General features: G+C 38.2%; 1 protein-coding gene across 2 annotated transcripts; it reads left to right on the forward strand.

Annotated features, from left to right (window-relative positions):
* The first annotated feature begins 34,805 nt into the window (after positions 1 to 34,805).
* On the forward strand, positions 34,806 to 39,233 carry MARCKS (myristoylated alanine rich protein kinase C substrate). Of its 2 annotated transcripts, none has more exons than XM_019742906.2 (2): positions 34,806 to 35,337; positions 37,132 to 39,233. In XM_019742906.2, the coding sequence occupies exons 1-2, from the start codon at positions 35,236 to 35,238 to the stop codon at positions 38,026 to 38,028; spliced, it is 999 nt and encodes a 332-aa protein (XP_019598465.1). In that variant the 5' UTR covers positions 34,806 to 35,235; the 3' UTR covers positions 38,029 to 39,233. The 2 variants fall into 2 exon arrangements, with proteins under 2 accessions (XP_019598465.1, XP_019598466.1); XM_019742907.2 differs by lacking the exon at positions 34,806 to 35,337 and adding an exon at positions 36,657 to 36,799.
* The last annotated feature ends 32,856 nt before the right edge of the window (positions 39,234 to 72,089 follow it).

Here is a 72,089-nt window from a genome sequence, read left to right on the forward strand (position 1 = left end):
TTTGACATTATACTGATCTTTAGAATTAAGAGTTCTTTGTAAACCAAAATGAAATTTGGAAGAAGCAGTAGTGTCCTTACTCTCTTGACACATTAAAAGGGAGAGAGAGCTAGTATTGAGGTCCTTCAATACAGTTGAACTATATGTCGCTGAATAGAAACAATTGCTTTTGTTCTCCTATCTAGGTGTGCATCATGTTTATGCTATGTTATTAAATCCTTAATTTCAGTGTTTGTTCTAAAATCAATAGAAAAATTTGGCTATAAATTCATCTAAATGAAATATAGTAAAATCAACCTAAAAGGAAAATCAAAGTAGTAAAGCAAAGTTCCAACAAATTGTGCTGGGTCAATTAAGCATATTTTCTGAAATGCTAACATGTTCTTAGAAATTACGTTTTAAACTGTAACATGTCAAAGTAGACATCATAGGGGTAAGAAAGTGGGACTGAAAGAGTAGATGTATAGTATAAGAAGGAAAGAAACAAAAACTTGATGGTCTTTTAACTGACTTTAGTGTTCATTACACAGTAGATATCCAGTTCATACTACAGTTTTAAATAAATAAAATGATAGATTTTATAAAATATTAGGTACAGTATTATCCAATTTTTATTTTTTTTAATCTACATATTTAAAAAAAATCTACACATAAATAAGCAGAAAAAGATCTGAATATATGTATGTTGAATGGATATTTTTGGCTATGGGACTCTATATTTTATCTTTTTAATTTTCAAAAGTATATGTATATACAAATTATATGTGTATATTTTATATTACATATACTTACATAAATATTTTCTATGTTGCTATACATACATACTTTTGCTAATAAGAAAAAAATATTTTTAATTGAAAAATGTTGTATCATTTCATTGTGACCCAAAAGAATCCTAAGTTAAACTTTGGGAACTCTAACAATTCACTTCATTCATTAAGTTATTCAACAAATACTTTTGGAGCATTTACCATATATCATGCCCTCTATAGGGGCTAGGGCTACAGTATAAAACATATGATATTTGACAGTATCTTGTTCTGTTTTCAGGCACAAACAGTCAAGTCCCAGGTCTGTGTAATTCTGCTCTGCCTCAGTATCGTCTAGATTATTTCAACAACTATTTGTTGGGCAATCTTTAGGCGCAAAATCTTGTGTTAAATCCTCATAGCAATGAAAAGGGGTTGGGAAGAGAGATACAGCCTTAGACTGTAAAGGCCAGTGAAACACTGAATGTGTGAATGATAAGAGCTCCCACTTAAGTAGTGTTCACTCTTAAGATCCATTCTAAGCACTTTATGTGTATTGACTCCTTCAATTCTCACAAAAGTCTCATTATGTAAGGTCTATAGTTATTATCGCCGTGTTACAGATGAAGAAATGGAGGCTCAGAGAGGTGAAGTGTCCTGCTGTACAACAAGAATCAGCTAGTAAACGGCAGAGGTAGAATTTGAACCAATCTGGAATTTGAGGCGACCTGGCCCTAGCACTGATGCTCTAAACCACTACCCCACATAGAAGTAGGTTTGACAAAGAAGATAAAGGAGTACATTCCAGAACAGAGGAAAAGATGTAAAGCACATTTGGAGGTAAGCCTGTGGGAGGAACGTGACTGACAATGGGCAAGACTTTATAGAAAAGGTACAAGTTAGCACACAATGAAGAAAATTAAATAATGGGAGCCTGGGAGATTTGCCCTAAAAGTTGCTTATGAATAATTTAAAGGTGAAGCTAAAGATGAGAAAAATCTGATGAAGGAATTGAAGCAAAGTGGGTTGCAAACATACCAGAAAGTAAAGAAATTTTTGTTCTGAATTATTTTGTAGTGATCAAAGTTGAGAAACTTCAGACAGAGAGACGAGGTAAAAATATACAGGCAGGAGATAACTAAGAATGGGAGGGTGAGCCATCAGGGGTACAGAAATGCCAGGGTTCTGGAACTGGCCAAGTGAGAACACAGGGCAATGTTCTGAGAAGGGCAGCCAACCGCAGGAACTGAGGGGAGAAAAGAACTGTCTATAAAACATGACTTGGGCTATAGAGACTGACCTATCAGGCAGCTATTGCACAGCAGAGACACCAGAAGTCTGACAGGAGGGACTGGGGCGATGGGCAGATGTCTGAATGGTGCCAGGATCATCAAACCAGGATGAAGGCACTGTAGAGTGAAGAAAGTATACAGTGAAAAGAAGTGTGGATTCACAGTGGAACCTTGTCTCCAACAAAGGAGTCAGGAGTTGAGAAGGGAAATGTAAATAGAAACCAAAGGAGAACAAAAAAGTCAATGCCAAATCAGCCCAAATCAAAAGGGAGATTTTAAAGAGTTTTTAAAAATCAAGTTTTAATATTTGTTTTTACACGTTATCCATAGACTATGTAACGTTGTTTCAGAAGCTTATTGTGATCTTAAACTGCATAAACTGCCTGTGTTAAAGATGAGAAAACAGGGCCGGCCCAGTGGCTCAGATGTTTGGAGTGCCATGCTCCTAACACCAAGGTCACCAGTTCAAGTCCCACGTGAGCCAGGGAGCTGCACACTCTACACCTAAGATTGGGAACAACAGCTCTCCCTGGAGCTGAGCTGCCGTGGGCTGGCCAGCGTGAGTGGCCGTGATAGGCTGTGGACTACCGTGTGCTGCCATGAGCGGCCGCTGGGCTGCCTCAACTGGGGTAGCGCAAGGCTCATAATACCAGCATAGGCCAGGGAGCTGTGTCCTACACAACTAGACTGAGAAACAATGGCTTGAACCAGAGTGGGGTAGGGGGGAAGTGAAAGAAGGGGAAAAAAACAAAGAGAAACATTACATGCTGAGGTAAAGTGATTTTTTTTTTTTTTTTTTAATAAACAACTGTAATTGCAGTGGAGTTAATCACAAAACAAATGCATGACAGTAACAAATTTTCTTGGATATTTCTGAAGTCAAAGTATGCAAATCACATGTTGATATTACTGCTTTTTAGAATCACATGCTGATCTATTAATGTAGATAAACTCCACAATTCAAAGGTATATGACATTAAGACCCAAGATCATTTCTGTTCTGCAGAAATACAGTACAGTAGAATTATTCCAGTGCTTAACAGGCTCTGGTTCTCACTTGCTGGGCAGATCAAATGACTTTTGCAGGACTGAATGTGATTGGAGAGGAAACAGCCATTGAAAAGCATCTCCTGTACCACAAGGGATACAAAGAGCCATCACATTGGGATAAAATAAAAGAGAATTCTTTCTCAATGGAGATCTCAGAGTCTAACATCAGAAAAGCAGTTACTTAAGAATCTTTTAATTTTTGTTAAAGCCTTACACAGTAAGAAGAGGTAGCAGAGAAGAAATCCTTTCAAATATACAAATTTCTGTTATATCTGAAAGACAAAGAGTCTACAGTCTTTTTTCAATCTTTAGGATCATCACAGACATGCAAAAAAGTTACCAAATTTTTAAGTGTTTCCAAGAGTGTTCTTTACTTCCCCCAGCTGTTTACTTCCTGGTCATCTATAAACCAGTTAGTAAAACTGTTTATAGAGGGAGAGTAATATGTAATACCCCACCCCTGGCACAGAGTTTTATTTCATAAGATGCCCGTGACCAAGCAGGAGTGATCATCCAAACCCTTTAACAACTCCCAAAGAGACACCAGGACCCATTCACTCCTGACAAACCATACTCTTTATAGCCTTTGTACTGGAGCACTTTGGATGTCTACTAAATTGCTATTTGTTACAAAGCATGCTTTTGCTATGACAGATGCCCCCTACTCCTTCTCCCCGCTGAGCTCATGGAATCACAGCTGTGTTGTACCACAAGTACAGTGTTGTCAAATTCTTGCTTTGTTTAATTATTCAAGTTGGTTCCACCACAGAATTAAACTGCCTGGGGATATTACGGGATTTCAGTACAAATAACGCTCGTGACCATATAGATGCCAAACCTTGCCAAGTATCTACATGGACTCCACTTTTCTCTCACAGTGGTAACTGACTGCATGCCCCCTAATAACCAAGAGCAGAGCTAGATGGGACAGTTTAATCAGAAGCAGTTTGCCTTCATACTGTATCACAGGCTGGGAGTCCTTGCTTGTTCAAGGTCAGCATAAATCAGAAGCTCAACCTAGAAGTTACCTCTTCAAAACGCAGGATCTGACCAATCCTTGAGCCCTAGTTCAAGGTTGTAATTTCCTGAATTTAATAGAAATGTCAGGATCAATTTTATCCTCTGAAGTTTACTTTTTCTTAACTCTTCCCAAAGTACTTTGAAAAGCGTAGATAAGTGTTTATCTGTAAACTAGACATAGTGCAGTACTCCAGGGGGATTATGAGAAGGCTAATTTAGAGTGTTTATTCTCTTACATCCCATGGAATTTTAAAATAACAACAACAACAAAAAAAACAACACAGAAGTTTATGAGAGGAAAGAGACTTTAGAGATTATCTAGTCATGTCTAACTAAAGCCTCTCATTTTGCAAAGAGGAAATGGAGGTCCAGAGTGGTAGAGAAGCTTGAAAGCATCACACAGATAAGAAGGAGCAGAGCTGTTACCTAATCCAGGCTCTGCCACTATACCACACCTCCTCCCATTACTGAAGAGAAACCAAAAGAGGTACGTGTCTATCATCCCACCCTCCTCTCTTTCTCTGCACCTCCCCAGGGTGAGTGTTCCTCTCTTGAAGAAAGAAAAGACTTAACTGTGCAGTCTCTCTACTGTGTTACAGTGTAAACTGGGCTAGTCTAGAGCCAGGAGGAGGAGGGGGCAACTTTGGAGAGGTCGTATTTATAGGGCAAAGTGCCTCCCAAACCCCTACGACATCCTGGTGCCTCAATGTCTACTGGCTAAAAAATCAGTGCATAGAAGGACTTTTCTTGGTCACCGTGTAACTAGGAGCGCAGCTGCACTGGCGGCCGCACAATTCTCCAGGAGCAACCAGGCATCAGTCCAGCACCTCTGAGAACGGACGGAGCTGGAGGAGCTGCCTTTTTCCCTCCACACTTGGAAAGATGCATTTTGAGCTCTCCCAGGCTGGGAGGGAAGAAGCAGTCGGAGGCTACAGAAGTTGAACCCAAAAGTACCCATTCACAAAGCGCGCCATCATTTCTCTAATTTACAGATATTTGGTGTAATGTACAGTCTCAATATTTCAAGGATTATCAGTACCTATTGCTAGGTGTTTGTTTTGTTTTTTCCTGCCTGCCATAGAGAAACAGATTTCTTAGAATTTTAAGGGACCTGAGAAGTCAGAAAGTACAAAATAACAATTAACTGAGGCATCCTTTCTGTAACAAGCTTAAAGCCTTTCAAGTCATCATCAAGAGAAGAAAATGAAATCTAATTTTTAATTTGCTAACTTGTACTAATAAAATACTTCCCAGGAGAGACAGAAGATTGAGATTGTTACCTAAATATTTTACTGGCCTGTGAATTTCACATTTAACTGCTTCCTTTGTACCGCAATCACAGGGACATGCAGCCTAGAGTTGCTTATGATTTTAGGTAGTTTTCAAGAAAAATGGTTCACAAAATGCCTACTTTGTGCTAGGCACTTTACAGGGAAAGACAGATAGTAAAAATAAAAAGGACCTGTTTCTCCCACCAAGGAGGCTCTAACAAAGGCAAGTCGCTGGAAAACTCTATCTGTATTTCTGTCCTAACCTTTGACCTCCCTCCTAACCTCAAGTCCTGAGCTTTTTACAAGCTGCCTCCCTGCCTCTCTTGCATCCATCTATGCATATCTCAAGGCAAAATGTGTCAAGCTGAATGCCTTGTTTTGCCTCCAAAATTGATTTTCCTATTTTTATAAATGGTATCACTATTTTCAAAATCATCCAAACACAAGAACTTGGAGTCAGTTTTTTTCCACCCTTTTCCTTATTTTCAAACTCAATCACATCATCCTATTGTTTCTACTTTCATAATCTTTGCATTCTACTTTTCTGCTCTAGTCTCACTGCTTCATGCCTTTATATCACTTTCAAGACGCTCACATACTTTTGCACTAATAACTAATTCTTCTAATTCCCTCTGCCTCTAGGCTGTGCCACTACCTTGCATACCATTATTTGAGAAATCTTGGTAAAATATATCTTTGATCTTAGCACTCAACTGCTCAAAAATGTGCTTGAGAAGATTCAATTGCTTTAGCTTAGTATTTTCAATGTTCCATTCTCTAGTGGCTATTTACTGTCTGTCATCTCCCCGAACTCCCCAAAGATGTATTCTTTTCCATAGGTACCAGTTGCTAATGTTTTTCTTCTCCCTGGAATGACTTTACCCCATCTCCACCCATTACCACCCTGAATAATTCCAGGTGGCTTTTTCTGCTCATCGGCTCATCTTCTCTTAATTCCCTGAGCATCTATTATATGTACCACCCATCTGTTAATATAACATCATATACTGTCCTATACTACTGTTATTTTTCTATGTCTTCTATTACATATGTATTTGGTATCTAGTATATATGTGTTTAGTAAAGTACAAGGGGACGTGCTAAGCAGTTTAGGTATTCAATGATAAGAATTATGGTATAGGAAATAAACATGCATGCAAATAACATTAATATGTATCATCACTTGATAAATGCTATTAGAAAGTTAGAAAGTAGGCAGTCAGAGCAAAGAAAGATTACCCGCAACTGAGGTTATCAGGAAAAAAAATAGCATTAAACCTAAACCCTAAAATTTGGTTTGCATTCTATGGTATCTTAAACATACTAGATTCTCCAAGAATATGTGTTGATTAAATAAATAATGAGTAAATGAATGAACTAATGACTCATGAAAATGGACCCAAAGTACAAGGGTGATTTATAAAAAAGTCACCCACTAACTTAAGATAAAGATTAGAAAAGCTAATGTAAATGTCCCATGAGCAGTTCTCAATACAAATTGACATTCCAGCCTTTTCTTTTTTTTTTCTTTAATCTTCAGGTCTGCCCAGATCATGTATCATGATCTACCAGAGGTGTGTGATATTAGTGTGTCATTCCAGAGGTTGGCAGTATCTGAGAGCCAATAGAAAAATGGATGCAGACCTGCCTTTCCAGTCCCTGTAACTCTACACTGCTCCTGGAAATCTCTCCTTTTCAGTGAGAGCAGGAGAATGTCTTGAAGGCAGCTTTGCAAACTGCCGTTTGTCCTATTTGTAACAAGCCCATAACAGTCACTCAGTCCATTTGGGGAAATAAAAGGTATCAGAGAATTGCCCAAAGTCACAGAGGAAAGCAGCAACAAGTAGACACAGCAGCAAGGGGCTGGGGTTTCCTGCCCATGTCCAATGGGTCATGCCACCTCCACTTAGGGCTATCCAGAATTAGTCCCAGGGCTTTTGACTGTGGGACCTTTTGACAACTCCAGTCTCTTTATGTGTTAACAAACTGTATCAACTCTCCCACCTGCCATGCACTAAGTTTCCCACCCCCACAGGCACTGACATTACAGGTGCTTAAAGGGGAGGTTATAAATATTAATCAAGAGAGTGAAGTTCATGCCTGTGAATGTTATGACAGTTGATGTAACACATAAGACAGAAATTGCTTCCACTGAATAAGGAGACATCTTTTCTCTGTGTGAAGCCTCTGCCTGCAGTATAATTTCCTGTAGAGGCGGCAGCATGAAGGAAAGAGTAGAAAAGCAAACCAATATGGTTCTTTATAATGAATGCATTGACAAGGTCTTATGAAAGTAAATAAAATTCCTGTAAAACACTAGGAAATTTCTTTGAAAATAGCCCATAAATTGGCCATAAAGGTTACCTCAGCCTGAATGGCGAGGCTATGAATATAATTAGGAATCACTAAAAGAATCCAGACCAAGGGTGAGGAGGGGTCTATGGACTGTGCAGTGTGAAGGGAGCAACCAGAGAATGGTCAGGTAGGAATGTTAATTGCCCCTTGAATAGACCCCTGAGGAGATTCTGCAGACCCTCTCCATTCACTTTTGGGGTGAGGCCCAGTTATGGGGACAAGAGGTTAACCATAAAAATTTCACCACTAGACTAATTTCCTTTGTGCAGTCAAGGGCAGTTGTGATTACTCCCAGACTCAGATGTTTCTCCTATATTGTTGAGTCTTAAAATATAGGAAAGGTACAGAAAGTGATTCCAAAAATCCTTGAATTTTTATAAACCCGGTAATTAAGAACTTAAAATCATTATGTTGGGTCATCTTATTGGTACCTTATTAAGGCATGTTTATAGTAGTAGCTCATGTTTCTTTAGCTTTTAAGGGTTTACAAATGATTTTTTGTTTAATTACATCATTTGAACCTCCCACAAAGTATGTAAGGTAAACTAACTGAGGAAACTTAAAGAGCTAGCTGAAGACCAACTAATGCCCCAGATGGTTCAGGGGGAGTCACCAGTCAGAGTTCCTTTGGGTCCTTTCACCAAGGTGAATTACTATGCCGAGGAATGCATTCAATGCTGGCTGCACACACTGCTCCTGTGCCCAGGATCACTAGTCCCGGTGTGAGATGATCTCAATGAAATGTGAGTGAGAAAGGACAAGTATTCTCCAGTTATTGTGTGAAAGTACGGACCTAACAATCTTAATCTCTCACTAATGAAATCTTTGGGAATCTACTTCTCTCTGGTGCTATATATTGGGCCTGTGGAAAGTCTACAAGTTCTGTACAGTGTAAATTTTAAAATGTGAAGATACACACACACACATATAATTTTGGTATCTATATACTGGGGGTGCCAAAAAATGTATACAAGTAGACACTTTGGTCAATGTTGCTCAAACAGTAGTTCCCCGCAATCAGAAGTGTCTAGACACTGATGGTAACCACTTTGAACACCTCTTATAAGTGCAGAAGTCAAACGTGACTTTTATTCATCGTTTGTTATCGGTATATATTATTACAATTTTAATAGTTTTTTCCTTTGTTAAAATGTGTATACTTTTTTTTGGCACCCTCTGTATATATGTATGTGGGTATATAAGATCAACCAGTTTCTTGCACTAAAATGGATACAGACATTGTTAATATTTAAGGTCCAGAAAATTCAATAATTCTTATGAAATTCAGTAAACATGTAAGTATAATGTGGAAATAACTAAATATAGACATTAACAAACTCCAGAAAGGAAAGACAAGTAGCAAAACAGAATTCACCAGATTCTTAATGAGATAATCATTTATATAGACATTTTTCTTTTAAAAAAATACATATCTTCACACTTTTCATTGAATGAGAGCATGACATGTAAGTGGTGTGGCTAAAATAAATTACAGAGATCTCTAATAATTACCTTTATTTATCCCTTGCTGCATTAAATGACCAGTGGGGCACCCCCAGAGACTCCTGGGTACAGCATGGAGACATGGGTACAAACTTTACCATGAAAAGAACTAGGTCTAAAACACACTTCTCTTACTAGGTAAATGATTGAGAGTAAGATTCTTAACATACATGTGCATCAATTTACACATCTATGAAATGAAGCTAATGATCTAATTCCTATTTCACGAAGTGGCTTAAAAGATTTTTTAAAAAGTAATATATGTGATGCTTTGCAAAATGTGAAGTAATGCTAGTGGACTTTCTTATTTCCCTTCTTAAATTCAACCTTCTAAATTGATAGAATTTTTTAAAGTTTTATACACTTAGCTCGCAATAAGTATTTCATTTAAGTGTGGTATTTCTGAAGCCATAGACACCTGTGCTCACTGCTATAACCTCTTATTGAACACATAGAAAAATTTCTACAGTGACTGGCTGGGATCGATTTCAAAATAACCACAAATTTCTCTAAGCCCTATATGCAAGCCCATTTGCTGCTCCTCCCATCAAGAGGTAGAGTCTATATATTTTCACCCTTGAATCTGGGCTTTGTTATATGATTTGCTCTTGCCAATAGGATATTAGAAAATATGACACAAGCAGAGACTTGAAAAAGGCTTGCACATTGGGACTTGCCCTCTTTTGTTGCTGGGACTTTGTGAATAAGCCCAGATTAGTCTGCTGGATGATGCCACATGGAGAAAGGCTCCAGTCACCTCAATCATCCAAGCCACCCAGATGAGGCCCCAGGTATGGGAGTGTGTGAGGCCATCCTCAACCAACTAACCTCAACCAAGCCAGCCCACAGAAACATGAGAAATAATAAATGTTATTTTATTACACCAGTAAGTTTTGGAGTAGTTTGTTATGTAGCAAAAGCTAACTGATACCTTGGCCTAAAGTGGTTGCCATAGCTACAGAAATTTCCAGAAACATCTCTTCAGTGATTTTAAAGAATAGCTACTTCTATGCTCAGAAGACCTCTAAGACTTCAAAATACTATATTTGTGCGCGGTTATCATTTTATCTGAAAGAGTTACTCATTTCCATTACTCAAAATTTCCCAAAAGTTATCAAGTTCTATTACTCAAAAGTTACTAATGGAACCAAGGAATAAAGCAAATCCTGTAAGACTGAGAGTCCCTAAAGATGACCCAGGAAGTAACCAGTAGTTTTGTTAAGTTTTTAAAAGCCAGTTATAGAAATTTTATTAGAAACCCCATTAGCTGCCATTTCTCTTCAACTACCCAGTTTCTCCAAAAATAAGACTGACCCAGACAATCAGCTTTAATGCTTCTTTTGGAGCAAAAATTAATATAAATCCCGGTCTTATATTTTATAAGACCCAGTCTTATATTATAGTAAAATAAGACCAGGACTTATATTAATTTTTGTTCCAAAAGACGCATTACAGTTGATTGTCCTGCTCGGTCTCATTTTGGGGGGAACACGGTAAACCTTCAAATTAACACTTTATCCTCCTTGAGCACTGCTCACCTACCCCTACCCCTAGCATAGCAAAGTTCTGAGCAGCTGCCTCTAACCTATAAAGATTTTATTTCTGAATTACAGATGGTCCTGACTGATACCCATTAGAGAATGTAAATAAGATATCCTTTTTAACAAAACCAAACCAAACCTAGAGTTTCTACAGTCAGATCATATTCAGAATTATATCACAAAGTTGTAAGATTTTCTGAATAATTTTCATGCAATAAACATGTCTTTGTGATAACTCCAGGAAAAAACGAGAAGAAAAATAACAAATCACTGAGTCAAGAAAATATGAAGGAATGTGGAAACATGGTTATGTTAGCATATCAGGCCTAGAATGGTAGACTGAAAACAGATATTGTTTTCCAAACATGAGATAATTTAAATTGCACTAAAAAGAGACACATGGTGGTATTGTTAATTACACACACAAAAGAGTCTATAAATCACCTCAACAAAATAAAAAATAGGGAGTATTTATTCATATAAGCATACATAAAGGTAGCAAAATACTGAACACTGCAGGCATAATTTCAACTAGAAATGGAAATATGTTGTAATTAAATAAGGATACAAAGCTATGATAGTACAGACTATTTAATTCCCTTGTCCAATTAGCAACCATCAAACTCAAACTTATCTGAAGTAAGTCCCTGGAAAATGAACTAAATAACATTCATCAGATTATAATGGTGAACTAATAACCAGAGATGTATAATTGTAATACAAGTCAATAAAGTTTTATTGTACTCTGTGGAATTGAATAAATTATTATGTTGTCCTAAAGTTTCATATCAAGAGTAACTCTAGAATAAATGGACCACTGTATAAATAAAAATAGTTGACCTGTATTTATTGAGTGCCTACTCTGTGTAAGTCAACCATTATACAGAATTTCTTTATAAAATTTGTGTTCCAAATGTTTATTTTGAAATTGGACCATAGTTTACACCAAAAGAGTGCTATAAATGATAGGCAGTTTCCCAAATCAGTTCCCCAAATCTCATTTATCTCCTTATGTACATGTAACGCTTATTAGTACTCCAGTTATCACACAATGCATGGCAGCATTTCAGTAGAAAAAGAAGTGCTACATTATCAGCCATTTTTGTGTGAGGTCCTCATCCTCTGGTCCTCTGGTCTCATTCTTCCCATTACCCAAACCACATTACACTATCCAAGCTTCCCTGAATATACCATGATCTTTAACACCTCCATAACTTTTACACAGGCTGTTATTTCTTTCTAAAATATCACTTCTCACCACCAGCCCCCTTCCAAACACACACACACACATTCACACATACTTAACTGTCTTGCAATCTTCAATTCAATACATATTTCAAGGCTAGATTCAAATATGATGCCTCTGTGAATCCGTAATGGTTCCCTAAAGTTGAGTTACACCACTACCTCAACCACTTTTTATAAGTACGTATGACATAATTTCATTATAGCATCTAAGAAATTGAACAATAATTTATATGTTTATGCATTTGTTTTCCATTAGATTGTAAGTGTCTCAAGACAGTCTGTATTTTACTTTCCTTTATATTCTCAAGGTTCAGCACAATATCTGGAACTTAATGGGTACATAACAAATAGTGAATAAAAAAATGAATGAATAAATAAATCAATAAATGAGTGAATGATGAGAAGAAGATTGAAGTAAGGATCAGAATGTCAAGGTTACCCTTCCTGGTCTGCCACCAACTACCCGAGTAACCTAAGAGCAATAAGCTTTCTGAACCCAATTTCTTCTTCTGTTAAACAAGAGGGTTGGACTGGATCATCTATAGATCTCTCAAATGGTAACAATAAAAAAGAAATAACATTTTTGGACCTCCTTCTAAATGTGAGACTCTGGCTCAATTCTTTACACACAATTAACACGAATCTTTCCAACACTCCTACAAAACGGGTACCATTTATTCTCATTTTACAGATAAGGAAACCAAAACTCAGTTTAAGTAAATTAAGACCCCATAAATAATGAGAATAAAGTTAGGATTCATGACCAAATCTGTCTGGTTCCAAAGCCCATATTACCCCTAAGACGCTAGTAATAAAGTATGTTGGCATCTTGTAGGCATATAAGTGTTAAGATTATCTTCCCGCTTTTGTGTACAAGTGGAGGATTATCTATCCACTTCTGTATATGAGACTTCTATGTCATCCAAGTGTGGTGATAATTCAGTCATTCTGTTCTGGGCTGCTAAGTGCATAAGCCACCCCAGTCATTACTGAAATCCACTTGAAAGCCCAGCAATCACCTCTTCCCTAAATCACACTGAAGCTCACAGGATTTTCTCAATTCTCAGCCAGGTAAAACCCCTACTAGTAAGTGTTATGGATGGCAAAACCTCATTAAAATATGCATGTCACCAAAGAAGGTAATATCTATTTACAGTTTTTCTGTAGTAGAAAATATGTATTGCTAAACCTAAGGCATAGTGAGTTTCTGAATACAGGATTTTACTATATACATATGTAAGTGATTAGTTATACTGGGTCATTCTCTGCTTATTGGAAACAAAAACAAAACAAAAGATATATCCCTTAAGATCAGGAAATATGACTTTTTCATATCCTGTTACAGCATACTATAAATTTAATGCATGATTAGATATTTAGACCTAATCATACTTTGCTCTTTATGTTCATGAACTTTGTCCCAAAATCACTTTAAAAAATGTAAAATCTCTTCAGTGTACTTTTTCATTTGCTTTCACAATCACAAGGGGTGGAAATTTGGGGAAATATAAATACCAACATTTCAGAAAAATATCTCAGAATTGACATTATGGGAACCTTTCACTCTTTATACTCTTATTATTCATTTTGGCATTATTTTAATTTTCTACAAAGATCATGTATTGATTTTGTTGTAATTAGGAAAAGCAAGTACATACAATCTTTAACAGTAACTTCAAAATATGTGTATCACATAAATCTTATTAGAAACAATATGCATGATACGCCAGAAAGTTTGGATTTATTTTGCCCCTAGATGACTTAGCAACTCAGCATTAGAAGATACATTCTGTTCAGATATGGAGAATATTCTAATATCTGGCCTTGAATGAGTACCTAGGGATTGACAACATCTCACCAAAATGCCATGTAATATTGAGTCACAAAATGCCTTTAATTTAAAATCACCTCAAAAGTATAGTCGAATTTTTGGCATAGGGAATACTATGAGCCCATGAGGGAAATGTTCTAATCCTTCAACATGAGGACTCCAGGTCATGTTCTTCATTTAAGCCTGCATCACCTCTTAATCTTGACAGCAAAATCCTCACCAAAAAATTGGCAAGCACACCGGGAAAGATACTGCCAAACAGGCATCATTACTGATCAGTTTGGCTTCCTCTCTGCTGAAACACGAAGCTATCTAACAAAAATTGCTTGATGCAAATCACAAACAGGTTTGCTCAGGATTTGGCTCCTTTGTTTACGAGCAGAAGGAAGAAACATTTCCCTATAGTTACCTCTGTCTGTCCATGAACACTCTATATCAGATGTTGGCAGACTATAGCCCATAGGTCAAATCTGCTGTCCCCATGCCCTGCCTGTTTTTCCTATGGCCCACAAACTAAGAATAGTCTTTTAAATTGTTGGATAAAAATCAGAAGAAGAGCAATGTTTCAAACATGTAGAAATTATACATAATTCAAATTTCAGTGTCCATAAATAAAATTTTATTGGAACACAGCCCACTCATTCATTTATGTATCGTCTACGGCTGCTTTTGTGCTACAACAGAGTTGAATTGTAATGGCCCTCTGGAGGGGGTTGAGTAACATCTCCCAAAAATTCATGTCCACACAAAACCTCATAATGTGACCTTATTTGGAAATAGGGTCTTTGTAGATAAAACTAAGTTAAAATACTATCATGCTGGATTAAGGTAGGCTCAAAATTCAATATTTGTAAGAAGAGGAAAGGACACAGAGATACACAGAGAGAAGGAATCCATGTGGCGATAAAGGCTGAGATTGGAGAGAGGCATCTACTAGCCCAGGAACACCAAGAATTGCCAGCACTCACCAGAAGCTCGAAAGAGATATGAAACAGTATCTCCCTCAGAGCCTTCGAAACTGTAAGAGAATATGTTTTGTTGTTTTATGGTATTTTGTTATGGCAGCCTAGGAAACGAATGCATCCTCAAAATCAAAAATATCTGGCCATTTCCATAAAAATGTTGCTTACTTTTGGTATAGAGGATTGTGCCCTGGAAGAAAACCCACACAGGGTAAGTTACCCCAGGCCAACTCAACCAGGGTCTAGTAAGGGCATAAAAGCATCAAAAGACCAAAAGGCAATTACAGAAAAGGGAAGTTCTTACCACACATACTCTTATTTAACTGACAGGTTTTCTTAATCTCACAGAAGAATACCAATCAGTTGCTTTAGCTGTTCATACACTGTTACATTGCATTGAATGCTTTTCAATAATGTAATGACTTTTTCAACTTAAAAGTTCATAAGCATCTCACTGTTCTATTTTCCATGGGTGTAGCAGGAAGTCAGTGTGTTAGTATGTGAGGCCAGTGATCAAGGGCTGATGTAAGGGCAGGGAAATGGGTAGCTGACTTTCACTAAGGAATGATCCACTACAACTATATCCAAATCTGGTGCAATCAGTATGCTAACCCCATCCAGGTTTTTGGAACCACTATTGCTATCACTATAGAATAGTCTAACAGAAGTACTTTAAAATATGTAAACCCAGAGGCACTCAATAAATATATGTTGACTGATTAATTGAATATCCATTTCTATTAATAGGTCATAATTAAAGAAGATTCCAGCTTTTATTGAATGTTTATCATATTTGATTACAAGAATCTCCATTGCTGGTGCTCTACTAGAAATAATATGAAGGTAATGAAATGCTCCTTTCTCAATAATCACTTAATTTTTGTGTAGCTTGAATGTATTTGACTCAAGATTAGATTTGTATTTCCTTGGCCTAATTTTTCAAATAAAGGATGAACCATACCTAGTGAGAGCAAGATAAAGCACAATGCACAATTGCAGTACAAAAATACCCATGATGCTGGTTGTGGAAATCTGGGAACTCTGCTCAGGGTACCAAACAAGTCAAAAGGAAACTCCCATTTCAGTTACGAACCAAATTATAATTTGCCTTGCATGCCAGACAACTTCAAAGACTTTGCTGAGTCTTACACCAACCACCACAATTTTTCAAGTGGAGCTAAAGGTTCAAATTTAGTTTGATGAGCCCCTTGCTTCTTCTTGGCTAAGAAAGAAACAAAATTGCCAAGCAGGCAAGTTACATGAGGCAAAGCTCCGTTCCAAATATTCTTTAGTAGAGAAGATATGGGTCAGCCAAAGAAGCATCAATCCCTCTGTGAAAAGCTGGGACCCTGGTGTCCTGAGGCAGCTACTCTCAGGTCTTCTCATTCTAGGTGTGGCTGCCTCATGAAAGAATAAAGATGGGGACGCTAGCCTGATTGAGTGTGGGTGTTTAGTGTGAGCAGCAGGAAGAATAAGGAACAGAGAGTAGAGATATTGAAGCTTAGTGTAATGATTTTAAACATTTTCATGTCTAAAACGAAAGCATTTCATTTTAAAAAAATAAGTGTTCTGTCAAGAGGACCTGGATAGAGGATAGAACAGGACTGGTGTTTAATGTACTGGATGATCTTCTTCCCTGTGTCTTTCCAGGATCCATTTCACAAGAGAAGAGCCACCGACACCAAAAGTAGAAGGCAAAAATTTCTGAGACTCCTGTGAATAGTGATGGGAAGATTTCACTAAAATACAAGGCTTATCCAAATCCCATCATTTATTTGGGGGAGAGACCCCACTAGGCTTCTGCTTACCAACAGGTATCAAGATTCATAACTGACTCATTATTAAGGGAGGAGCTGTCCTTGAAAACAAGGATGTCAGAATCCTCATCCCCAAAATACTGCTTCCATAAGGTACCTAGACCTTCTCAAGCATTTGCTATCTCCATAAGCTGTTGAAAATTCAGATACCTCCTGAGTCAAAACAAACTACAACTTCTTTATTCTGTGATTTTTACTGCTTCAACTGACCTCCTTTCAATGCCTTTCCTAAATTTTTATATTTAGAACACTCCATGTTTTTGTCATCTACTAAATCTATTTTTGATTGGATGAACATTACATGGGCTGACTACACTACATATTTCAATTTTTTATTGTTACATTTGATCTGATTTAACAAGCATGACTGGCATTTTACTTGAGGCATTGTGCTTAAAAGTAGGAAAAAATGATACAGAGGTATTTAACTTTTCAATTCTCCTCTTTGTGATAGGTAATTAGCATACATATCTATTTCCTTTAAAGAAAGTGCCTGAAGATCTTTGCATAATCAAGGGACCCAACGTATCAGCCTTTCTCCTGACTAGCTACCTGTAGAAATCGGTGTTAGATTGCATCACTAAGCCAGAATTTATCCGTTTACTGCTCTTAGTTTAAGTTTTGATAAGATAACTCTAGTATTATATTTATTCATTGAAATTTGCAGATTTATCCTGGTGTCAAAGTACCTGGTGATAGTCATGGTGTACTGAAAATTGCTAAAACTACCATCATTGTATCAAGTGTTAACAGTGATTAAACTCTGCTTTGCAACCATACTAAATAAAAGACAAAGGTTAAGGTTAATTGTAATTACAGTGTTATTCAATTTTATGAATGAGATGACATCGTATAGCTTTATTTTGTTGGTGATGCTTGAGATTAATATTGAAGACGTTTTGCTGAGGTTTTACTTATGTGAAGCCTTTAAAGAAGTACTACGTTAAAAATAAATCCCAAAAATTCTATCAACATTAAGTATTACTGAAACCAAGGGTCCTTATGACTTTGATTAAATTTAGCTTTAAATTCTAGCTCTAGAAATCATATATATCTGCTCTCAGCATAGCTTCCCCATCTTCATTCTTACACAACGCAGCCACCCCTGGAATGAGAATGTATGTATAAAATGTATGTGTGTGTGTGTGTGTGTGTGTGTGTGTGTGTACACACACACACACACTCCTCACAGTGCTAGCCTCCCCACCTCCCCATAATCAGTAACCCCTGAAGCAGGAGACAGCAGTAGCGGGTATCTGACTAATGGTCACGCGATCCAGCCCTCGGCAGGTTAAAGATAACATATTGACCTCAGTTATGTTTTAGCTCCTGAACCCTAAGGTCGATGGACACCCTGGCTCCTTTCCCATGAAATCAGAAAGGGGGACACTGGAACAGACCTCAGAACTGTCCTCAAGACCTGAAGAAATGACTTATTACCCTTACCTCATCTCCTACCAATCAGCTCCCAGCATGACCCCAAACACCCTAACCCATGGTGTCTTGTGATTTTGCCTTATATAATCTGTAACTTACATACCATCGTGGAGTTTTGGGCTTTTGAACATTAGCTTCTCCTGGGTGGCACCATTCATAATAAAACAGCCAATACTTACCCACTGCAATTATCATTGTTTAGTGTTTGGCTCTGTTGGTACTAAGTTGACAAACTCTTTCGTTCTATATCACTCATTTTGAACATGAATTGAATTTGAGGAATTTTAACCTTGTAAGAGTCTATTGTTCTAATTTCTTATGATTCAGAGACCGATGGGATTGTGCTATATTCCCTTCCTTCAGATTCATTATTCAACATGAAGCTACATTTAAAAAGAGAGATGGTGACAAGAATGGGACTTTAGAGGAAGCTGCCTTAGAGTAGCACCAGGCAAGAATGGGACCTTAGAAGTAACTGCCTTACCATAGCACAAGTCAGAAGACTTGGATTCTAATCTTGATTCTGTTATAAACTAGTTGAGTTTAGGCAAATCACTTACTATTTCCGGCACTTAATCCTACTGGTGGCATATATGTAGGTAACCCATTAAAAACAACAGGGGATGTAAAGTACAGCATTGTGACTATAGTTAGTAATACTATATTGCATATTTGATATTTGCTAAGAAAGTAAATCTTAAAAGTACTCATCACAAAAAAAGAATTTTTTTTGTAACTATGTATGGTTACCAATGGTAACTAGACTTATTGTAATAATAATTTCATAGTGTGTATAAATATTGAATCATTATGTTGTACACCTAAAACTAATATAAAGTTCTATGTCAATTATACTTCAACTAAAAAAAAAATAAAAATGAAAAAAACAAGAGAAAAATAAACAAGTTTATGTAGGAATAATTTGCACAACATGTAATGAAGAAGCTCAAAGCTTATACTTAAGGAAGAAAAGGAGACTTGAAAACAGAGACATTTGATGTTCCAGGAGGGTCAACTCAATATTATAAAGATGTCGATTTTATGCAAATTGATTTATCAATTTAGTGTAATCCCATCAAATAATCAGAGAGAAAAATGTTTCTGGAATTAAAAAGTTGACCTTAAATTTTCTGGAAGAGTAAATGACTAGAGAATTGACTTTTTTAACAGAGGAACCAGAAAGGATAAATTTTCCTATCAGATACTAAAACATATTACAGAGCTATAGTAATTAAACAAAGACATATTGGAGTAGGAATAAAAAGATAATTCAGTAGAACAGAAGAGAGAATCCAGCAATATACCCATGTTTTAATAAGAACATTAGTGTATATGAATGTAGCATTTAAAATCAACTGTGGTAAAATATAAGGGGGGAAAAATCAAATGAGATCCCTACCTGACACTATACTTTAAAATAAAATTCCAATTGAATTAATAATCATAACATTTTAAAAATTATAACAAACCTAAAGAAAATACAGGAGGATATATATGTACTGTTAAAGCAGCAAAGTCATTCCTAAACAAGATGGAATACCCAGAAGCTGTATGGAAAACAACTGACAGAAACCAAACTTTTCTGCACATCAAAAGACCATGTAAGCTAAGTTAAAAGAGATGACAGACTGGAAGAAAATATTTGCAACCTATAACAGAAAGGAGTTAATTGCTATAATATGTAAAGACTAAAAAGCTTCTTCAAATCAATAATAAAAGGACAAACAATCTAATATAATAAGGTAAAAGAATTAGAATGAGCAAAATAAAAAGAAAACAATGATTAAAGAATATGAAAAGATGCTGATCTTAAGTGATTCCCCTCAGATTAGAGAAAACTGAACAATTGACATTATGCAGTTTTGATAAGGGAATGGAGAAATGGGCATTTTTCACCACTGTTCATCTTACTATAAATAACCACACATTTTTGCAGGTCAATTTGACAACATCTATCAATATGTTAAAAATTATGATGACTAATCATAACCTTGATGAAATAATCTTACTTCTGACAATCCAATTTATACATCTACGTGTGGACAAATATGTATATTGATGATATAATGGAGAAAAAATTAAAACAACTTAAATATTCATAAATGGAGAGAATGAGTAAATAAATTTTAATATATCTATATGAACTACGAAATATGATGTGACTGTTTAAAGAATGAGATTTTTCTACACATACTCTTAGGGGAATTCTTCAAAATATAAATTTTAAAAAGAAATCACAAAATAGAATAGACTACATAGAACAATTTGATTCATACCATTTGTAAAACTCATCTACCTACCTGTGTGTGAGCATGAAAATGGATAGAAGAAAAGTTCAGAAAGATATATCACAACATGCTGACAGAGGGTAGAGGAATTTCTCAAAGAAGGAATATAGTGAAAGGGAATTCTTTTCAGTTACTTTATATTCTCGTGTGCCGTGCCATTTTAAAAAACTGCAAAAAGTATATATATATATATTTTTTTGCAGTTTTTTTAACATATACATATGTTCTCATTAATAATTTGTATAGAAACTATAGAAGTTAGCAATGTGTGGTATTTTTATTAAAATAGTTCCCACTTTTATGCAGGACTGCTTGGTCATGTAATAAATTAGTGGAGTTACAAAGTCTCAAAGTCTAGAGCTTTCTTTTGTTACATATGCATTTATTTTCCTTATTTTTCATAAATATGTAAATATGTCTAGCTTTTATAAAGGTTAGGCTAATACAGAAGCACTGAAAATTTTTATAAGAGTATCTTTCTGGGTCCTTTCTAAATATACACAAAGCCAACTTTTAAAGCTGTCCTTTAATATAGGCATGACCCAAAGGTCTGTAATTTTTCCTAGAGGATGCAATGACTCCAGAGGACTACCACTGCTAACTGATGCTACCAGTTCAGTCAGGTTCGGGGCTAGATATCACATGATATCACATGATATTGGTGGCTCTGCATAATCAGAACACAATTTGAATTTCATGTGCAATTTTCCATAAAGGTCTAAGTTCATGCTTTGTAAGGGAAAGGCACTTTTGAACTCAGTTACCACACATTTGGGACCAATTTGTGCTCCTTATTTGCAATGTGGTCTAGGTAAAGTCACTTCACCTTTTCATACCTTGGTATCTATCCCACCATTGAAATGCTACTAATGCTTAACTCACAGAATCTGAACACAAAACTAAGTTTATTCAATTCCAGAATTCTTAACTGCTACACCAGAAAGAGCCCTGCCTCTTGGTATATTCTTGTGTTTCACATTTTGTAATCAAGATGACAATAATCATTGTGAGCATTGTAATTGTTATAAATTATCTCTTTTTAATTTTTTCAAAATTGGAGGAAAAAGCACAAACTACAAATATAAGATTTGCATATGGATAACAAACCATTGCTCAAAAAATTCAGGGAAAAAGTAAATTATTAATAGATTGCTACTAACAAGATATTTAATTAGCACTCAGGGAAGAAAGGAGAGAGAGAACCTGAAAACTACTTATTACTTTATCTGGATTTCCTATGAGAAGGGTGGGATTAAAAAAAAAAAAATCTAATGCAAATTTTCAAATTGCTGTTTACTCCGATATTCCTCTGCTGGTTCTCCCAGCCAAGCCCCAGATGAAGAGATGTCCAAAGAAGGGCTAATCACCTACTTATATTAAACAGCTCTGGTTTGTATGATATTTAAGGAAAAGCATATTTTAAGAAAAGATAGTTATAAGAAAAGCAAAATATGGGGATGTAGCATTTGCTTAATCATGTGAAAGTCTAAATGTTAATTAAAATTGACGTTAATTAAGAATTATAATCCCGCTTCCCTTATGAGAGCAGCTTACTGAAAGGAAAAGACCACTAATTACTCACATTGAATTACCAATTCTACTACAGGCTTTCTAGGGTCTTCTGTAGTACCCCCCTCAGCTTCTCTTAGAATTTTTTCAGGAATTCTGCCTAAGGGAGAAGTCAAGAAATGGGTTCACTGCAGATCTTTGCTTTACAAATGAAGATGGTCATGAGTCGAATAACTATGTTTCTCTCAACTTTCAATAATAGTGGTCCCATAAGATTATAATGGAGCTGAAAAATTCCTATCACCTAGTGACATTGTAGCCTTCTGTTAACATCATAGTACATGCATTACTTGTGTTTTTATGATGACGCTGATGTAAACAAACCTCCTGGGCTGCCAATGATATAAAAGCATAGCACATACAATTATGTACCGTGCATAATACTTGCCCATGATAATACACAACTATGTTACCAGTTTATGAATTTACTATACTGTACTTTTTATCATTATTTTAGAGTATACTTTTTCTATTTATAAAAATGTTTACTGTAAAATAGTATGCTGTTACACTAGCAACAGCCTCATACATCACATGTTCACCCCATCTCTTGATCACCTCATTTTATCTTGTGCTTGATTTAATCTCATGTTGTTTAGATCAGTTTAGATACACAGATAGTCACCACTGTATCACAATTGCCTACAGTATTCAGTATGGTAACATACTGTACAGGCTTGTATCCTAGGAGTAATAAGTCTCATCATATAGCCTGGTGTGTGGCAGTAGGCTCTATCGTGTAGGTTTGTGTACCTGCACTCTAGGATGTTCACACAACAATGAAATCACCTAAGGATGCATTTCTCAGAATGTATCCTTATCATTCAGTGATGCATGACTGTACTTCATAACATTTCTGCTGATGTGTTTTTCTTATTTCCTTTTTACTTCCAAATCTATTCAGAGGTTATCACCAAATCCCCCTTATTCCAAGATGAAACGGAAACCTAGCATTTACTGAAGATCTTCTAAGTGCTGGGTTCTGGGCTATTTTATGTATTATCTCAGAACATTCATCATATCTCCTGCCCATTTTCATTCAACTCCTAACAAAAACCTTCTTACAAAGCACACCTTAAAACAACAATAATACATTATCTTAACAACTCTTTAAGATATTAATTTTTATCCACATCTCACAAAGGAGGAAACTTGGTCTCAGAGGACCTCAGTCAAATCTGTAAGGTTACACCATTGCAACCAAGTGTTTGAACCTGAAATTGAACTCATGTTCTCAAATACTATAGTCCCACTACACCACAGCTGCTTCACCCCAAGAGTAGTAAATTCTCTAAAGACAAGTATTAATTTTAGAAACAGTCCAAAGCACAGTAAATAAAAATTATAGTTTGAAACTAATTGAATACTGGAATGTTTAATGTTCCTACAAGGTGTTAGTATTATTAAATTGAGTGATTGAGGGGTAATATGGTTTATAGTAATAAAAATCATCCTCATAAAGAAGAATTATAAAGTATTAAGACAGTTTCTCATGTATCTTGTGAAGCCCATCCCAAAGAGGAATGTTCCCCAACTGATCTGAAGATTGACATTGGTCTGGTAGGTGTTCTGATAAAGTGATCATTTCAAAGGATATGTGCTTGTTCCTGAGTGCTGATACAATGACAATGGAAATCAATATTCCCAACTTCATATTTTACCTTACTCATACAAAGCATACACTGTAATAATTATATATGACATATAATGTATAATGTAAATATAAAAAATATAAACAAATATATTTATTTATATATAGATATATACAATGACATAAACTGTATATATATATTCATTCAATGACATAAACTACTATATATATACATATATATATATATATAGAGAGAGAGACAGAGAGAGAGAGACACAGAGAGACAGAAAGACAGAGATTCATACAATGATATAAACTACATTTTAATATGTTTCTTGAAATAGTTCCAAAGACTCATTAAGGACTTAAACAATGAGTCTTTTAAAAAGAATGAAAAGATGTGGTCAAGATAATAAATATAAGTAGATGTTTGTCTATATGGTGCCAAATAATTTTTTACTGTTTTCCTCCTTTAAACGGAATGAATCTTTTGATTGTGTCAATAAAAAGAGCATAAAGTGAAAATCAAGCTCTTTTCAAAAAAGTTTTCATGATGTCTAATGTCTAACAATTATTTGTTTGCTTTTTCTGAGATAGTTTCAAAACACCACAATTATAACAATATGGATTTTGTAAATTCAAAAGTTGCAGATATTTTCTGCCATCTGGTGAAAAGAAGATAAAACAAATGTAGGGAAAATTACTACCTGTTTTAGTCAATTAATGAACACTGTATAGATTAAATGCATTAAAAGTATTTAGGACATTTAAAGTACAGTGGGGGGAAAAAGAAAAAAGTCACTCTGCCAAGGAAATTAACTGTTAGTGTGAGAAAATGAAATGTTAAAGTCATGAAAACATATTTTGATCAAGAAGGAAAAATTGGTCTTGTTTACATAATCAGAAGGAAATGTCTATTATTTACCAATTGCTGTTTTTTCTTGTCTGCCCTTCTGTTGCAATTCTTGTTATGGTTAAATATATAAGACTGGAAAGCGACATAAGAAGTTCAAAGTCAGGGCTCTCTCATCAGCAAAAAGGGAGATCAGTCTACAACCACTTGAAACCTGCTTTTTTTTCACCTTTAAGAAAAGAAGCTGGTGGAGAACTGGTTTCCTAAATTGTTTCAAAGTATGAAATATCTTGAAGAAATAGTTATTCAACCTTTTCTCTAAAAAATATTTTTAATGGGGCTATATTAAAATCTTGTAATTACTAGATATTTGCCAGGAAGCAGATAAAACAATTATAGGAAAGAGTTTAATAAATTGTCACTCAGTAACACAGACCAGTCCTCTGCCTAGAAATTATGGAAACAGCTTATAAAGAATCTTGGAAGTCAGGCGGGGAGGGTTAGATCCCAGGCAGATGAAAGTCAATTTTTGATCAGGAGAATTAGAGGGGAGATATTTGTGGCATAGAATGCCCTGGAGAGGACAGATTACCTCGGAGGTAATTCAGGCAAAAAGCCTCAAGAACTTTGATTTCAGTTTTAGCAAGATGAACTCAAAGAGGCCCACATCAAGACACATCATAATTAAAATGCCAAGGGTTAAAGACAAAGAAAGAATCTTAAAAGCAGCATGTGAAAAGCAGTTACTTACCTACAAGTGAGCTCCCATAAATCTGTGACCTGATTTCTCAACAGAAACTTTGCAGGCCAGAAGAAATTGGCACAAAATATTCAAAGTGATGAAAAGCAAGGACTTATAGCCAAGATTACTCTATCCAGCAAAGCTATCATTTAGAATCAAAGGATAAGTAAAGAGCTCCCCAGAGAGGTCCAGTCAAGATGGAAAAGTAAACGGTGTGCTTACCTTCTCTCACGACCACGTCAAAATTACAACTAAACTACGAAACAGCCATCATTGAGAATTACCTGAAATCTTGCTGAAATAAAGCCCTACAACATAGGACATACAGAAGAAGCCACCTCAAGACTGGAGGGGCAAATACTACTAACAAGCTGATGAATGGGCTTGTCCCACACCTGTGTGTTATCATTAAAAATTAGGAGGGATAGCTCACCTGTGGAGGTCCCCAGCCCTGAAGGAGTCCTGGTGTCACACAAGGCCCTGAGCCCAGGGTTCCAGTACCAGGGAGAGAGATCCCCATAATTTCTGGTTGTGAAAACCAGTGGAGATTGTGGCTGAGTGAGACAAAGTGTAACTGGAGTATCAGGAGCTCCTCTTAAAGGGACCATGCACAGACTCACTGTTGGAATCACTGGCTCAGAGCTCCAGGGCTGGGGCAGCAGCTGGAGAGGTCGCAGAGACATACAAGAGATGGGGGTGAACTGAGTTGTCTGGCTTCAGGACGAGGGCTGGAAAGGCAGCTTCCTCCCGGACGGAGGAGTTCTCGGAAGCCATCATTTCTTTGTTGAGCCCTCCCCCTTCCCTGCGTGCAGATGCAGGCGGCTGCTCTATTTGAGTCTCCACCAATTGGCTAACACCATTAGCTCTGCCCTGGTAATTCTAAGACTACACCCATCCAACTTTCAGGCATACCCAAGCTGCTTCCAGTGGCTTTTTCATACAAACTGCCTGCCTTGGCTCATGCTGCAGACTTTCCTAGGGTCTCTCAAAGATTCACGGAACCCAGATAAGCAGCACCTGGGTTCATTACATCCTGTACCTCTGGTTGAGCAGCCCTGAGCCTGGCACTAGCAGCACCTGGCCTTGGTTTGTGGCGCGCTCTCTAGGCACTTACAAGCACAGTGTCAGTGGCATCCATCTGCAGATTGCTTTATGGCTCTAGCAGGGTGGCTCCAGGTTGGGCACAGGGCTAGGGCTGAACTTAACCTGCACCAGGTCCCTTCCCAGGTGACCCAGGGGCTGACTTGCTCAGTGGCCAGCTTCAAAGTGAGCTGGAGCATCACCTTGCTGCTTCCAAGGACAACACACCCCAGGGGCGGATTGGGTGTTGAATGGTGTCAGATGGTTGCTGGACTTATCATGGTGATCATTTCTTTAGGTATATAAATGTTGTATAACTATAGTGTACACCTGAAACTAATATAATATTGTATGTTAGCTATATTTTAATAAAAAATCTTTTTTAAAAAGATTTTTTTTTAAAGTAGAGTGGGAGTGGAAGCCATGCTACATAAGGCAGGATCAGCAATGAGAAAGTCCCTGCCTGTCCCAGCAGACCACAAGATACTGGCTGGTCTGGGCAGCTATAGTTAGATTTTCAAGCAAATTATTTAACTCCATTATACTTAGGAATTAATTGATGTATGAATTTCCTGTGGATAAATGAAATAATATACTCAAAAATGCTTTAAATTTAAAAACTAACAAGTATTTACTCCAACAACCAAAATGTAAATCAAATTCCAGCTATAGCCTTAATGAAAGAATGTCCCATTGTCATCACCCCTACATTCTCTGTTTTGATTCTTTTCCTTCCCAGAAATCCTTACAGTCTTCTTACAGTGGCACTGTGAAGGCCTTCATCTTCTCATCTCTGTTCTCACCTCCCCACCACATTTCACATCTGCATTTCCCTCCCAACTATAACTTCTTTACCCCTCTCCAAGTTCTACATCTTATTTTACCTACATTCCAAATGACTTCACTATGCATTAGGCAGCACTCATCCTTTTGCCCCCAGGAAACATACAGGTAAGTTTTGGGTGCAACTAAATCATCTTTTTATTCAATTATACAAAATCTAATTTGTGATGACTATATTGTGGATAAATTTACTAAAGATGTTTCCAGATTCAAGAATCTGACCTATCAGATTCTCTGTGTGTGTGTGTGTGTGTGTGTGTGTGTGTGTGTGTTTCTTTGAGTGCTGATTCCCATTTTATAGATGTGTCCCTAAATAGTTATCTCACATAAATAAATGCATAAATAGTTTAATACCATTTTGTTAATTTTTAGTTTCTCTTGGACATTTTTGTAACATGCCCAAGAACTGGAAACATCCCACAAAATTTCTACTCTCTCTGGGGCAGCATGATATCGAGAGAAACAGTGCTACAAGCTTTGAAACCACCAAGAGCTGGATTCATAACCCAGTCCTGACCACTTAGGCCAGCAAAAACTTGAGCATGTTATATAACTTCTGGAGGACTTGATTTGTGAAGACAGTAGAAGTAATGCTTTGTATATTAAAAGATTACTGTGGAGATTCAATGACGTATCACAGGCAAAGCACTAATGCCCAGTGTCTGGTGTGAAGTAGGTGTTTAATAAATAATCTGTTAAGAAAATGAATGTCATTGTCCCTCTCAATCATCCCATCAAAATTCCTAACAGAGTGATGAAGGCACTGAAAAGTCCATCAAACTGGAGGGGGCCTTACTGAAGTCTACTTTAGTAGGAGCTTAATAAAAACTTGTCAATTTATTGATCACAACAAGTGATTCCTAAGGGTTCACATATTCTTTTTTTAAAAAGCATTATCATTTGAAATAAAGATAAATGTTTAATGCAATTTTAAACTTTAATTTTTAGAGACATAGAGTCTCATTCTAGCCAGGGATAATCTACTTTTTAATATGAGAAAGTATTTATAACTTTAAAATAACAGTGAGAAATTACCTTTTGCATGGTTCCTATGCTATCACAAGGAAAAGACAACGTTTTTCCATGTGAAATTTCTATTCTCACTTCTGGTTGGTCTACTAATCAGGTAACTTTATAAGATGAGAAACCTGATCTTTTTAAAGTAAACTTTGATTGCTTGTCTTTATTTACTTGCCTGTTACTTCTGAAAACAAAGATAGGAGGGGAATTATCTCCCTCTTCCAACTCAGTTCTTTCAAAACCTCATGTGGAAAGTTTTCAGCCTGTCCCTAAAGAATAAATATTGCAATCTAGGAAATGTGACTGTGGATAAGCTTTGATCTAGAATTTCTGGGGAAAAAATTTTTTTCCCCTGCTTTTTGTTTACCTTTCTCTAATTTAGAGTATATCTTAGCTTTTGGTAATCTTTTCAAATGTAAAAACTCTTGCTAATACAATCAATATGCCTGAAGAGCAGTGACTAAACATATACTCATGCTTATAGTGGTTTTGTAGTACTTACCTAGGTATCTGGAGGAGATCTAACATTCCAGCACCTTCTTCCTACTGTACAAGTAGATATGTTATCTTTGACTTCAGGTTAGTGACGCTGATGTTTCCAAACTATGAAAGAATCTTTCTATTTGAGTGCTCTTGAATAGTTGATAAAAAATACTACAGGGAAGTCTAATTTAACTTTAAGTTTCAACTAAAAAATTAACGAAGTTCCTATTATATACAAAATAATGAGATCCCACTGTGTTATTATAATCATTTGAGATCTTATTAAATTCCTAGAATCAGATAGCCCTCAATGAACAATAGCTAACATACTAGTTGAATTTCACTTCCCAAACCTTGCTGAACACCAATTTCCAAACCGTAAAATGGGGATAATGATACAAGTCCATGGGGTGATAAGGGTGAAACATAAGCCTAGCACAGAGTCACACATAAACCTAGCAGTGCCTGGCACACAGTAGGTTCTCTTCCTTTCCTCATTCTGTTTATACATATCTGTATGAAATCATATAGGTTTAACTGAACTAGTGATTAATTTATAAGAGCAGAGTCATTTGAATATATATTTTACTTTTGTGCAGATATTGACTGGATAGGTATAACACAAATTTGGTATGGGTTGGGAAAGTGAATGGCTGGGAGTCTTAGGATTATAATGGATACTACTATTCAGTTAAAAGTTTATATGCAAGATAAACTTTGATACAGTGATTAAGCATCATTAGGATTTATCAACCTCAAACAGACACTCATTATTGCTCTTACTATGCCCAAAAGTCTCAATCCTATGCTTCCTGATCACTATTCCATATCTTCTATAATATAATAAAACTCCAAGTCTCCCTTCTCTTTCTCACTCTAAGCTGATAACTTCAAAGGCAAATGGAAACCATCAAAAGGGAACTCTCATCTTCCTACCAGTAAATCTGCAGCCATCTTCTTCTTCCTCTGTTATGGGAAAGGAGCAGGGTCTCTTTCAAAAGCCAATTTCTCAGCATGTGCTCTATATTTCCATCCCCTCCTGCATTGTTAGGTACCTCATTCCATTCATTATTCCTTTCCTTTTTTGTATCTACAACATTTTATTTTCTACTGGGTTAATTTCCAGAGCAGTCAACTTTGCTCTAATATCTTCCATCCAAGACAATACAACTGAAAACAAACAAAAACAAATCATTATACCATCCCTTTCCAACTACTGCCCTGTCTGTCTATACCCTTTACCAGTCAAGCTTCACAAAGAGAGAGTTTTTATGCTGTCATCTTTCTCACCTCCCATTTACTCCTCAGCACAATAAATCTGTATTCCTCTCTCAACATACTACAGAAACTGCTCTGGATCCTGTAACTAGTAAGTTCTATACCCTGTATACAGAACACAGTTCTGTAACCAGCAACATCTAATGGAAACTTTCCAGTATTTATTTGATTTGATTTGATTTCTCAACAATATTGGCAAAAATAATCACTCCTCCTTAAAACACTGCCTTCACTGATTTTCCTGACACTGCACTCTCCTGGTATTTTCTCTGCTCTTTGGGGTTTCCTTCTCAGTCTTCTTTGCTGGCTAGGCTCCTTTTCTACTCAAACTCCTATTCATTTATTTTTACTTTACTTTAATATGTTATGCTATTTTTGTTTCGGATCTATTGAGGTATAATTGACAAATATCTACCCTGCTCATTAAAGCAGAAGGTACTTAGGGTGTGATTCAGCATTCTCCTGTCTTTTGCATATTTTTATACCTTGGCTTCAGAAAATATTTATGTATGGAATGATCACAAATCTATATTTACATCCCAAAGCAGTCTTTGAGCTCCAGACCCATATCTGAGCACTTAACTTTTCCATTAGGATGTTTTATAGACACCTCAAAATATGTCCAAATTTATCTCTTGAGCTTCCTCCCAAACCCAATTCAACTATTTATTCCTAAAGGACTTTGCTATTTTACTCATCTGAACACAGCTCTCCACCTCTTTACCTAGCTAATGGCTACTTATCCTTTAGGTTTCCTTTTAAATTTCTCTCCTTTAAAAAAGGCATTCTTTAGCTCTTGTAATTAAATTAGACTGTCTTATAGCACACTGTATTCCCCTTCAGAGCCCATATGACCCTTTACAATTATCCATTTGTGATCATTTTGTTCAGTTCTAACTTTTCTCTCTCTTGCTAGGCTAGGAGGACCATTATCAACTCCCTCCCCTTTTCAGGTCTGCTGAAAGTTTATCTTCTCAATGAGGCCTTTCCTGTCCTCCTATATAGAATTTTAACCCTGTACTCCTATCTTTCTTACTTTGGCTAGTTTCCCACATCCCTCACAGCACTTACAGACATCTAATATTTCATATAATTGGCTTAATGATATTTATTAATTTTTGTTTTTCTCCCCAGCATGTAAACTCTATAAAGATTTCTTGTCTCTTTGTTCATTGATATATTCCAAATGCCTAGCACATGATAACAATTCAATAAATATCTGTTGAATGATTGAGGGGCTGTGTCTGCTTTGCTCCACACTGTATTCCAAATGAATCCATCTCTGTGGAATCAAAGTTCAGGTAATATGAAATCTAAAATGAAAAATGGAGCACAGCATCACAAGCACAGTTGGATCTCGTATTTTGTGAATGCATGAATGCTGAATGAAAGGTTTCAGATTTTTTTTTAAACCACATTTAATTTGGAACCTAGAAAGTGGTCCTCATCTTTATTTTATTGTTTTTGAAGCACGCAATTAACATCATCTTTTGTCCTCTTTCTCTACCTCCTAATAAGTTGTAAAAGACAACAGTACAAAGCGGGAGCTGCAATGAAAGGGAGCATCATGTCCACTTCCCTGATGTCTGCTGATGTCTAGCCCTCTTCCTGGTACTCAGCAGGAGCTGAATGAATACTTCAGGAACGAAGGACCAACCTACCCAGTGAAGTCATGGCACAGTCCATGAAGGAAGGCTAGAAGCACTATGCAGTAGTGGAAAAGCTGGGGACTTGGAACCATCAAGGGAAGTGCCGTGTTCCTGGCTCTATTGTCTGACAAAATCTGGCAACTTCCCTGGGTCTATTTCTACATCTGTTAATCAAAGGGATGAAACTAGATGATCCAGTGCATTTGAACTCTAGTTAACGCTACTAAAATGTAAGCTCCATGAGGCCAGAAACTGCCTCTGTCTTGTTCACTGGTGTGAAAACAAGGCCTAGATCAGGCCTAGATATGCTTGGCACACAGTAGGCCCTAAATAATTTGTGGAAGGATCTCTAAAAATTCCTTCCACTAGTAACATTTTCAAGAAAAAACAACTTTGAGATATCCTAAATAAATCTTTCTTTTTCTAGGGAAAACCATATAAAGATTATTAGCATCTTAAATAACTAGTTCATGGTGAAAAATAAAGACTAAATGCCTGTTTCCTCCTGGTGAGTTGCTTACAGTTTTACGTTTTCATTATGACCTCTTGGGTTCTTGACTATTCATATAAATAATTATGTTTATATAATTAGCACTTTATTTGAAACCTTTAGCTCTGGAGCTGAGAACACCAAAGTCCTGAGGAACTTTATCTTTCCATTGCGCGACTTCCTACTGGTTCCAGTCTTGTGGGAGGTTCTTCCTTGCCATTATGTAGTTTTTGATGCAAAAGGACCTCTTCCCATTTCCCAGCCCTTTCCTTTCTCACTCATCTTCCACCTTCACTCCTCTCCCACATTCTTGGCTTTCCCTTGGCTGGTCGGACACTGGAAGAAGTTGGGGAGAGGTTGGCCCGGCGCTCATTCCCCACCATCACCCCTCCCCGGCAGCGCCGAGCAAACCGCCTCCCCTTGCCCGTTACTGGGGACAGTTCAGCTTTCCAACCTGTGCTAGCAATGCGCTACATACCGAAGGGAAAACAGCTTTTATACGGTAAACTAGGGACCGCTTGTGCGGAGTGAATCTAAGTGTTTACACTTGTTTTCTAGCCCCGGAGCTGCTGCGAAAATTGATTGGTTCCCTCGCTCCCCCGACGCCTGGGGTACCCCCCCGCGCCCTCCGTGGTCCCCGCCCCCTCTTGCGGCCATCTGCTTTGCTGTCCCTCTCGCTGTATCTTGCTCAGCATCTCCCCTCCACCACCTCCCAGCTCCCTGCCGGCTCCGCCCCTTCCCCCTCCCCCAGCTCCGAATCTTCCCTGGCCGTTGCCAGGGAGACAAGCCGATACCAGGCAAATAGGCATTCGAGAAAGAAAAGGGGGGAAAGCTACACGGCAGCCTGGTAACAAAGGAGCGATAAAAGCGGCCCCCAAATGGAGGGCTAAGGACGCGTCTGCGAGAAAATCCGAAAGCGAGCTAGCAATCACCCCCAAGTTAAACGGGGAGGGGGATACAGAGGAAGGGGCATGATTCACATTGGGGGTGAGGGGAAATCTTCAGCCTTAAATGAGCTTTTGAGAATCGTCTGGATGGTGGTTTTGGATCAGCCCAGTTGGCTTTTCAAGTTGGAACTCCGCTAACACCGGGAGATTCGCGTCCATCGCGGCGGCATCTGGGGTCTTCTGCCAGGCTAGCCGGCTCGTTTAAGGTTGATAACACGTTTGGCTCGATACACTTCTACGGAAACGTCTTTCCATCATCTCTGGGGACTATGACTTCGTGATTGAATGATGCATCTGAAGAAAGTGGACAGTGAGAAGACGAAGCTTCATGTAACGATATGCAGCTTGCTGGTTTTCAAAGCAATACTTGAACAAAGAGTTATTGGCTTGAACCAACCATCTTTTTCACTCAGAGCGTGACATATTTCCCTACAACGAGCAGAAAATAAAACTGAGAATTCAGAGCCAGCACCAGGAGAAGTGAACCATTCCCTCGACTGCTTATCTCCTCTATAAAGCAAAAGATTATTCATTTCAGGACCACTAAATGTAAACGAGAAAAGGTGGTTTGAGTTGGACACGAGAGAAAACTTTGGGAGCAAAAATGTAGGTGGTAGGAGACTGCTTATTAGGCTATATCCTTGATTTTTGCCCCACCCCCGCCCCATTCTTTAAATCAATTCCATGTCTTTCAACACAAATAGCGTCTAGTACTTCGGTGGCAAAGGGAGTAGATGGAGGTACACTGTGTCCCCTTATAGAAGCTTTTTCTCCTGCCCAAGTTACACTTGGAACGTTCAGGGATCTTCTTGCTATCTCTCAACGTACAATTTCTCCTCAGAACTGTTATCGTCAATACGGTCGTTTAGAATTTCATTGCTCCCTCCTCCCTCCCGCCTTGGAGTACACTCGCTTGCATGCACGTTCACATATGTTCAGAAATAGAGTCCATCCGATCATGGCAGTAGGCTGAAAACAATTCATATCCATGCGAATTGCATCCCAACTGTAAATATGGATTCGTACATTCTAGACTGTCTCATTTCACCATAGAGGAAATTTAATTGTCATTTCATACAGTGATGAAATGCGAACCATTTCGATCTTTCGTAAATGGCCTTCACTTTATATTGTATGTGTATGGGGGGGACTAATTACTAATTGGGGATAGTCAGAAAGGGGAGATTTGATGAACGCCACAGGCCAATCTCAAAGTATTTTATTTCATGCCAATGTAGGATAAGGAAGGGAGCGTGGCTTCAGCTGCTTGCCGCTTTTACATTTTCCACATCTGGCCTACAGACCTAATTCTAACTCGCGATCTCGTTTGATGAAATTCGATCTTCGTGGTTTAAATACCTTTCAATTTGGGACGATTTAACGTTTGCAACCGTTAAAAAAAACAAACCCTGTGCAGTATCTGTGAAACCAGTATGGACCTGGGAGAAAGAAAACATACTGCACACAAATCCCAACCATTGTCTTTAACACACACACACACACACACACACACACACACACACACACACACAAATACACGGGAAGATGGGGGAGGGGAGCGAGTGGAGAGAGACAGACACGGATATAGACCGATGAGAGTCAAAGCGAGTCAAGTTAACGCTTTCTCCGCCCCTATCCACAAGTATCCCCCTCCCGCGTTACTTAATTACAAACAAAGCAAGCCAATCAAGTGATGCATTATTATTTTCAAGCAGAGGGAGGCGAGAGGCATGTATTTTTAATAGATATATTTATTTGGAGGACATTAATTCTCTGTCTGAGGCTGATTTTCAAACCGTTTGCAAAGCGCGGCTCCATTGTTCGCCGGGTGCGCAGACCCCGCCCCCTGCTTTGTGTGCTGCGCGCGGATTGGCTCGCGCGAGCGGGGGCCGCGTCAGCGCCCGCGAGCCCATTCATCTGTGCACTTGGGCGTTGGACCCCGCATCTTATTAGCAACCAGGGAGATTTCTCCATTTTCCTCTTGTCTACAGTGCGGCTACAAATCTGGGATTTTTTTTATTACTTCTTTTTTTAAAAAACTACACTTGGACTCCTTTTTTTGTGCTCGACTTTTCCACCCTTTTCCCTCCCTCCTGCGCTGCTGCGTTTTGATCTCTTCGACTAAAATTTTTTTATCCGGAGTGTATTTAATCGGTTCTGTTCTGTCCTCTTCACCACCCCCACTCCCCCCTCCCTCCGGTGTGTGTGCTGCTGCTGCTGCCGCCGCTGCTGCCGCCGCTGCTGCTGCTCGCCCCGTCGTTACACCAACCCGAGGCTCTTTGTTCCCCCCTTGGATCTGTTGAGTTTCTTTGTTGAAGAAGCCAGCATGGGTGCCCAGTTCTCCAAGACCGCTGCGAAAGGAGAAGCCGCCGCGGAGAGGCCCGGGGAAGCGGCTGTGGCCTCGTCGCCTTCCAAAGCGAATGGGCAGGTAAATTCTACCTGTGATACTGGTCATTTCTTTGGTGTCTTTCTGTAGTCCCGACGCTTCCCATTTCCTCCTGGTCTCTCCTGAGGCGCATTCGGCGGAGAGGAGCGGGCTAGGTTCCAGTCTGAAAGTTGAATGGAAAGCGATAGTCTAAATTGTCAATTTCTCATAGGAGGGGTCTCCCCCCCGGCCCCAAAGGAGTGGTTCCCGGAGAATCCTGGCGAATTCTTGCATAGACGGGAGGAAAGAATTGATAATAAATCGTCTAAAATGGCGTGTTTGGAGCTTGACAAAACGTGACTCGCTAGGTGCTACTACCCCCCGCCCCCAGCCAGGTTGCATTTGTGTTTGGTAGGCACAAAGGTGTTTGGGTGGCTCTCGCGTTTGTTGTCGAGACTGGATAGCGTTCAAGATTTCTGAACTGGAGTGATTGTATGTGTGGGTAGGTGGGTGGAGGGGCCGCGATAGGATGGGATGGCGGTGGAGAAAGGCGAGGAGGAAAGGGCTGTCTTATTGTATGTATACCGAGGCGGCGTGCCCTGGGTTCTTGGAAAGTCGGCTGGCTCGAGCTGGGCAAAAGGTTTTCAGTATCTTTCGATGGGGCTTTCCCACTGTTCTAAATCTTTATCCATAGCTTTCTGGAATTACACACCCATTTGACTTTTAAATCACATCCCTGGGATGGGAAGATTGTGGGTCCTTGAAGAACCTGTCTAGATGGTCAAGAAGAGGCAGTTCGTGTGTGTTTCAGTCGAGATTGTTCGTGTGCGTGGCTCCTCGTCCATGGCAGGGGCCGCCCCGGCGCTGCCCAGACCCAGGCGGATGGCCACGGTTCAGTGGGCGGAAGAGGTCGACCACGGGTGGCTGCTTTGCAAACACTGGGCACCCACCACGCCTATTTTCCTAGAGTAGAGGCTGTGTTGCTTCGTCTGCTCTTACCTAATGGGAAAAGCAAGTTCTGCCAAAAGGCTTTGAACCCGTTAAAAATGCAAAATGAGCGCCCAGGCGCGCCCCAGCTTCGCAGAATCGCGGGCGAGGGTGGGCGTGGAAGCAGAGCCGAGACCAGAAATAATGGGTTTCCCCCTGCCTTGTTGGTTTTATTCCGACCAGGATGCCAGCAAGCCACCTGAGCTTTGTTTGTGGACTGGGCAGCGCGATCCGGGCTCGGGGGCGCCTCGGCTGGCGGGCAGGGCCAGGCTGGGCAGGGCTGGGTGGCCCGGCGGCCCCGCCCCTCCGCGTCCGCCGCCCGCGCCCAGCTCCGCGCGGTGGAGGCGCAGCGCCCCCTGCTGACCCCAGGCCCCAGGCGGGCTTAGGGCCTTTGCGCGCGCTGCGCTGACGCTTGTACCTGGAGCGCTGTGATTCCCCCTGGGAGTTCTTGGGTATTTTCTAGAGCCCTTTTGGGTTTAGGGAGAAACGGGATGTGTGACGTAGACGCAGATCACCGCCTTTGGCGATGTTCCTTTTGGTGTGTTGTGTTTTGTGTGGCTCATTTTTTCTAAAGCCCGTGAGGCCAGGGCTGGGTTACCCTTTGCTTTCCACGTTTTTGAATTTGTAGGGCATTTGTTGCGTGGTGGAGGCTACTACTGTGCCTTTAAGGCGCCCCAAACGGCACTGCCTCCATTTCTTCCTAGTGTTCTTCCCTGGGCATCCAACTCCACCTCCCTATAAAGGGGGGCCGCGGCACCAAAGCCTAAGGGGCCCAGGGAGGGAAGTTGGGTTTTCCGAGCCCTGGGGTGGGGGCGGGAATGGTGGAGCCCAGGCCGCTTCTTTGACGCTCCCGCTTTTTCTTCCCCGCAGGAAAATGGCCACGTGAAGGTAAACGGCGATGCATCTCCCGCGGCCGCCGAGCCGGGCGCCAAAGAGGAGCTGCAGGCCAACGGCAGCGCCCCGGCCGCCGACAAGGAGGAGCCCGCGGCCGCTGGGAGCGGAGCCGCGTCGCCCGCCGCGGCCGATAAAGATGAGCCGGCCGCCGCCCCTGAGGCCGGGGCCAGCCCCGCGGAGAAGGAGGCTCCCGCAGAGAGCGAGGCCCCCGAGCCAGGCTCGCCCACGGCCGCAGAGGGGGAGGCTGCGTCGGCTGCCTCTTCGACGTCCTCGCCCAAGGCCGAGGACGGGGCCACGCCCTCGCCCAGCAACGAGACCCCGAAAAAAAAAAAGAAGCGCTTTTCCTTCAAGAAGTCTTTCAAGTTGAGCGGCTTCTCCTTCAAGAAGAACAAGAAGGAGGCAGGAGAGGGTGGTGAGGCCGAGGGCGCAGCTGGTACCGCCGCCGAAGGCGGCAAGGACGAGGCCCCTGGGGGCGCTGCTTCGGCCGCCGCCGAAGCTGGCGCGGCCTCTGGGGAGCAGGCGGCGGCGCCGGGCGAGGAGGCCGCCGCTGGTGAGGAGGGGGCAACGGGTGGCGACCCGCAGGAGGTCAAGCCCGAGGAGGCCGCCGTGGCGCCTGAGAAGCCGCCTGCCAGCGACGACGCCAGGTCCACCGAGGAGCCCAACAAGGCCGAGGAAAAAGCCGAGGAGGCTGGTGCCAGCAATGCCGCCTGCGAGGCGCCCTCAGCAGCAGGGCCCGGCGCGCCCCCAGAGCAGGAGGCAGCTCCCGCGGAGGAGGCCTCGGCCGTCTCAGCCTCATCAGCCTGCGCAGCCCCCTCACAGGAGGCCCAGCCTGAGTGCAGTCCAGAAGCCCCCCCAGCCGAGGCAGCAGAGTAAAAGGGCAAGATTTTTTGAGATAATCGAAGAACTTTTCTCCCCCCGTTTGTTTGTTGGAGTGGTGCCAGGTACTGGTTTTGGAGAACTTGTCTACAACCAGGGATTGATTTTAAAGATGTCTTTTTTTATTTTACTTTTTTTAAGCAGCAAATTTTGTTTTTCCCCTTCCCCACAGATCCCATCTCAAATCATTCTGTTAACCACCATTCCAACAGGTCGAGGAGAGCTTAAACACCTTCCTCTGCCTTGTTTCTCTTTTATTTTTATTTTTTGCATCAGTATTAATGTTTTTTGCATACTTTGCATCTTTATTCAAAAATGTAAACTTTCTTTGTCAATCTATGGACATGCCCATATATGAAGGAGATGGGTGGGTCAAAAAGGGATAGCAGATGAAGTGATAGGGGCCATGATGGGGAAATTTAAGTGGTGCATAGCATTGCCAATATAATGTGCCACTAGAAATGATGGTGTAAAGGCTTAGTCTTTTTTTTTTTTTTTTTTTTTAAGAAAAGTTATTACGATGTATTTTGTGAGGCAGGTTTACAACACTACACGTCTTGACTAAGAAGGAAAGAGAAAAAAAATACCAATACCCAGATTTTTAAAAATATCATAGTCTTAGGAGTTCATTTAAACCATAGGAACTTTTCACTTATCTCATGTTAGCTGTACCAGTCAGTGATTAAGTAGAACTACAAGTTGTATAGGCTTTATTGTTTATTGCTGGTTTATGACCTTAATAAAATGTAATTATGTATTACCAGCAGGGTGTTTTTAACTGTGACTATTGTATAAAAACAAATCTTGATATCCAGAAGCACATGAAGTTTGCAACTTTCCACCCTGCCCATTTTTGTAAAACTGCAGTCATCTTGGACCTTTTAAACACAAATTTTAAACTCAACCAAGCTGTGATAAGTGGAATGGTTACTGTTTATACTGTGGTATGTTTTTGATTACAGCAGACAATGCTTTCTTTTCCAGTTGTCTTTGAGTAAAGGAAAAAAATCTTCAGATGCAATGATTTTGTGTAGCATCTTGTCTATCATGTTTTGTAAATACTGGAGAAGCTTTGACCAATTTGACTTAGAGATGGAATGTAACTTTGCTTACAAAAATTGCTATTAAACTCCTGCTTAAGGTGTTCTAATTTTCTGTGAGCACACTAAAAGCGAAAAATAAATGTGAATAAAATGTACAAATTTGTTGTGTTTCTTTATGTTCTGACAAAATACTGAGACTTCTAGGTCTTAGGATAATTTTGAGGAAGATCTTGCATGCCATCAAGAGTAAATTATCTTGTGGTTTTTTATCTGAAGTTAGCAAACTCTGAAATTAATAATCAGCCTTGTCAGATTACATACAGGAAGATCTTAAAACATTCCATGTCAAATGTGTTACCATTTACCTGCATTTAGTTTTCATTTAAAAATTGAAGTATTTTTATTGTAGTTAATAGAGCATGTCAGAATAAATCATTTAATACAAAGCGGTGTGACCCGAAGACTATTTAAATGTCTTATGTGATAATTTCATAAAACTACATTTTTTTTTGTCATGCAGGTCCAGAAACTTAAATTGATGACTGAGTCTCTTTAAACTGCAGATGGGTCATGAAAAGTAGCCAAATGTGCTTCAAAAATTGATGGTGTATTACCTGCTGTTGTAATTGCTTAGTGCTTGGCTAATTTCCAAATTATTGCTTAGATTATGTGTTATACCTTAGGAAAACAGGCTTATGTAAAAAAGTAATGGTGATAAATGGAGGACATTGTCAATTTATGGGCCTTTAGTACTTGCCTCAACTCAATAGTTGCAAGGAGTTTTTTAAATGAAGGTAGTGCATTAGCATCTTGTTACTCAAAGGAAAAGATAGAGATTAATACTTCTATAGTAATAACCCTTACTAGTTTACCTTCTTTGTTCTTTACCATCCCATAACTGGATTTTTTTTCCTTCACTGGACCCTAAACTCAATTGAATGTTAAGATAAAGATGTGTATCAAATATCATCATTAAATGGAAAAAATTATTTATGCACACCTGCTTTACTGTGAGCAGTATGCCTTGTAGGGTTTATAATAAGTCAGTTAACCACATTTGTAACAACTGAATGCCAAATCTTAAAGTCCTATCAAATTAATTTTTGACATGGGCTTTTAATTGGAATAATAGGTCATACATAAATAGTTCATGACCTCTCCTTGTCAAACACCCTCTTCACTAATAAAGTCAAGTAATATTTAGAAGAGTGTATACTTTCAGTTGGGGTTTCTTGATCTTGGAGGATGTTTGAAAGTTAAAAGTCAAATCTGGTAACCAAAGGACTGCTTTATCAGGTCTTTCCCACCTTTTTCTCAAGTACCTACTTGGCCAAGTACAGCGCCTGGTATGTGGTAGGACTCAGAAAAAAATGGATTTTTAAAAGGCTTTCAATCTATAAATGTTCCGCTGCCTGCTGGGGATTCAAGTTTGAGCACTCCTTTAAATTACACCCAGCAATATTTTTTAAATGGAAAATAAATACTTTTACAAGGCATGAACGTTAACCATATTTCATGTCCCCCAAAAATGATAAATTACTGATCCTGAAATACTGTCTACAGTTTTCCCTCTCAACTGCTCAACATGAACTTTAAAACAAAAATATCTACTCTGATGTAAGATTTAGCAGCTTCAAGTATATAAAAAAAAATTGCAAAATTTTTAGTAATCCTCATAATTTTAGTTTTTAGAGTTTTGATAAAATTAAGGAAAAAGCATTTTTAGTACTAGTAAATGAAAAAAGTGTCTTTGTCAATTGCTGTTGTTATACTCTCATATTTGAGGAAAAGTGAAAGGTAACAGGACTACCCATCATTTAGAATTTAAAAAAAGAACAAATCTCAGATTTATTAAGATTATATTACAGATTGTCTTCCTAACAAGTGCGCAAGAGTTACTTAGGTTTGACATGTGAAATAAGGACTGGATATAGTTCTAGAATTCTGTACATAGGTAAGCAGTGGGGATGAGAATAGGGAAAGGATTCTTGGGAAGAGTTCTAAATTGGAAGTCTAAGAAAGCCCTTAAAGCAAGTTTTAGGTCTAATGACACATAGCTGCATTTTGGAACGCACCATCCAATAGAAATATGCGAACCACATACATAACTTTAAAACATTTTTTAGTAAGCACATTTTTTAAAATGTAAGAGGGAACAAATGAAATTAATAATCTATCCAAAATATTTCCATATGTAATCAATATGAAAATTATTGAGATACTCTACTTTTCTTTTCTTGCAAAGTTTTGAAATCCAGTGTATTTTATATTTAGAACACATTTCCATTTGGACCAGCCACATTTCAAGTGCTTGTTGGTCACATGTGGCTACCATATTGGTGAGCACAGGTCAATCAATAATTAGAGTCTGAGAATCAAGGAGTGATCATGAATGTTGGGATACAGACTGCAAAGTGTAGCTTGTGTAATTAATTCCATGAGCTTCAAATGTTTAGCTTTTAAGTCAAACGTTTACTTTAAAAATTTCAAACCATTTAAGCAGTTAATATGGTATTGATGTTACAAATACAGTGAGATTATGAATGGACTTGTTATGGGCTGAATTATGTTCCCCCCCAAATTTCATGTTGAAGCCCTAACCCCTAGTACTTTAGAATGTGACTGTATTGGGAGATAGGGTCTTTAAAGAGGTGGTTAAGTTAAAATAAGGCTGTTAGGGTGGGCACTAATCCAATCTGGCATCTTCACAAGAAGAAAAAATTTGGACACTGAGAGACACTAGGGGCACACGCACACAGAAGACCATGTGAGGACACAATGAGAAGGTGGCCACGTGCAAACTGAGAAGAGAGGCCTCAGAAGACACCAAATCTGTCAGCGCCTTAACTTTGGACTTCCAGCTCCAGAACTGTGAGAAAATTCTGTTGTTTAACACCCCCAGTCTGTGGTATTTTATTATGGCAGCCCTAGCAATCTAATACAGGACTCCAGGGTAAGAATGGAAAAATTGTCTTTCCTAATCTGAGGATGTAAAGAATTTTACATGCTTGCTTTTGTTTTTCCCACAGTGGAAAAAGAGACTGCTTTCTAGCTTGAGTTTTATAATTGTTATTATTACCTTAGAAAAGAGAAATAGTTGCTTAAAATTTAGAAAGGTAGATTATATCTGTATCTTAATTCTTTATCAGTGAATTGATGGGAAACATCTCTGGAACACAAATAGTAAAAATACTGTCTAAAAATACTACGTAATGTTATGTCTGAATTTATCCACCTTTTAATTTTTTCCTTGCAATTTATTTGGGCAAGAAACTGAGTTGTTAGTTTTATACTTAGTACAGTATGAATTTTGCCAGTTGCACCTCATGCTGTTATTTAACATAGTCCTTTGTCTTTTCTGCATTTCTTGTATTTTCTATAAATTGATCAATAGATCTAGAGGTTTGATCAGATTCAGGTTCAAAGGACAATCACATAGATAATAGTGTATATTTCTGTCAGGAGGTATATAATGTTTGGTTGTTTCTCTTTTTGTGATGTTTGAACCCATTGATCTTTATTTAAATCCGTTCATTAATTTAGGGTTGCCAAATGGTATTATTTTAATTGTCATTCCTTTTTCATTTATTCAGTTACTTATAAAAAGAGAGACTTTCTTTCATCAACCATTTGGTTGTCCTGAGTTACATGTCAGAATGGAAAGGCAAAATAAATGCTTTATTCTTTGTTTTTATGACTAATTTTCAGAATAATGAGTTGGTTCCCTAATATCTTCCAAAGGTGACCAATGATGGAATTTGTTTATTTAGTATCATGATACATTCATAAATTTAAACTTATTTGATGCAAACAATGTAGTAAGTGATGCTCAAATTGACTCCGTGGATTATTTTTTAGTTATAAAATTAAATAAACAAAATCAGTTTAAAGTTTATTAAGATGCTACTTAAGAATGTTCTAAAAGATAAATGGAACTCAATATTTACTCAAATGAAATGAATTTACATATTTAAGTGTTGGCACATCCCTAAATTTTAGTTGGGATATCATGCCGAAAAGGCTTCTGTTTACACAATTTCTAAGAAATGGGAGGCGTTGCAATTTTTTTCTTACCCTCTTAATACTGCTGTATAATTAAATTTAAATGTCATTGCAATGTATCTATATAACACCTTATTCCATGTAAGGAAAATGTTTGGAAATTTATGAGCATGAGGAGACTCAGCAATCACGTCATAGAGACATGCAGGTTAGCACTTGATGAAGCGGCACACTAAATAGAACGTGTTGGTCAACAAAGCAATACTAATTTTCCTAGCAAAATACTGAAATTCCTATAATGGAGTATGGGTCGGTGAGACTGGCAATTTTAAAATAAAATTTATTCACTGTAGAGCCCAGAGGCTTCTATAGCAGGATTAATTGACAGCTTTTATAAAGAAGAAGTTTTGAGAAAGTTGAATTTAAGTGACCATTGGTAATATTCTTTTCTAAGTGAACTACCAATGAGAGCTACATTTTTTCAGTCTTTCTGAAAAATTGGCAAGCGTTGGATTAGGCAAGAGATAATCTAAAATAGGTAATATTTGAATAGATTTTAGGACAGAGTGAAATTATAAAGAAAAAGGAGCTTATGGACTTGGTCAGGTCATATTAAAAATATTGTTAACTAGAAAAATGAATTGACTATGTCATTTTCCTCCAGTCTCTTGAGGTGCTGTTTAGTTCAAGAACTGGATTAGAACAATACAAAGAAGTGTCTTATTTTCCTTTTCTCTTATGCTTCCTGGTATTTTGAAAGCACAAGTTAGTGCTAAGAATTTTGAAATTTCAGGGGCAGCCGGTTGGCCCTGTTGGTTAGAGTGCAGTGCTCATAACAAACACCAAGGTCCCTGGTTTGATTCCCACGTGGGCCAGTGAGCTGCGCCCTCCACAACTAGATTGCAAAACAGCGACTTGACTTGAAGCTGATGGGTCCTGGAAAAACACACTATTCTCCAATAAAAATTTAAAAAAAAAAAAAAAAAAAGAATTTTGGAATTTTAAAAATGACAATTTTAATGTTATTTTTTGAAAATGTGTTAATATATAACTTCTAAATTTAAAATTTCATGTGTTCTAGAAGTGAGATTTATCAGAACTCCAATGATAAATTTATTTAAAACAAACAAAAATATACAAATACTAGAGTTTCTTTCTCAAACTATAATGAAAGTTGTTACTCATATCTCTTGAGAAAATCTACATTTTTCAGCATTCTTACACAGAGCACAAAAGTTTTTCATGCTGACTAATGCTTAGTAAACCAGTAAGAACTTAATGGTACAATTGGTAAACATAATTGTAATATCACATAAACAATATTTCTTGGAATGCATTTTTGCCATAACTTCTTGAGACTTAAAACACAGAATAAACATTTATTGAAAAGATACAGAATTTTGATTTTTTTGTTTAGACCAAGAAGACATTAAAATTAGCTGTTCATTAAGCGTGCTTCCTCCCTACCTTTACTATCCTGAATTCCATGTTAACAAAAGTATATTTACAAGTAATATACACATATTTTATATATTTAAAAATATGTTAAACAAATTAATAATCAAGAGCAAAATAATATTTTTAAAACGTTTACATATATAAACAAAATGTGTATAAATATTTTATATTTACATGTAAATGTATGACATTATTTTAATATATAATATAAATGTAAAATATATTTCTGTAAATCTAAAAAAGCATCTATAAAATCAGGTATAAATCTAAATTTCTGCTCTCTATTATTAATATTAAATTTTTTAAGTAAAATTTATTCTCAATTTTCAATGTTGTTGCCTCTGTCATTTACTACTTGAAGTCTTTAGAAAATATCAGCATATCTTCTGAATACTTCCTGAGATCATAGAGAACAATATTTGAGTGACGTTTTAGATTTGGTAAAAAGAGGATCTTTGGACCAGAAGTTGATTTCTCTAAAAATTCTTTGTGTGAGAATCTTTAATTTGGTTTTCACTACTGATTAATCTTTCATAACATGCAGTTATAATAATAACCATCATGAACATCTGACCTACGATAAAGGAGATAATGAGCAGAATAAAGATTATTGACTTTCTTTTCTGCGCTGTCTTATTTTTGTTGGTTAGATTTGTGGTCATGGTCATGATGTTATTTCCTAATGAAGGCACAAGTAGTGATTAGGCATATAGGTGCTAGAGTCAAAGGGATATGGCTTTGCCACATGCAAACTGTAAGATTAGGTACATTATTTTCTCTAGCTGAGCCTCCGTGTCCTTCTGTGTAAAGCTGAGAATAAAGAGTGCCAATTACGACAGATGAATGCACCTAGTCTAACATCTCATTTGGGAAGTATTCGATGAATGTTTGTTATTATTTATTCTATACTTGCCATAGCATCTGCATTTTTCGTTCAATATTGAGTAATCTGTCTCAGATACTCTGCTAGTTCCCTGAAATCATTTGCAATGTGTTTTAAGATGTGCTAGATAAAGATACTAAAACAAAGGACAGGTTTCTACTTAAGGGTCTATTCCATACTTCATTTATTATTTTAACAAACATTTGTTGAACACGTAGTGTGTTTTAGGGAATGAACCGGGATTTAGGAACACAAGAATGAATATACCACATGCCTGGAATCTGTTCTGGTGGGGACATCACTAAAGTTAAAAATAATACAAACACTACTACTAATAATAATCCATAATGTGATTAAAAAAAATCAAATGCATTTAACTATATTTAGTTTTGATTACATAGACATTAGGTGAAAACAAATTGAGTATTATAAAAACCAGTATTTAATGTATCTTAAATTTATTTTGTTTATATTTTAATAAATAATAGGAGAAAATAAACATAAAATCCAGAGGGTGTATATTCAGATGATCTATTGTGAGATTACAACCACCTGAAAACTCAGTGGTATAAAACAACAATTTTTTTTAAGTTTTAACAACTTTATTGATATGTAATTTATACAATAAACTGTGCATATTTAAAGGGAAAATTTTTATAAGCAAACATATGCACACACCTGTGAAACCATCACCAAAATCAAGATAATGACCATATCCATGACGCTCATGATTCTGTGGTCAGGGATTAGAGCAGGCACAGCAGGGACAGCTTGTCTCTGATACATGATGTTTGTGGCCACAGCTGGTGTTGCTTGAATAGCTGTGGGCTGCCGGGATGGCTAGATTAGGGCCATATGTCTGAAGTCTTCATTCTTCTTCATGAGGTGTTTGCTGCAGTTTGAAGGTCTGAGATTGTTCCTTGAAAACTGGCCTTGGTGCCTGGACTGGGATGGCTGGAACAGCAGACATCTAGCAGGTACTCTCTGCACTCATTACTGTATCAGGATAGTCAGATTTCTTACATAGCAGTTATCTTCTCCCAGAGGCAGAATTCCAAGAAAGTGTTGCAAGAGACAGGAAGTGGAAGCTGCCAATCTCTTACAGCCTTGTCTCAGAAACTGGCACAGCTCACTTCCTCTATATAATTTATTGATCAAAAATAGTCACAGAGCCCATCCAGATTCTAGGAAAGAAGGATGTGGACACCACCTCTTGGTGGGAGAAGTGTCTATAGGGACAGAGTAGGAGAGCAGTTTCCAGGCTCTCAGCCTCACATGGAAAGGTGCTGGCTCAGGTAGTAGATGGCCATCAGCTGCAACTAGTTGGCTATCAGCTGTAACCAGTTAGCCATTGGCCACTGATATAACTGCTACGATATAACTAGCAGGCACGGATTGCGGCTAGCAGTGCGGTTAGCAAGCGGATTGTGGATTGTGGATGGTGTTGATCCTACTTCCTGTGTCTCACCTGGCAGCCAGCGAGGCGGGGGTGCAGGAAGACCCGTCGTTTGGGTACTGGTGGATGTTTGCTTCTGTGTCTTGACCATCCGCCAGCGAGAATATAGTGGTATGACTCCCCTATCTGTGGCTCCGTTGTTCTTCCTTTTCGGCCTCACCATATCCTGCGTTCTTGTGCGGGCAGCGGGAGCTGAGTCCCTGCATTACAGTGTCAAAGAATTTTGACCATCTTTAAAGCACTAAAATACATGTTGGATATGCTATATCCCAAGTGGAAGAAGACCTCAAATTGAGGACATGAACAATTTCTTGAGGATTACAAGGGCAGTGGTAAGAGAGGGAAAATATCAGAATTTCCGTCGACTCCTCTGTCTTCATTGCTCTTTATTAAGCAACATTCTTCAAATAACCTTGAGTTGTTATGTCCTGGTATATTACAAATAGGTGCATTTTGGATACAAATACGTTTACTATATGATCAAGGTCATATAGTAAATATTTCTTATTATAGGATATTGCATCATTTAATGGTATGTTTTAGCTATATAAACTATTGTCAAGATTCCAAACATTTTGAGACATAATTCAGTAAAACTATTTGAGATGGATGGATTCTATCTATGTTATCTTTCTAGGGTATCACCCTATTGAGAATTTACTTTACCTTTATAAAAATACTGTGTTTTTTTTAAAGTTGGCTGGGGCAGAGAGAAGGGGAAGATTTCAGCTCTGCAAGTGGGTCTTTTGTAGTTTAACAACCTTTACTGGAGGTAATTTCAAATCGACAGCTTCATAATTTCTGAATAAATATAATCTGCTGTGAGGATAGCAAATTGAAGAAATGTCATCAAGTCCTGGTAAAATTATATATTTCTTATATGTTCAATTACTATGTGGAATGTATATATCTAGCATAAAAAAAGATAAAAAAAATTAAGTTAGTAACATACCAAGTGGGTCTCTTAGGAGGACTTTTTTTTTTTGTAGTCTTTGAGAAACACAAGGGAAAGGCAGAGTATAAATATATTTTAAACAGAAGAGCGATATCTCATTCCTTTAAGGGAAATTAAATTAAAGTATTAATCATTATTTGTATTATTTATATATTTTTTCAGGGGAAGTGGCTATATTTGGAAGGAAAGACTACCTACCTCATGTTATCCTCTGTGTCCCCCTCAGCTCAAGTAATATCAGTGGTTTCTCATATTTCTCACTATACTTTCATTGCTAAAACATTTCCTCTTCTGACTAAAGCACACAGGAATGAAAAGAAGGAAGAAAGAATCTTTTTGAATGCACACATGTTTTATACATGTATTTCCATATCAGAGAGATTACAAAGAACCATTAAAAATGTTAGGCACTTGGAATACTAGGAGGGGTGTTCAGGTGGCAGAGTTTTGATCATCAGATAAATCCGAAGGTGGTTTATTGGAGCAGGAAGTATCTACGGAGGAAAAGTTTAAGGGAATGACATTCCTTGGGAGAATAGAGGTGGCACCAAAAAAATAATCAATGAAAGCAACATGTTTCCTTTGTTTTGAATACCTTATATATTTGCTTATGGAATGTTTAAGATGTATTTCACATCTGTTTTTGAAGAGGTCATATCAGGGTTGGTTTTTTTCTTAACCAGTTTCTTTACAAAGTTATATCACTACCAAGAAAATGGGAGATCATGTAACCATGATGAAAAACAATTAAAGTTAAATATTGTGATAGATCTTAGATTAAGTTAAAGTTCCTACCCATCTACCAACATTTCAGACCTCTATTAGAGTGTGCAAGGTGATAAAAAAGAGTTTTCTGAGGTAGTAAGTTAATTAATTAGCATCAGAAGAAAGAGCAGTCACACCTGGTAGATAGTAAATATAGCTGGACAAAAGAGACACTCAAAATTATTCCTATATCACTGAGCCATAAGTCCTTACGTTTCTAACATACTTGTTCAAAATGTAGCTTCCTTGATTTTTGCTCAACAAATTCCTCCCAGATGATGTCAGAAAGAGCAGTTTTATCTGTGGAACTCAGTGTTGGACTAAAGTTTTTTATATGGTTATCAATTCTTATTGAGAGTCTTTTATATATGGGCTATTGTGCTAGGTTTTCAGGATAAGACCATTAAAGCGGACAGGTTTCCTGCCCTTGAGGAGTACAAGGGCTACAAGCAAGACTTGCAAATACAACAAAAGCCATCTGGAAAGAAAAAAAAAAAAAGTAGATCTATATCTTATAAAAGATTTAAATTAAAAAAACAATTAAAATCAAAATATAAAAGAAGTGCTAGAAGAGTCCAGGAGAGAATTTCTATCCGAATGGGAAAGACCCCCAACTCTGATAAAGTACCACACAAAGACAAAAAAGTTATTCATGGCAAGAGTTACTCTAAGCAAAGTCAAAAGAAAAATAAACTGGGAAAAAATGTTTATACTTTATATTATAAATAAAGGTTAAATTCCCTGAAGAGTTTTTGCAAATTAATTTTAAAAAAAACCAATATCCCAATGGAATCTGAGCAATGGTCATGGACTGTACACTTAAGGGAAAATATAAATGGCTCTTAATTAAAACACGCTCAGCTTAATTTATAAGACTAGAACAGCAAATTGAAATTGTACCATTTTCTACCTATTAGATTAGTAAAAATAAAATAAAAAATTGATAACACACAGTGTTCATGAGGCTATGGGAGAACAGTAATTTTCATATATTGTTGGTAGAAGTCTAAGTTAGTGAAATCTCTGAGGATAACAATTTTGTAAGATTATCAAAACTATAAGTGCATATTCTCTTGTATCCAGCAATTCTACTTTTGGGAACTCATGCCACAGATATATTCACACATGCAAAATGTCATATGTACATTATTATTAATTGCAGCATTCATTGTTTGTAAGAGCATAAGATAAGAGTATATCCTACTCTTATCTTATGCTCTTACAAACAATGAATATATATATATATATATATATATATATATATATATATATATATATATATGTATATGTATATATATGACGGAATACTATGTATTGTTTGTTATTTATTGCTATTCAAAAAACACCCCAAAACATAGTGGCATAAAACAATAGCAACTCTTGATTTTTTTTCTCAAAATTCTGTGGGTGACTGGGCTTACCTGGAAAGTTCTATTCTATGTGGTGGTGTCTGGGATTGCAGTCATCTAGAGACTCGATTAGGCTATAATGTCCAAGAAGGTTCAGTCACATGGCTGGCAGTTAGCGCTGGCTGTTGAATGGAAAATCAGCTGAGATTATCGACCAGAGTGAATTAGTATTAACTCTCCTCCTCATGGCTTAGGTTTCTTCCAGCAAGATGGCTGGCTTCTAAGAGGGAGTGTTCCCCGGGCATAAAGCTGCAGATCTCTTAAGGGCCAGCATTAGAAGTTACATAGCATCACTTCTCTCACCCTATTACAAAACAAGTTACGAGGCCAGCCCAGATACAAGAGGAGGGAAATAGACTTCGTCTCTTGTGGCAAAGAATTTATGACTATCTTTACCAAACTATGTATCTGTTAAATAGAAAGAGGTAATATTTTAGATACTGATTTGAAATAATTTTTGGTATTCACTGTTAAGTGATGGGTATGTATAATATGATCGTATCTGTGTATACAAAAAGAGTGGGTGGAGAATATACTTATTGCTGATGTGTGTCCAAGAATATCTTTCTTTCTTCTTTTTCTTCTTTTTAAAAAGATTTTTATTAAAATATAGCTAACATACAATATCATGTCAGCCTCAGATGTACACCATAGTCATTCAACATTTGTACACCTAAAGAGATGATCACTATGAAGTCCAGCAACCATCTGACACTGTACCACATGATCACAATATTATTGACTATATTCCCTATGCTGTACATCACATCCCCATAACTTACTTGTTTTATTCCCAGAAATTTGGACATCTTACTCTTCATCACCTGTTTTCCCCTTTTTTAATTTTTCAATTATAGTTGACATTCAATATTATTTTATATTAATTTCAATGTACAGAATAGTGGTTAGAGATTTATGTAATTTAAAAAGTGATCCCCCTGACTAGTCCAGTACTCACCTGGTACTATACATAGTTATTACCGTATTATTGACTATATTCCCTATGCTTTGCTTTACATACCCATGGCTATTTTGTAACTAGCAATTTGCACTTCTTAATGTCTTCGTCTTTTTCATCTTGTCCCCAAACACCCCCCTCCAATCTACCCTGTTTGTCCAAAAATAAGACCTAGCTGGACGATCAGCTCTAATGTGTCTTTTGGAGCAACAATTAATATAAAACCCAGTATTATATTATATCATATTATATTATATTATATTGTAAAATAAGACCAGGTCTTATGTTAATTTTTGCTCCAAAAATGCATTAGAGCTGATTGTTTGGCTAGGTCTTATTTTTGGGGAAACACGGTATCACCCCAATAAATTTAGTACCTATCTGACACCATATATAGTTATTATAGTATCATTGACTGTATTCATTATGCTATCCCCTACATCTCCATGACTATTTTGTAACAACCAATTTGCATTTCTTAGTCCCTTTTTTTCACTCACCCCTGCAAATCTCCTACAATTTCGCAACCATCAAAATCTTCTCTGTATCTATGAGTTTATTTCTATTTTGTTTGTTTGTTTTGTTCTTTAGATCCCACATATAAGCAAAATCACATTGCATCTGTCTGATATACTTCACTCAGCACAACGTCCTCCAGGTCCATCCATGCCACTGCAGATGGCAAGAACCCATTTCATTCTACGGCCAAGCAAAATTCCATTATATACTATATGTATTGCCTCCTTTTTTATTCATTCATCCTTTGACGGACACCCAGGCTGTCTCTATAGCTTGGTCTTTGTAAACAATACTGCAATGAACATATGGATGCACATGTCTCCTTGAAGTAGCATTTTGGGTTTCTTTGGATAAATACTCAGAAGTGGCATTACGGGGTCCTGTTTGTCTTCTGTTATAGACTTTGTCTTAAGGTCTGCTTTGTCTGGTGTAAGTACTGTTACCCCAGCTCTATTTTTCCCCCCATTTTCCTGAAATATCTTTTTCCATCCCTTTACTTGGAATCTGTGTGTGTCTTTCAATCTGAAGTGAGTCTCTTGTAGGCAGCACATGTATGTTTTTTTCTTATCCATTCAGCCACCGTATCTTTTGATTGGAGCATTTAATCATTTACATTGAAAGTAATTGTCGATAGGTATGTAGTTATTGCCATTTTGTTATTCATTTTTTGTATTTTTATTTTCTTTCCGTTTTGTCTTAAAGAAGTCCCTCTAAGAATCCTTATAATACTGGTTTGGTGTTGATGAACTCCTTCGCTTTTTATTGTCTGGAAAGCTCTTTAGCTGTCCTTCGATTCTAAATGATAGCTTTTCTGTGTCGTGTAATCTTGATTGTAAATCCTTGCTTTTCATCACTTTGAATATTTCTTGCCAATGACTTCTGGCCTGCAAAGTTTCTGTTGCAAAATCATCTGACCATATTATGGGGGCTCCCTTGTAGGTAACTAGCTGCTTTTCTCTTGCTGCTTTTAAGATTCTTTCTTTGTCTTTAACCTTTGGCATTTTAATTACGATGTATTTTGTTGTGGGACTTTTTGAGCTCATCTTTTTTGGGACTCTCTGTGCTTCCTAGGCTTGTATGTCTATTTCCTTCATTATTTTTTCAAACAGGTTTTCAATTTCTTGCTGTCTCTCTTCTCCTTATTGGATACCTCCCTTTGATGCAAATCTTGGTAAGCTTGGTGTTGTCCCAGAGGCCCCTTAAACTCTTCTCATTTTTTTGAATTTTTTTTTTTTGTTACCTTATCTTTATTGAGTTCCTCTAATATATTTCTCATTTCAGTTATTGTATTCTTTATTTCTGACTGATTCTTTTTGTTTTCTAGCTCCATTTTTATGTTTCCTATCTCTTTGTTGAAGTTCTCCCTGAGATCATTGAGCATCCTTATAACCAATGTTTTGAACTTTGCCTCTGATAGCTTGCTTGTCTCTATTTTGTTTGGTTCTTCTTCTGGAGCTTTGTTCTGTTTTTTCACTTGCAACATGTTTTTTGTCTCCCCATTTGGGCTGCCTCCCTCTATTTGTTTCTATGTATTAGGTAGTCTGCTACGTCTCCTGGTCTTAGTGGAGTGGCCTTATGTAGTAGTTATCCTGTGAGGTCTAGTGACACATTCTCCTTGGTCACCTGAGCCAGGGTGATCCAGATGTGTCCCTTGTGTGGGTTGTGTGTTCCGTCCTGTTATATTTGAGCCTTGGTTGCTGTTTGCACATCAATGGGAGAGATTGACCCTCAGGCTGATGAGTTGTGAGGACTGACTGTGACTGCAGTGGAAAAGCTGTTGTGCGGGAGCTGACCCTGTGGAGCAGGATTCACTTTAGCAGGGCTCTTGTTCCTGCCCAGTCTGCCTTCTGGCTGTGTCATCCTTGGAGGTCGGCAGTTGATGCTCCAGCTTTGTCTGAAGCCAGCTGCCAGGCATGCTGGCTCTATGACCTTCTGAGAGGTGCCCTGCTGCAGACCAAGTTCATCTGCAGCCTGTGCCCTGCCTGGGGCCACCTGGCATAGACCACAAAGCAATCTGTAGTGGCTGCCACCTGTTTTGGGCTTATGGATGCCTTGAGAGGCTAAGCCACCAATTGAGGCTAGTTACCACTAGTGTCAGTCTTGTGACTGCTCAGCAAGAGACACTGTATACGCCAAAGCCTGCTTGTTTGGGTTTTGGGAACCTTTGAGAGATTTTAGGAAAGTTCACAGCATGAGTCAAGGTAGGCCATTTGTATGGAAAAACCACCGGGAGTGGCTCGGGTATGCCCAAAAGTTGTATGGGGCAGGGTCTCAAGGAATTGCCAGTGTGGGCAGACTAATTGTGTTACCTAGGTTGATGGAGACTCAGATATCGTGGCTGCCTGCATCTGCATGCCAGGACAGGGGAGGGCTCAACAAAAAACAATGGATGCTGCCAGCACTTTTGTCTGGGAGAAATCTGCCCCTCCACCCTTGCCTTGGACCCAGACAACTCAATTCTGCCTTTTTGTCTCTGGCACCTTTTGAACTGCTGCCCCAGCACTGGAACTCAGAGCAAGTGAGTCCATCAGTGAGTAAGTCTATACGTGGCCCCATTAAGAGGAGTGTCAAGGACTCCAGCTACCCTCCATCTCACTCAGCCACAAATGATGGGGACTTTCTCCCCTCGCACTGGCACTGTGGGCTGGGGAGTCTGATGTGGACCTGGGATTCCTCACTCCTCGGGTTGGGATGGGGGAACCTCTGCAGCCAAGGTATCCTGATTGTTAACTGCCACACACAGGTGTGGGACCAGCCTGTTCCATGTTTGCACCCTTCCTACCCATCTTGAACTTGGTTCTTCTCTATGTCCTTAGTTGCAGGACTTCAGTTCAGCCAGACTTCAGGCAATTCTCAGTGATCCTTGTTCTGTAGTTTAGTTGTAACTTTGATTTGGTCATGAGAGGAGGCATGCACAGCATTTACCTATTCCACCATTTTGATTGGAAATCCAAGAATATCTTTAGAGAATACACAAGAAACTGGGCAGCTAGACCCAGGAATGCAAGAATGTTCACTGATTTTTCTTTGCATCTTTTTAATTTTGTACAATATTAATCTATTCTATATTTTGAAAAATTTTAACTGTAAAAATTATAACATAAGTATTATAGTCTATATTTCCTGAATTAAAAATTAAGATATAGTTAGTAGAAAACAGGAAATTTAAAATCTATTTCTAAAAAATCTATAATTTTGATAGTGATTATACTCATAATGTGATTGGAGCTAAGAAAACAGAGGACTGACTACCCACATTGAGAGAAAATGATTCAAGGTGGCCATGCAATGAAGTGGTTTTTACGCTAGGGCTTGACAAATGAAAAGATGGCCTGTAAATACTGGTAAGTTGAAGTAAGAAGAAATTGAGAGGGGTCAATTCCCCCCCCCCCCCCCCCCCCGTTTCTTGGGTTTTTTTTTTTGCTTTTTATGTGAAAGAAGAGGCAAGGTCATCTCTTGAATATGAGTTTTTAAGGATAAAAAGGAAGGCTTAAAGAGAATTAAAAACGTTTGGCAATGAGTTTGAAATGAGTAAGAGAAGCAAGAACAAGTAGACTAGCTAGGTTAAAAAACATATTCATTTGCAATGCTGCCATTAACACAGTGATGAGTTTTCTCTGCCAACTCAGATACAGAGAAAACAGATAACGAACTGATCCAAGATTAAGGATAACCTGGATAGGTGTGGGATAAGGACAAAGGAATGTGGAAGGATGCTGGTGTGGAAAATGTTAAAGCTATGGACCATGCAATCCAGAAAAAAGGGAGGCAATGGGAAATCAGCAGCACCGATGAGGAATCAAAGGGTGGTAAAGGGAGTAAGGGTGGTGAAGTTAGACAAATAGAAGAAATTTGATTACTGGTTTGAAGTTGAAGATTTTAAACATGGGACAATAATGGATGAAGGAACAATCCAAGGAATCACTGACCATGGACGTAATTCTTTCTGGTTCTCCTAGTTTAAAGAACAGGCTATATCCGTGTTCAGATTCCAAGTTCCTAAGGAAAATAGAAGCTGCAACAAAACCACACCAGTAACTTCCACTCACATGTCAGTTTTAAAACAACTTGGGAAAGGTCAGCCTATTTGACTTCCTTCTATTGTTGAATTTACCAGTTCCTGATTATATTTCAGTATGATGGTGATTTTAAAGGAGATTCCTTTGTATGTTTTGGTTTTCTAAGCAACATAAATTAGCCAGGAGCTTTCTTTTCCTAGTATTCCCAAGGCAAGAATACTACTTGCCTTGGGAAAAGATTAGTTGCGATAAAAGCTGTTATCTTTAGTGACCTTGGCAAGAATATCTGTGGCACCTGACTGGAAACCCATTCAAGAGATAGGGTATAAGTGAGCCAAGGAAAGCTCACCAGTGCCACAAAGAGGTCGCTAGTGTGCACTGTGTCTCAATTCAAAGGCCAAGGAAACTCCTTGGTAGATTAAGCACTAACATTAGAATTATAGAAAACATGGCTTCAGCCTTCAAACTATGGTTTCGATTTGTTTTGATTTCTATCACTTTGAAGTTATTAGCTTTGCCTCAATTATCTGAGAATGCACATTTATACCATGTAGAGGTTGAGGTGAGTATGGCATGTAGAAAATTATTCCAAAGGGAATCTTGCAATATCATTCTTATATTTGTCATTTCATTAATTGTTTTTATTTTTTTAACTACCAATTCTAGTCTAAAATTTTCTATAGTTTTCTGTGTAACTTCCATATTTTTAGTTCATTTTTAAATGCTGTCCTGACAATATCTGGTAGTTAAAGTGGAATTGAATATATTCAACTCCAAGAACAGGAGATGACCATCAAAGGTCATCTTTGCAAAACAAAGAAACAAAACACAGGGTGGGAGCGTCTAGGAGGAGAGGCGCTGGGCGAGGTATGTTCAGAGCATAATTTTTTCTCTGATTACTTGAGTGTGTTTCATTAACAAGTCTACTTTTAGACTTGCAATAATACTATTTACCAGAGAAATGTTCTGAATGTAATTAAGTATATGTGCTTCATCGGTGTTTAGCTATTTGGCTACCAAACAGGTAAGGTCAACGTAGAGATAAGGAGTGCTGAACAGTGGCTATGAGCATAGATTCTGTTCTGCTGAATTCTAGTGGCACGACTTTGGGCAATCTACTTAACCTTTCTGTGCCTCAGTTTCTCACCTGCAAAGTGGGAATAACAAAGCCTGGTAAATAGCGAGCACTTAGACATCACAAGGAATGCTCTGCCCAGTTTTTAAGTTCGGTGTACATTCTAGAGAAGCCATTAAAATGGTGGAGGTTTTAAAACAATGTCCTTTTCTGGAGGTGGAAAGAATAGGAAGACCAAAGTGTCTTGAATTCTATGAAGGGATTGTGAGGAGTGATAATTAAGCATTTTGTTTATACCAATAAGGAAATGGGTTTAATTTACAGCAGGAAATTCTATGCTTTGAGTTTGTAGACTTCCTGGCCTGGCATCTTGCACTGTGAGATTGCTGTCAGTCAATACGATATTAATAAACTTTGAAGTTTCCATGTGTCCTTTTAATTGGATATGAAGCATAGTAATTTTACATGAATATGCTACTACTTATAGAAAAGGAGCTGGATTCTAACACTATTAGGACCACTTACAGAGAGAATCATTTTATCAAGTATCTCTTGTTAGCAATTAAGTAACTAAACTCCCTTGGTTGGATTCCAAGATCAATGATCCTTATAGGGAGTTTCATTCCAGAGCACATACTATTGACGGTGAAATTTAAATCCTACAAATATTCCATTTGAATCACAATGGAAAGCAACAGTATTTGACACTTAATCCATTTAAATTTGTCAGCAATCTCAGTTTAAATCACTGAGTAGATGATCTTTCAGCATGATACACGAATTAGGTAATTTTGATTTTTGTGGGGTTTATAAAGTTTTAAAACATGAAAAATTTTAATATTTACTATTTCGTGTTTTTACATAAAGTAGCACACAAACTTAAACTCAAAACTATTTTTTCAACCAAATTTAGTCCAGAACATATATTAAAAATAAGCAGTAAAAAATGTTTTAAAAAGCACATGTGATGAAAATTCAGAGAAAACTGGAGTACCACATTGTCATAACAATGAAACTTTAGCTCAAGGGACTTTTAATAGTGTTTAATTTCCCCACCCTTGGTCCTGTCCTAGACAGGCTACTTTGTTGCTCACATGATTTTGCTCCTAGAGGCCCAGTGATACAAAACCTGTGTGGCCGTTAGTGGTGCCCTCGTGATAGATGAGAAAATAGAAGTAAAGGGACTTGCTCAGACTTGTTAAGAGCCTTGGTTTTTTATTGGCTTCTGGGGTTCTTTACAAACTCTATAATGTTGAAATAAAAATTGACCTACTAAATGTAAATTCACATCATATACCAGGACGCATTGTTGGGTTAAAATCAGTAGAGATAACAAAACTGATCTAAATCTTTTAAAATTCATGCTTCACAGGGCATTGAACTTTTGGAAAGAAATTAAAAAATGTATCCAAAGGAAGGACATAGAGCAGAGAAGAGAAAATAATGTATTGTTGTTTGGACAACAATAATTTAAACCTATTAAACAAACAAACAAACAAACAAACAAAAACTAAAAGTCCCTTCAGGGTAGAAGGTGGGCAGGGATCACGTAGAAGGCTGGAACTGTGTGGCAGCACAAAGCGCTAGAGATTGTCCAGGTCCCCTGGTACTCAGCGGTGCTCTCAGTGCGTTTCCATCTCATCATTTTTATTTTATGGGATCATGGTCGGTTTAGATGGCCTCACAGGAGCAGAGATTCTTTGGAGAATCTACAAAATGTAGGTGAGAGACGTCATTGAGGGCCAGCTGAAAGAGGCATCAGGGGAAATTTGAGATAGTATATAGCAACAGGTAGGTGTAAGACGAATACATTTACTTCTACACTTGGGGAAATACATCTAACTTCGAGGTTATGTCACTCATATCCTTTGAACTTCAAAATAGATGAAGCATATGTGAATAGAAACTTTCAGATTTTTTTCTTTATCTCACCATGGTCATCATGACCCAACCTCCTTACATTTATCCTTGAAGGACAAGAAGTCTCACGTGTGTGTTCTTTGGCATTCCTTACCACATAGAGCATTATGACAGAAGTAAACCAGAGTTTTATTAAATTTGTCCTGGATTATTTAGGGGATAACAGGACCCCTAGTTTTCTAGGTTGAAGCTAATTCTGGCAAATATACTGTGTATGTGTCCTCTGATTTCTCAAGGCTTGTTAATTGGGTGTGAGCCTATATTTTCATTCACTAAATCCACAAAGACTTAGTCTAAATCACAATCTCTTCTGTAGAAAAAGACAAAACAAAACAAAACAAAAAAGCTCGCAGGCTGGCTGGTATTGAATGTGCTGGCAGACAGAAGAAGTAATTTGTTGGTAGTTTTCTAAGGGTTCTGTGCTGATTACTATTTGGGCAGTGTCCACTTCACTGATGAGGAGTTCACACAGTAACAGCTGCCCTGGGAACAAGACAACATCTGCACAACAACAGACAAGGATTATCCTGACAATTAAAAGAGCTGGTTACTGCTAATGCTATTGTCAATGATTTTCTCCAAGAGTTTCAATTAGATGAAAATCAAATGTGAGCCCTCAGAGGCCATATGGTACAGTTAAGGAAGGGCCCCACACCCATCATCAGAGAGCCCACATTCCTGCCCTGGGACTGCCAACAGCGAGCTGTGAAAGACAGTGCTCAGCTGACACATGCCCAGACCTAAGCAAGGGTCTTGGACTCAGAAAGAAAATAACTGCTGCTTCAGGAACCCAAAGAAACTGAGAAAGTAAAGCTCATTTTACACTGAGAAGGAGAAGGACAGAAACACCAAGAACAGAAAGGAAGGATCGAGCTCAAAGAGAAAGCTTCTGAGAACAGTGAGGTAATAGTAACTCTCATTTTTCAGTCCAACAGCATTATGGAATAATAGCTCGTGTGTGTGTGTGTGTGTGTGTGTGTGATCCCTGCAGTTAGATTATACTAAACTGTGTTTTCTCATTAAGCAACTCAGTTATACTCAACCAAAATAAGATGATAAGACAAAATGGAATAGTTGAAAGACACATAAATTTTTAGCTTTCTCTAGTTACTGCTAAAAAAGAGAATTGCTTGTGGGAGTGGGGGGAAAAAGAGTGAAATTCTCCTTTCTTCACATTTTTTCATATGTTATACATATAAAAATCCAACTTACTATTTTCCTTAAATTAAGCTAAATATGTAGGTGTCATCTATTTTCAAGATGCTCTGTAGCACATCTTGCCATTTATAATATCAATCCTAGTTTGTCACACTCTTTAGAGTAAGAGAAAGTTTGATTTACATTTTCTATCCAGACCAACCGTTTCCAGCTCTCTGTTCTTAACTCCCTTCAAAGTAGGGAGACACTATAAATATGTCCCTTTGGATTCTGAGATGGGGTCAAGTGTTTGTGGGCAACACACTGGAGATCTAAGAAACAGAACAAAAAGACAGCAAGTTTGAATTATGATGGTATTGTCAATAGGAGACTCATTTAAGTTGTACTTTTCTTTTCTAGTCTCTCAAGCTAAACTTAAACATTTCATGTATGCATTCTGTCCTGAAATTAGAGGAAACATTATGGCATCATTCAGAGCCAGGAGAACTGGATTCAAATCTCAATTTTGCCACTTGCCTTCTCTGTGATCTTGATCAAGTCAGAATGCATTTCGTCAGTTGGGAAGTGAAGAATTGTGCCAGCCCGGGGTGGAAGATCATAATTAGAAAGAGCGTATGAAAGACTTTATAAACTTTAAACAGCTTTACAAATGTCAACATTTTACTCAAGATATTTTTATTACACATTGGATGGAATAAAAAAGAGGAATTGAAATGATACAGTTCTTTATTATCTTATGTTATAATACAGATACAATAGAGTTTATTATATTTAATATTTATGGCCATTTCAATAAAAAAATCTTGTCATAACTAATTTACATTAAACAAAATAAACCTATTATAATCATATTATAATATTTTATCTGTGGAAAAGTCAGATTTCATTTACATAAAGTAATTTTTGTCTATAGATGTATTTCTTATTTATTTTTCTTATACTTTTGTTGACTAGATAATATATTTATATGGTTCAAAGACTAGAAGTTTAAAAATATATGCATCAAAAAGTATCCTTCCCATCTTTGCACCAAAATTGCTCAGTTCTCATGCCTCTCCAATAGGTAACCTCTATATGAGTGGCTCATATAACGTTTTGGACTGTCTTTATGAATATGCAAGCTTTTTTGCAGTAACATGGACTTTTTTTGGTTTAGGGGTAGGAGGAGAGGAAATAGGAAATAACTCTTCTAAATAGTGACATAACATGCCCAGGGTCACACAGTTTCTGTAGCAGTCAGATTAAGATGTAATCTGTTTGATTATAAAGCTGGTATTTGGTCCAGTGTGTCAGACTAGAGAGGGCTGGAGTTAGAGGTCACAGAAAGTCAAAGTGAGGGTAGGACGGAAATGATGAGAGCGGGATGAAGGCAGGCATGTGTTTTCATCCAGGGAAAGGGTCCAGTACAGGAGTGCCAGGAGGTATGCACAAGTATTGTACGCTCACCTGCAAACAGGCACCCAGCCTCACCCCAAGTTGAGAAACCATGTGCCCTGGGGTACCGTGCACAATAAGAGCTCAGGAGCTCTCCCAATCTGTCATTGTGACTTAAGACGAAGATCTGAGGTAACCAGCTGAACCATGTTCATTCATCTGAGAGGCAGGAGACCCATGCTGCTTCAGGGGGACATTTTTCTTCCAGGTGAAACCCAGCAGTTTGTCTGACTTTACTTTGCATGGTCTGAGAATAGAGAAAGGTCACTAAGTGACCCCCAAATGTGAGCTTCCGCTGCTGAGGTTGCATTTTTGAAGAGCTTACCAAGGGATAAGAACCCAGAGGAGTGCACAAAAGGCATTTAGACATCCATTTTTATCACTTTGCAATGGGCATTTGAAACACTTGACCTAATGCATAACATCTGAGGTCAACCTCCAGCTAATTAACTTGTTCTTGGGGTCTCTGTGATTCTGAGATGACATTAAGATACTTTTTTTCAGAAAATTATTGAAACTTGGAGAGATTTGTTTATAAATGGTTGGTCTGGTATTTTTTTCTTGAACACTATATTCTTAACACACACACACATACACACACACAAACACACCTCCCTTACAAAACATCAACAGAATTAGGGGATTTATCGGTGTGTCATGTGTGGTTCTTGCCATTTGCCCTCAGCCATTCCAAAATAACCCAGGAAATCTAGTTTGAATTTCAAAGATATTTCTAAACTTGTGTTTTTGCTGCATTATGTTATTCTAAAAATTCTTTCAACTTTTCTTGATTTTTTTTCTGTGCAATTGTTGCCATGTGCTTCTATTGTCTTAAATATGAAAAGTTACACTCAGAAAGCTACATACAGTTGCTCTGTCCCAGAAGAACCACTCAACAGAAACACCTTGGAGTCATGATACTTTGTGTTTTCCGTTTGTTTCTTTCTTTTGTTGATTTTATGCTGAATTTCATAGTATGTCCTCACCAAAAAAAAAAAAAAATTGTATAAGAGAAATCTGCCAGGAACGTTCATCTTGTTTGTATCTGTCAAAACTATTTTAGGATTTAAATAATTAGTTCTATGTGTCAGCCATGTACAAAAGAAGAAAGAAAAAGCTAAAGAGAATGCTATAAGTGAGAACTGAAAAGCTTATGATGTCTCAGTAAAACATAAATCTTGAATAACACCTCAAATGTGAGCCTTCCTTGTCACTGAATTATTGGTCAAATATTCAGTTCATGTCCAAAGTGATGTAAATACAATGATAATCATTGTAGCATTATTTTTATAGCAAAAATGCTGGAAACACTTAAGTAACCATCTTCAGGTGACTGTTTAAAAAGCTATGATACAACAATAGAATGGAATAGCTCAGACAGTTTAAAAGAAGAAAGAACAATGTCCAAAGCATATTCTTAAGAGAAAATCCCAGATTGATGAAAGTGGTATGTGTGTGTGTATCTACGCACTCATACATAAAGTGTTATATAAAATAAGTTTTAAATATATATGTTATATATACTACATAATCTATATGTCTGTATAGGCAAAAACTACACCTAGAAGGATATACTGGGAGCTGGTAGGCGGGGGTGACTCTGGGGAAGGGAACAGGATATCTGAAGGTTGAGAGTAGAAGTGATATGTTGCTTTCCCATGTGTGTGGTATTCTATAAATTGTTGATTTATAGAATGTAGAGAGATTACCTGTTCAAAAAAATTGTTTATAAGGTGGGAAATTGTAAAGATTAAGCAAAGGCACAAAAGGTGGAAGGTACCAAACATGATGAATCAATAGGAATCTAAGTCAGTACATAAGATGGGTAAGGAGGAAGAGAGAGGTTGAAATTGGAGAGAACAACAGTGCTAACTTGGGGGTCACTGAAGGTGTTCGAATGGGGAGGAGGCCTGGTAAGAGTTTTAGGAATATTGTTCTGACCATATAGAGTAAGATGAATTGGTGCAGGAACATGAGATTCTGGTTAGGAGGCTGCAGCAAAGGTCAAAGAGGAGGGAATGAGGGCCTGAACCGAGGGTGTTGCCCTGAGATGCAAAGATAGTACACGTAATGAAGGGAGAGGCAGCATCAGTCGAAACCGCTGTTTGACAGGATTCAGGATCCTGGAGAGATGAAGAATTCAGCACTACTGTGAGATTTTTGAGCTTGGCTCACTAGAATTATTGTGACACCATTAATAAAAGTGTATCATGTACACTCTCCCCTATGGTTCCCTCACATTTTCCCTGGTCATTCATCTTTTAATCTCTGTGTAGACATCACTTCCTTCAGGTAGCCTTCTCCAATTCTCCGTGTATAGTTTTGGTGTCTTCTCTATGGTAAGTATGTAACCCATACTTACCATAACATGCATTATATACTACATGATATGACTAACTGTTATTCCAAATCTTATCTTGGAGTTCCCCAAAGCAGAGCCTGAAGCAAAGGCTTATATGTGGACTGCTTATGTGGGAATGTGATTGCAGGGAGTAGGAATGAGGAACAGGAGGAATGAAAATGGTAAGGAGAGGAAGCAGTACAGATGCTTTATCAGCTGGCCACCATTGTGGGTGAACTGACGCTCAATCTTATAGGACCTTCTGAGAAGCCTCATAAGATGTGGCTCCCAGTTGTCCACGTGGGGAAAACAACAGAACGCATTTATCCACAAGTTGCCATCCTTCAGGCCGATGATCATCTCATAGGTCCTTTCCTCTTCCATACTTCCAGTTTGCCTTAGTGCCGTGCTGACAATTCCCCACAGTTTTCCCATGTGGTGGCACCAGCTTTCTCTGCACCTCCCTGGAGTTAGTCCAAGTCGTATGGAACTGCTTGTTGTAAGAGTAACAGGGTAAGAGACAAGGCCAAGAAGATTGGGAAGGCATACAAAAGGTATCTGAAAGTTTCTAAACCTGGAATGTGAGAGAAAGTGACAGAATGGAGAAAAGAATGAGAGCACAGCCTAAGAGACTTGGCAGGGAATATGAGTCAGGGAGGAGCCAAGATAGGGGTGGGAGGGTGGTCGTGATCTCCCCACACCTCTGTCACTCTGAGGGCCTTAATCACACACCTATCATCTATCATCTGAGACCATCTGTCACCTCCTTCAATTCATGGTTATTTGTGAGTTCTATCTGTGTCCTATGAAGAGAATTCAAGGATGAAGATGTAATTTGACAATGGTATAAATAGAGATAACATTAGAAGCCTTAGGAAAGGAAGATATTATCAAGAAAGTAGGGAGTTTAGTATAAAATTTTTGATCAGAGGAAAGCAAAAAGCCACTGAATATACAGATCAAATTAGCCCAGCTGTTAGGAGAAAACCCTACAGCACAGAGGCAGAGATGTGGGTGGAAAGGCAGGAATGAGGGCTATTGAACACTAGCTGTTCTCGCAGAAGTTTGGTGATGACAGGAGGAAGAGGACAGGTGCTTGAGGTGGTAGTGTTGTTAAAGGAATGCTATCTTTGTATTGAAGGAGAAAATAATTTTTATTAAATTTAGAGACCCAAAGAAAAGAGTAAATAGAGAGGGGGGGAAAATGAAGATGCCAGGATAAAAATTAAAAATACAAAAACAAAAACAAAACAACAAACTAGATCTTGGTGAAACTGCAAGGAGATACAAAGGGAATGGGTTACTTTTTTAAAGGGTGATGAGAAGACTTAAATATACTTCATCTCTGAAAAGAAGAGACAGTGGGTGAGGACACTAAAAATTTCCTACTGTGAAGAAAAATCAAGAGATGGTTTCAATTTCATCAGGGAAGTCAGGAGTCAAGTCTTCCCTTCTGGTGTGTGTGTGTGTGTTGGGGTGGAGGGACAAGGCAAAAGGACAGGTAGCTGTGGAAAAAGGAGATGTTTGGATTTGGAGATCATTGCTGTGAAGTCATCAAGAGCTGCAATGTGTATGGTGGCTGAGGTGGGGAGGCCTGTCTTTGGAATTGACAAAGTCAAGAAATGTGGGGATAATTTTACTTTAAAGTGAATGAAAATAAGATATTCGGTCTATAAAAGGATAGGGAGTAGAACGTTAGAGAGGACAACCAGAGGCCTGGGGACAAAGCTGGCTGTAAAAGCAGGTGGCCCCAGTGGGCTCTGGTGCATGTTGAGACTGTCCCTTGGGTGTGCCACTTGTGTGGCTAATTGGGTAGTGCTCTGCTGTGGTCTGAAGCCAACCTCCAGGTATGTTGGTTCTGGGGTCTCTTGGAAGGGGTCCAGTGCAGGCCCAGGTCATCCACTGCCTGTGACTAGCTGGGGACTACCTGGTTGGAGCTACAAAGTAATTCACAGTTTTTCACCACCTGTGCTAAACCTGGAGGCACATGGGAGAGGCCATGGCTGCCACCAGTATTGGGCCTGGGGTAGCTCCACAAAAAGCCAAGACACCCTGAGGCCTGCTCGCACCTGCTGGCTCCCTTCAAGTTAATCCGCTGATGAAGTCTCGTGTGGTTTGCCAGGTGGGTGAGGCAAGGTCTCAGGAGTGGGAAGACTGGTGTTCACCAGGTTAACTTAGAGTCTGATTTGGTGCCACTGCTGAGCCTAGAGCTACTCAGGAATAGTCTTAGAGCACACTGAGTCCTGTGCTTGGGGCCAGTGAATGCCAATAGATTTCCAAGAAAGAGTGCAATGTGGGTGGGGCTGGCTGCTTGCAGAGAAAGTGCCACCAGCATTGGGGTAGTTGGATGGGGTGGGGTCCCAGTGAGTCAGCAGGGCAGAGCCCCAGAGCTCAATCAGATTCAGATTTGGCCATAAGCATAGGGGGCAGGCACAATGCAGTTAAGATGATGCCTGCCTATGGGCTGCACAGGAGGAATATCCCAACAGGGAAAATGACAACTGTCCTCCAGCCCTGGCCTCACAGCTACACACCTCAGTCTTCTCCCCATATGCACTTGATACTCCCGAGTCACTGTCCCTCCACTGGAGCCCAATGTGAGTGCCTACAAGCAAGTGAGTCTGTGCGCCGGCCCTTTAAGAGGATATCTGGGTTTCTCACAGCCTTCCATCCCACACAGATGGTTGGAATCCCCTCTGTTTTTCACAGCCAGATGTTGTGGGGGCTCCTCTTCCTGGCACCAGTACACTGGGCTTCGGAGCCTGGAGTGGGGCTGGGGTCCTTCACTCCTTTAGGAGGAACCTCCAAGGCTGACATATCCCTCCCTATTTTCTAGTGCTACACTGAAGTTTGGGAACAGCCTGGTTCATGTCTCCACCCCTCCTACCAGTCTCAATGTGGCTTCTTTATATCCTTAATTATAAAGCTTCTGTTCAGCCAGACTTCAGGTGGTTCTCCAGGTTGATTGTTCTATAATTTAGTTGCAATTTTAATGTGTTAATGGAAAGAAGCAGGTATGGTGTTTATTTACTCTGCCATCTTGGATCTGGAGATTTGGAGCATACTTTTGATACATTTTACATAAAGGACACATTTTTAATCTCTTTAGACTTCTTTTAAACTGTTTATTCTGAAATAATTTAAAACCAACTGAAAAATTGTAAGAATAGTACAGCCAATTCCTGTATTCCATTTACCAAACTCACCAATTTCTAAATTTGCATATATATAAAATATTTATATTATATTTATATAAATATATATTGATAATACATTAGGAAAATATTCATATTTCACATATAAAGTATTCCATTAAGAGAGTATTCATCTTGATTATTGAGTTTTGGGGCACCCCTTTAAATATTACGCCTGAGGCAAGTTCTTCACTCTCCTCTCCTTAATCCTGGCCCTGCTTTGGAGACAGTCAGCTGTGAATATTCACTGGGTCCAGAGGGTCCCAATTCCACATTGGATGGAATCTTCTTTTTTTCTAATCCCATCTCCATGTGGGCTAGACTCATTAAGTGGGGGCAGAGGTGAGAAAGGGAGAGAAAAGCCAACCATACTTGCTCATCTTCTCCCCTGCAGGTTTCCAAGCCTAAAGCAGGCTTTCGCCAAGGGAAAGGGAAAGCTTTAAGTGTGAACTGAGTTTGGAGATATTTCTGTTAGTTTGGATATTTTCTTTACTGAAATGAGGTTCTGTTTGTGTCTGAAAGTATGTGAGCTGCTCAGATCCCACTTCAAGAAAGACTTCACTGCTCAGCTGTGGGGAGTGGGTTGCACTGACAACTTCCCACTGATGAGTTCATCACGGTCCACCTCATCTTTCCAGAGAGGTCAGTCTTTCTCAGTGGCCCCACCAGTGACTAAGGCAGTGGCACAGGAGTTTCACCATTTTTGACTAACCCAGAACTCCTCTAAGGGGCAGTCTTTGCTGCAGAGATTCCCACGAGAGTGGAGACATCTTGTCAGATCCGTGTCCTGTCTGATCTGTGTCCCTCATCAGCCACCTCTCCCCCATGTTCACCCTGATCCAGATGCACTGGCCTCTTTGGTGTTTCTCTAGCACCCTGGATGCGCTCCCACTTCAGGGTCTTTGTACTTGTTGTTCTTCACCTGGAATCCTATTCCCCCAGATATCTCTGTGGTTTGCTTCCTCAGAACCAGACAGACTCTTCACTCAGAGCTTTTTTTCTGAGAATCCTTTAAAAAAATGGCAATGCCCTTTCCCTAACTCCTGTAATCTGCATTCCCTGTTCCTGCTTTATTTTGTTTCTCAACACTTAGGTGCCTAACTTTTATTATGTTTCCTGTTGAACTTTTTCTATTAGAGTAGAAGCTGCCCAAGGGGAGGGGGTTTGCTTATTTTGTTTCTGGTTTTTCCAGCTCTTAAAACAGGGCCTGGAACATAGTAGGCATCCATCCAATAAATACCGTACAAGAAGTACCAGAAGTCCATATGTTTTAAAATATCAAAATTGATTATAATTTAAATTTTCCTATCAGCTATTTTTCATTGTGTTGACACTGTCTCATAAACCATAGTTCTTTACACACTCTGTGTTCACATAGTCACTTGACATAGATACTTTTATTAAACATGTAGTCTGTGAATGTACCAAGTAAGCACTTAGAAAGGATGTATTGTGACAACTCACTGTCCCGATTTTCCATTTAGAAAATAATATTGTTTGTCTTGTATTTCCGATCTCAATTCACAGAGCGTTTTCATTTCTTCACGGATACCAAATGTTAAGTTTGGCTCTTGAAACACTTTTATTTATTTTCTTCCCAAATTAACAGCTAAGATGTTACAGGTTTTTGTTTACTCTCTTTTTTTTCTTAGTCATTTAATATTTTTTCAAGAACTTCACCCTCAAAGCTATCACATGTGAAATATTGTTATAAAGACCACTGATTCGATTCTTAACATAGCATTGGCATATTTATTCAGAAGGTTGAAAACATTGTGGAGGGATCATTGTGGCAGACAGTGTTCTTATTCTGTAGATTGAATTTATCTGTCATTTTCATTCTGATTCTAAACATTCAAAGGCATGTAATGTATTATTTGTTATGTAATATGTGATAGTTTAAAAAGCATTTTACTACATTTTCGAACATATGTAAAGTAGACAGAATAGTATAAGAAATGCCACCTACCCATCACCCAGCTTTCATAATTATCAACGTCTGGCTAATCCTGTTTCATCTATAGTCTCATGCACTTTCTCTTCCTCAGATTATTTTGTAGAAAATTCTAGATATCACATTATTCCACCTGTAAGTAATTAAGTCTATATATTCAAAAGACAAGTCCTCTTCTAAAATTAATTCTAAACTTTTAAACAAATTCAATTTCTGAAGGCCAAAGGGAACTTATTGATGGTCAAATTTTGACATTGGGAAAGTCACAGCACTACTGGATGTTTGTTTGTTTGTTATATTAAGAGTCTTTTTTTTTTTAGGGCAAGCATAATTTTGAACATACCATATAATGTCCTACTGGGAATGTCTAGAAAGGAGTGATAACCACAACTTACTTCTGTGAAAATGAAAACATAGACGCATCAGAGAAATAGGATTTTTGTGCTTTCTTTTAGTTAATCTTTTCATTTTACTCTCAGAGACCAACATAGTTCACATTTCAAATATCTATTTCTACTTAGATCATGCACCACAGGTCTGAGAAAAGACACAGTAGGAGAGTCAACCACAAAAGATCTTCCTTGGTTCACTGCTATTTCCCTAGGTCCTGTCAATAAATATTTGTTGGATGAATGAATTACTTTAGAAATGTATAAGGACTGCTAATCATATTTCTAACTCTTTAATAAAAAGTCCAACCCACTTGAGGGTAGCAATATGCATAGAGCTAACTAGGTGTCTACTCCTTCAGCCACTAGCCTTGATGCCTTCCCCCTTCTCTTCCTCCTTTCTTTTTCTTCTTCCTCTCTCTTCTTTCAGCAATCTCTTGCTTTCTATCTTTTCATTTAACTTGTCTTAGTCTTTTGAGATCTTTAATATATTTCTGACTTGGTATTTTACATCCACTTTCTTTATGAAAAAATAAACAGGATGAGGTTGAAAAGAAAGAAAGTGCCATTATTTTGGTCTCATTCATGTTTCTTCTCATCAAAAGTGGAGACAATAGTTTGATATAATTTTCTCTCAGAATACTCAAATCTTTGAATTGCTCTCACCAAGGCCTGTCCTGGGAGCTTGTCCCAGGGACATGGTTATGATCACAACCCCTGATGGATAGCCTTCTGGGGCGGAGTGGGGAGGGGAGCTGATTCATGGGAACCAAAATATAAGCTGTAAAGTTCCTTCCAGGCATCTTTATTCTCTCTAGGGAAATAATACTAATTTATATTGCTGAGATCCTGGAAGCAAATCAGGAAAGAGCCAGCCCAAAACTTGACTACAATAACCAGTAAAATATTCTTCAAGTCTGGCTGGGAAGCAATGATCTGATCTGTGATATACGATAGTGTAGAACTTAGGAACAGCCACAATGTGTTTCTCTTATTATTTAGGTGTTAGTTATATGATGCAGAATGACTATGAGCTCAATCTTCATATAGAGAACCCTCTCTAGTTCAAATTTCCCCCTGGGGGAAGTCTAAAGCATTTTGAGGCTGCCCTAATGTTAACTTGTAGGAAGTCATGGGTCCATGGTAAAATACAGAATTCTAGAAAGTTATGGACATAAAAACAATAGAAAGTGTTGCTAATTTAGTAGGACATACTGGATCATTTGACTGGATTTCTATATAAGTAGTTTAGTCAATAATTCAGATAGTTTAAGAAATAATTTACACTTTGTCTTATGAATATTGTCAATAGACTTCTAAATTTTGAGAGGCCTTGGAGTACATCTAGCCAGCCACCTCAAGAGAAAACTCACATATGGGTTTTGTAGTAAACGATTTGGCCAAATGACTAAGCTAATCAGAAGCTAAGCCATGGAAGTAAATAGAAGTCTTTTGACTTTTCCTTGGAAAATTAGGTGTCCTGATATTAACTTTGGTCCTATAATATGAATATCCCTTTTTGAATTATAAATATTTGTTAAATTGAAATTAAATTTATTAAATTAAAATTTAAAAAATATAAATACTTTATTAAATTGAATGTCCATATTATTTAATACAAAAGAAAATGTACCAAAACATTAATATTTTCTGAAGTAAGACAGTCTCATTTAATAGTAGTAAAGACCTGCAATATCACATGGATTAAGTTGAGCCTTATAATTATTAAAACCAGAGGGAATAAAATTTGTACTTTCAGTTCTCAGAATTTTCAGAGTAGTGTCCTCTACCTAGAAAATTGTCGTAGAATGGCAGTGTGATGGCTTTGTGATCTCTCAATGTAGTCGATCTGAACTGTTTTCCCAGAATTCCCTTTCTAGTTCATTTCTGGATAGGATGAACTACAAGGATATTCTTTCATGAGAGCTGGAGGAGAAAGGAGGCGATGGCTGTTTTACAGAATACATACATCATCTCCCAACTATTCAATTAACTACCAATCTAGGGGTTGCTGTGAAGGGATTATGCAGACATAATTAAAGTCCCTAGTTGGTTAATTTTGAATTAATCAAAAAAGGCACATCATCGTAGTTGGGTCTGACTCAGTCAAGTAGAAGCCCTTCAGGAATGACCAGGCCCTTCCTAAAGCTTCAGCTCAAGCTCAAGTTCATGGATTTCCAGCTGGTTAATTATCTTCCCTGACTGTCTGTCCTGTGGACTTGGGGTTTCCTTAGACAGCCCCCACAATTGTGAAAGATAATTCTCTTTGTATATACAAACATATCCTACTAATTCTGCCTCTTTGGCTAAACCCTGACGGATACAGGCAATCTCCATAATTTATGTCTTAGCCAAAATACTCTTTATCCCTTTTCCATTTAAGGTTCTGTTCACTCAAATGCTTATTGCTTTCTTCTTTCCAACTTCTGGAGCAAATTAACCACTAGCTGTCTTCTAACCCTCAGTATTCTATCTACATTAGATACCATAGAACTGTTAAGTCTAAAAGTCATGGGAATTTAGCCCATGTTGTTTAGTTGTCCCAATTTAGGCATCCTCATAACTAATATTTTCCAGCAAATGGGATTCCTGGTCATTCTTTGAATAACTCCCTTCTAGGCCATGGTCTCACTTCTAGGGTCTTCTCCTCTTTAACCTGCTGTTCTTTCTGCTGCCAGTTGGGTTGTTCTAACATGTATATTTGACCATGTCATTCCAGGGCTTGAAAGAGCATCAATGATTCTCCAGTTCTCATTGAATGAAATCTAAAGTTCAATGGTACATACATTCACTCTGTTTTAATCTCCCTGCTATCCCAGTTTCATCTAATTTTTGCCCCCTGTGCCCTTTTACTGGAGTCGACACAATTCTCCAAATGTGCCTTCCCAGGGCCAAGGAATTGATTCTCTGGAAGAAACCACCAGCAGCTGAAAGGCATGTTTGTGAGCCAAACTGCTGTCAGTAAGGTAAACACCAAAACAAACACCCTTCTGAGAAGTCTTTTATATAATCTACATATAATTTAAACATAGTCTTTAGACATCAACAAAACGTTTTATTCACCATAACTTTCTGCTAACTTTTACTTCTCAAAATGTTACATGTCATATTCTACATCCAGAGAGC

The sequence above is a fragment of the Rhinolophus sinicus genome, linkage group LG05 (genome assembly GCF_036562045.2).
Source record: "Rhinolophus sinicus isolate RSC01 linkage group LG05, ASM3656204v1, whole genome shotgun sequence".
NCBI classification, from domain to species: domain Eukaryota; kingdom Metazoa; phylum Chordata; class Mammalia; order Chiroptera; family Rhinolophidae; genus Rhinolophus; species Rhinolophus sinicus.

Bases quoted from the DNA above. Each gene is read 5' to 3' on its own strand.
- MARCKS (XM_019742906.2), top strand. From the start codon at position 35,236: ATGGGTGCCCAGTTCTCCAAGACCGCTGCGAAAGGAGAAGCCGCCGCG. The intron at 35,338-37,131 runs GTAAATTCTACC...TCTTCCCCGCAG, and splicing joins CTTCCAAAGCGAATGGGCAG to GAAAATGGCCACGTGAAGGT.